Source organism: Zea mays, chromosome 5 (assembly GCF_902167145.1).
Source record: "Zea mays cultivar B73 chromosome 5, Zm-B73-REFERENCE-NAM-5.0, whole genome shotgun sequence".
Lineage (NCBI taxonomy): Eukaryota > Viridiplantae > Streptophyta > Magnoliopsida > Poales > Poaceae > Zea > Zea mays.
This window is the reverse complement of record NC_050100.1, coordinates 86,048,567-86,118,427: the sequence shown is the minus strand read 5'-3', so window position 1 is coordinate 86,118,427 and position 69,861 is coordinate 86,048,567. Positions and strand designations below refer to the sequence as shown.

At 49.8% G+C, this 69,861-nt stretch overlaps 4 protein-coding genes across 5 annotated transcripts; 2 read left to right on the top strand and 2 right to left on the bottom strand.

Annotated features, from left to right (window-relative positions):
- The first annotated feature begins 19,314 nt into the window (after positions 1–19,314).
- Positions 19,315–22,996, top strand: LOC100285337 (Cysteine-type peptidase). 2 transcript variants are annotated; one of them, XR_004858211.1, is made up of 10 exons: positions 19,315–19,506; positions 20,341–20,556; positions 20,860–20,933; positions 21,013–21,067; positions 21,397–21,471; positions 21,609–21,682; positions 21,779–21,827; positions 22,294–22,378; positions 22,495–22,649; positions 22,765–22,996. XR_004858211.1 is itself a non-coding variant. In NM_001158229.1 (10 exons), the coding sequence occupies exons 2-10, from the start codon at positions 20,386–20,388 to the stop codon at positions 22,806–22,808; spliced, it is 684 nt and encodes a 227-aa protein (NP_001151701.1). In that variant the 5' UTR covers positions 19,406–19,506; positions 20,341–20,385; the 3' UTR covers positions 22,809–22,952. The 2 variants fall into 2 exon arrangements, 1 of the variants encoding a protein (NP_001151701.1); NM_001158229.1 differs by having other exon boundaries at positions 19,406–19,506; positions 22,593–22,649; positions 22,765–22,952.
- Positions 22,997–33,813: 10,817 nt separating this feature from the next.
- LOC100382579 (uncharacterized) lies at positions 33,814–36,045 on the top strand. Its single transcript, NM_001398740.1, has one exon. The coding sequence runs from the start codon at positions 34,110–34,112 to the stop codon at positions 35,832–35,834; it is 1,725 nt and encodes a 574-aa protein (NP_001385669.1). The 5' UTR covers positions 33,814–34,109; the 3' UTR covers positions 35,835–36,045.
- A 2,682-nt stretch (positions 36,046–38,727) lies between these two features.
- On the bottom strand, positions 38,728–41,361 carry LOC100382271 (O-fucosyltransferase family protein). The gene is made up of 2 exons (NM_001175022.1): positions 41,092–41,361; positions 38,728–40,665 (listed from the first exon to the last, which is right to left on the bottom strand). The coding sequence occupies exon 2, from the start codon at positions 40,368–40,370 to the stop codon at positions 39,042–39,044; it is 1,329 nt and encodes a 442-aa protein (NP_001168493.1). The 5' UTR covers positions 40,371–40,665; positions 41,092–41,361; the 3' UTR covers positions 38,728–39,041.
- Positions 41,362–58,916: 17,555 nt separating this feature from the next.
- On the bottom strand, positions 58,917–63,388 carry LOC100194083 (uncharacterized). The gene is made up of 7 exons (NM_001359389.1): positions 62,235–63,388; positions 62,000–62,147; positions 60,448–61,433; positions 60,189–60,333; positions 59,852–60,103; positions 59,444–59,753; positions 58,917–59,352 (listed from the first exon to the last, which is right to left on the bottom strand). Exons 1-7 carry the CDS (start codon positions 63,269–63,271, stop codon positions 59,243–59,245), a joined length of 2,988 nt encoding a protein of 995 aa, NP_001346318.1. The 5' UTR covers positions 63,272–63,388; the 3' UTR covers positions 58,917–59,242.
- Between the last annotated feature and the right edge of the window lie 6,473 nt (positions 63,389–69,861).

Below are 69,861 nucleotides of genomic sequence, written 5' to 3'. Positions count from 1 at the left end.
GACCGTTGTAAGCATTGCGAAGCTTCTAGATATGTCGAGGTGACAAATGATGAGGGTGAATTGGTAGTTACGAAGGTCGCAGCTAAGCAACTTCGTCGGTTGTGAAAGGGAAATGTGCCCTTGGGCCATTTGTAAATATTTTGGTGATTTAGTGTCCAACACAAGTGCCTAAGTGTAAAAAGGTGGACAATGTACAAATCAAGGATAAAGGTATGTTTCTCAGACTCAGTACATTGTTTTATGGACTAATGTATCGTGTCTAAGTGCTGGAAACAGGAAAAATCCAATTGAAAATATCTTGGCTCGAGCAGCCAAGAATCTGCTGAGTCTGGGAGCACCGGACTGTCCGGTGGTGCACCGGACAGTGTCCGGTGCGCCAGACTGGCTCGAGCGAAGTGGCCGCTCTCGGGAATTCACCGGCGACGTACGGCTATAATTCACCGGACTGTCCGGTGAGCCAACGGTCGGCAGGGCCAACGGCCGCGCAATCTGCGCGGGACACGTGGCCGAGCCAACGGCTAGAAGGGGGCACCGGACTGTCCGGTGTGCACCGGACATGTCCGGTGTGCACCGGACATGTCCGGTGCGCCAACGGCTCTCAGGCTGCCAACGGTCGACTGCGTCATTTTTGGAAAGAAATCGGGCACCGGACAGTGTCCGGTGTGCACCGGACTGTCCGGTGCACCAGTCGACAGAAGGCAAGATCAGCCTTCCTAGATTGCTCTCAACGGCTCCTAGCTGCCTTGGGGCTATAAAAGGGACCTCTAGGCGCATGGAGGAGAATACCAAGCATTCCTACAGCATTCCTAAGCACCAAGACATCGATTCCGCGCCTTTGATTCTTTGCAATAGCAATTAGAGCTCTAGTTGAGTGGTGAACTCATTGAGTTGTGTTGTGAGCTCTCGTTGCGACTTGTGTGCGTGGTGTTGCTGTGATTTCTTGTCTTGAGTGCGTTGCTAATCCCTCCCTTGCTCTGTGCTTCTTTGTGAATTTCAAGTGTAAGGGCGAGAGACTCCAAGTTGTGGAGATTCCTCGCAAACGGGATTGAGTAAAGCAAAGCAAAACATCGTGGTATTCAAGTGGGTCTTTGGACCGCTTGAGAGGGGTTGATTGCAACCCTCGTCCGTTGGGACGCCACAACGTGGAGTAGGCAAGCGTTGGTCTTGGCCGAACCACGGGATAACCACCGTGCCATCTCTGTGATTATTTTCTTGTGGTTATTGTGTTTTGTTGAGATTCCTCTCTAGCCACTTGGCATTTACTGTGCTAACGCTTAACCAAGTTTTTGTGGCTTAAGTTTTCAAGATTTATAGGATCACCTATTCACCCCCCCTCTAGGTGCTCTCAATTGGTATCAAAGCCATTCTCTTCACAAAGGGACTAACCGCCCGAAGGGATGGATCCTAAGGGGAAGGGTATCGTGATCAACGATAAAGAGAAGGAATCTTTCGTCAACGAGCCAAAGGATGACAAGCATACCGACTCGGGCTCGGGTCATAGACGAAAAGATGGGAAGAAGAAGAAGACAAAGCGCATTAAGGAGATCGTCTACTACGACGACAGTGATGAGTCCACTTCTTCCCACAAGGACAACGACGACAACGACTACGACAAACGAAAGACGGTTAACTCGAACTTTTCTTTCGATTATTCACGTATTCCTCAAAGTGCAAATGCTCATTTATTATCTATTCCACTTGGTAAACCTCCTCATTTTGATGGAGAGGACTACGGATTTTGGAGTCACAAAATGCGTAGTCACTTGTTCTCTCTCCATCCTAGTATATGGGAGATTGTAGAGAGTGGAATGCACTTTGATAGTTCGGATAGTCCCATGTTCATTAATGAGCAAATTCATAAGAATGCACAAGCTACTACTGTTCTTCTAGCTTCATTGTGCAGGGATGAATACCACAAAGTGAGCGGCTTGGATAACGCCAAGCAGATCTGGGACACCCTCAAGATTTCACAAGAGGGGAACGACGTCACCTTGCTCACCAAGATGGAGTTGGTGGAGGGCGAGCTTGGACGATTCGTGATGATAAGGGGCGAGGAGCCGACACAAACATACAACCGGCTCAAGACCCTTATCAACAAAATAAGGAGCTACGGAAGCACGCGATGGACGGACCACGACGTCGTTCGATTGATGCTAAGGTCCTTTACCGTTCTTGATCCTCATTTGGTGAATAACATTCGTGAGAATCCCAGGTACACCAAAATGTCGCCCGAAGAAGTCCTTGGAAAATTCGTAAGCGGGCGAATGATGATCAAGGAAGCGAGGTACGTGGACGATGCTCTAAACGGTCCAATCAATGAGCCTCAACCCGTTGCTCTCAAGGCAACAAGGAGCAAGGAGGCGTTACCCAGCAAGGTAGCACAAATTGAGGCCGCCGGACTTAATGATGAAGAGATGGCTCTCATCATCAAGAGATTCAAGACGGCGCTTAAGGGTCGCAAGGGACAGCCAAGCAAGACCAAAGCCAAAGGGAAGCGCTCATGCTTCAAATGCGGTAAGATTGGTCATTTTATTGCTAACTGTCCCGATAATGAAAGTGACCAGGAACAAGGGAGCAAGAGGGAAAAGAAGAAAAAATACAAGAAGGCCAAGGGCGAGGCACATCTAGGAAAGGAGTGGGACTCGGATTGCTCCTCCTCCGACTCCGACAATGAAGGACTCGCCGCCACCGCCTTCAACAAGTCATCCCTCTTCCCCAACGAGCGTCACACATGCCTTATGGCAAGGGAGAAGAAGGTATGTAGTCAAAACTCTACTTATGCTTCTTCAAGTGAGGACGAGTCTAGTGATGAGGATGAAATAGATTATTCATGTTTGTTTAAGGGCCTAGATAGAACCAAGGTAGATAAAATTAATGAATTGATTGATGCCTTGAATGATAAAAATAGGCTTTTAGAAAAACAAGAGGACTTGTTGTATGAAGAACATGACAAATTTGTAGAAGCACAAAAATCTCATGCCTTATAAGTTAAGAGAAATGAAATGCTTTCTTTTGAATTATCTTCTTGCCATGAGACAATTTCAAGCTTAAGGAGCATTAATGATGATTTGAATGCTAAGTTAGAAATAGCTAGTAAATCAACAACTTGTGTAGAAAATGTTGTTATTTGCAATAGATGTAAAGATTTTGATATTAATGCTTGTAGTGAACACATAGCTTCTATTGCAAAATTAAATGATGAAATGGCTAGTCTTAATGCCCAACTTAAGGCTAGCAAAAGTGATTTTGATAAACTAAAATTTGCTAGGGATGCCTACACGATTGGTAGACACCCCTCAATTAAGGATGGGCTTGGCTTCAAAAGGGAAGCCAAGAACTTAACAAGCCATAAGGCTCCCATCTCCGCCAAGGAGAAAGGGAAGGCCCCTATGGCAAGTAGTACTAAAAAGAATCATGCTTTTATGTACAATGATAGAAGACAGTCTCATAGGAGTTGTAATGCGTTTGATTCACATGCCTATGATTCTTATGCTATGTATGCTTCCAGTTCTTCCTATATGCATGGTAGAGATATGCCTAGGAAAAATATTCATCATGTGCCTAGAAAGAATATTGTTCATGCTCCTAGGAAAGTTATGAATGGACCCTCTACAATTTATCATGCTTTAAATGTTTCCTTTGCTATTTGTAGAAAGGATAGGAAGATAGTTGCTAGGAAGTTAGGGGCAAAATGCAAGGGCGATAAAACTTGCATTTGGGTCCCTAAGGAAATTGTGACTAACCTTGTAGGACCCAACAAGAGTTGGGTACCTAAGACCCAAGCCTAAATTTGTCTTGCAGGTTTATGCATCCGGGGGTTCAAGCTGGATTATCGACAGCAGATGCACAAACCATATGACGGGGGAGAAGAAGATGTTCACCTCCTACGTCAAGAATAAGGATTCCCAAGATTCAATCATATTCGGTGATGGGAACCAAGGCAAGGTGAAAGGTTTAGGCAAGATTGCAATATCAAATGAGCATTCTATCTCTAATGTGTTTTTAGTGGAGAGTCTTGTATATAATTTACTATCTGTTAGTCAATTATGTAATATGGGATATAACTGTTTATTTACAAATGTAGATGTGTCTGTCTTTAGAAGATGTGATGGTTCACTAGCTTTTAAGGGTGTACTGGACGGCAAACTTTACTTAGTTGATTTTGCAAAAGAAGAGGCCGGTCTAGATGCATGCTTAATGGCTAAGACTTGCATGGGCTGGTTGTGGCATCGCCGCTTAGCACATGTGGGGATGAAGAACCTCCACAAGCTTCTAAAGGGAGAACACGTGATAGGTCTAACCAATGTTCATTTCGAAAAAGATAGACCTTGTGCAGCTTGTCAAGCAGGTAAACAAGTGGGAGGAGCACATCACAGCAAGAATGTGATGACCACGTCAAGACCTCTGGAGCTGCTGCATATGGACCTCTTCGGACCCGTCGCCTATCTGAGCATAGGAGGAAGTAAGTATGGTCTAGTTATTGTTGATGACTTTTCCCGCGTCACTTGGGTGTTCTTTTTGTAGGATAAGTCTGAAACCCAAGGGACCCTCAAGCGCTTCCTCAGGAGAGCTCAAAATGAGTTTGAGCTCAAGGTAAAGAAGATAAGAAGCGACAACGGGTCCGAATTCAAGAATCTTCAAGTGGAGGAGTTCCTTGAGGAGGAGGGGATCAAGCACGAGTTCTCCGCTCCCTACACACCTCAGCAAAATGGTGTGGTAGAGAGGAAGAACAGGACGCTCATAGATATGGCGGGGACTATGCTTGGAGAGTTCAAGACCCCCGAGTGCTTTTGGTCAGAAGCCGTGAACACGGCTTGCCACGCCATCAACAGGGTCTACCTTCACCGCCTCCTCAAGAAGACTTCATATGAGCTGCTAACTGGTAACAAACCCAATATATCGTACTTTCGTGTATTTGGGAGTAAATGCTACATTCTAGTGAAGAAGGGTAGGAATTCCAAATTTGCTCCCAAAGTTGTAGAAGGGTTTCTATTAGGTTATGATTCAAATACAAAGGCGTATAGGGTCTTCAACAAATCATCAGGTTTGGTAGAAGTCTCTAGCGACGTTGTATTTGATGAGACTAATGGCTCTCCAAGAGAGCAAGTTGTTGATCTTGATGATGTAGATGAAGAAGACGTTCCAACGGCCGCAATACGCACCATGGCGATTGGAGATGTACGGCCTAAGGAACATTTGGAGCAAGATCAACCGTCTTCCTCAACTATGGTGCATCCCCCAACCCAAGATGACGAACAGGTACCTCAAGTGGAGGCGCATGATCAAGGGGGAGCACAGGATGTTCAAGTTGAAGAGGAAGAAGCACCTCAGGCACCTCCAACCCAAGTTCGAGCGATGATTCAAAGGGATCATCCCGTCGACCAGATATTGGGTGATATTAGCAAGGGAGTAACCACTCATTCAAGATTAGTTAATTTTTGTGAGCATTACTCTTTTGTCTCTTCTATTGAGCCTTTCAGGGTAGAAGAGGCCTTGCTAGATCCGGACTGGGTGTTGGCCATGCAGGAGGAACTCAACAATTTCAAGCGCAATGAAGTTTGGACACTGGTGCCTCGTCCCAAGCAAAATGTTGTGGGAACCAAGTGGGTGTTCCGCAACAAACAGGACGAGCACGGGGTGGTGACAAGGAACAAGGCTCGGCTTGTGGCAAAAGGTTATGCCCAAGTCGTAGGTTTGGACTTTGAGGAGACTTTTGCTCCTGTGGCTAGGCTAGAATCAATTCGTATCTTGCTAGCATATGCCGCTCACCATTCTTTCAGGTTGTACCAAATGGATGTGAAGAGCGCTTTCCTCAACGGGCCGATCAAGGAGGAGGTGTACGTAGAGCAACCCCCTGGCTTCGAGGATGAACGGTACCCCGACCACGTGTGTAAGCTCTCTAAGGCGCTCTATGGACTTAAGCAAGCCCCAAGAGCATGGTATGAATGCCTTAGAGACTTTTTAATTGCTAATGCTTTCAAGGTTGGGAAAGCCGATCCAACTCTTTTTACTAAGACTTGCGATGGTGATCTTTTTGTGTGCCAAATTTATGTCGATGACATAATATTTGGTTCTACTAATCAAAAGTCGTGTGAAGAGTTTAGCAGGGTGATGACGCAGAAATTCGAGATGTCGATGATGGGCGAGTTGAACTACTTCCTTGGGTTCCAAGTGAAGCAACTCAAGGACGGCACTTTCATCTCCCAAACGAAGTACACGCAAGACTTGCTAAAGCGGTTTGGGAAGAAGGACGCCAAGCCCGCAAAGACGTCGATGGGAACTGACGGACACACCGACCTCAACAAAGGAGGTAAGTCCGTTGATCAAAAAGCATACCGGTCCATGATAGGTTCTTTGCTTTATTTATGTGCTAGTAGACCGGATATTATGCTTAGCGTATGCATGTGTGCTAGATTTCAATCTGATCCTAAGGAATGTCACTTAGTGGCTGTGAAGCGAATTCTTCGATATTTAGTCGCTACGCCTTGCTTCGGGATCTGGTATCCAAAGGGGTCTAACTTTGACTTGATTGGGTACTCAGATTCCGACTATGCTGGATGTAAGGTCAATAGGAAGAGTACATCGGGGACGTGCCAATTCTTAGGAAGGTCCCTGGTGTCATGGAATTCTAAGAAACAAACCTCCGTTGCCCTATCCACCGCTGAGGCCGAGTATGTTGCCGCAGGACAGTGTTGTGCGCAACTACTTTGGATGAGGCAAACCCTCCGGGACTTTGGCTACAATCTGAGCAAAGTCCCACTCCTATGTGACAATGAGAGTGCTATCCGAATAGCGGAAAATCCTGTTGAGCACAGCCGCACAAAGCACATTGACATCCGGCATCACTTTTTGAGAGACCACCAGCAAAAGGGAGATATCGAAGTGTTTCATGTTAGCACCGAGAACCAGCTAGTCGATATCTTCACTAAGCCTTTAGATGAAAAGACCTTTTGCAGGCTGCGAAGTGAGCTAAATATCCTAGATTCGCGGAACTTGGATTGAATTGTAGCATACATGTGTTTATGCCTTTGATCATGTTCATTCTGCATTTTGTTGCTTATTGTGGTGCTCAAGTTGTACAAACACTCCTTGGACCTCACAAGTCCTTTTTGCAAGTGATGTACATATTTAGGGGGAGCTATGCTACAACTTGACCCTTTGAGACTAACCATGTACTTGAGTTTGGTTGTTTTAGTCTTCAAGGAGGATTGAAAGGGAAAAGGTGAACTTGGACCATGCAAGACTTCCACTGCACTCCGATGAAAAGAGTAACTTTCCAAGTTCATCTTCATACTCTTATTTGCCTTTGTGTTCTCATTTGATGATTTTGGTGAGGCAATGGGGTTAAAGGGCCAAGATTGATCCCGTTTTGGTGCTTGATGCCAAAGGGGGAGAAAATAAAGGCCAAAGCGATAAATGGATCAGCTACCACTTGAGAGATTTTGAAAATAGTAGAATAGAGTTTTTGGTTTGTCAAAACTCTTTTATTGTCTCTCTTGTCAAAAGTTGGCTTCGTGTGGGGAGAAGTATTGATTATGGGAAAAAGGGGAGTTTTTTGAAATCTTGAATCAATTTCTCTTGGAATGACTCTCTTTATGTCTTAACATGTGTGTTTGACTTAGAGATAGAAATTTGAGTTTGATTTGCAAAAAAAACAAACCAAGTGGTGGCAAAGAGTGATTCATATATGTCAAATTCGAATCAAAACAATTTGAGTTCTTATTTGAATTGATTTTATACTTGTTCTACTTGCTTTATGTTGTGTTGGCATAAATCACCAAAAAGGGGGGATTGAAAGGGAAATGTGCCCTTGGGCCATTTCTAAGTATTTTGGTGATTTAGTGTCCAACACAAGTGCCTAAGTGTAAAAAGGTGGACAATGTACAAATCAAGGATAAAGGTATGTTTCTCAGACTTAGTACATTGTTTTATGGACTAATGTATCGTGTCTAAGTGCTGGAAACAGGAAAAATCCAATTGAAAATGTCTTGGCTCGAGCAGCCAAGAATCTGCTGAGTCTGGGAGCACCGGACTGTCCGGTGGTGCACCGGACAGTGTCCGGTGCGCCAGACTGGCTCGAGCGAAGTGGCCGCTCTCGGGAATTCACCGGTGACATACGGCTATAATTCACCGGACTGTCCGGTGTGCACCGGACTGTCCGGTGTGCACCGGACTGTCCGGTGAGCCAACGGTCGGCAGGGCCAACGGTCGGCCGCGCAATCTGCGCGGGACACGTGGCCGAGCCAACGGCTAGAAGGGGGCACCGGACTGTCCGGTGTGCACCGGACATGTCCGGTGCGCCAACGGCTCTCAGGCTGCCAATGGTCGACTGCGTCATTTTTGAAAAGAAATCGGGCACCGGACAGTGTCCGGTGTGCACCGGACTGTCCGGTGCACCAGTCTACAGAAGGCAAGATCAGCCTTCCTAGATTGCTCTCAACGGCTCCTAGCTGCCTTGGGGCTATAAAAGGGACCCCTAGGCGCATGGAGGAGAATACCAAGCATTCCTACAGCATTCCTAAGCACCAAGACATCGATTCCGCCCCTTTGATTCTTTGCAATAGCAATTAGAGCTCTAGTTGAGTGGTGAACTCATTGAGTTGTGTTGTGAGCTCTCGTTGCGACTTGTGTGCGTGGTGTTGCTGTGATTTCTTGTCTTGAGTGCGTTGCTAATCCCTCCCTTGCTCTGTGCTTCTTTGTGAATTTCAAGTGTAAGGGCGAGAGACTCCAAGTTGTGGAGATTCCTCGCAAACGGGATTGAGTAAAGCAAAGCAAAACATCATGGTATTCAAGTGGGTCTTTGGACCGCTTGAGAGGGGTTGATTGCAACCCTCGTCCGTTGGGACGCCACAACGTGGAGTAGGCAAGCGTTGGTCTTGGCCGAACCACGGGATAACCACCGTGCCATCTCTGTGATTGTTTTCTTGTGGTTATTGTGTTTTGTTGAGATTCCTCTCTAGCCACTTGGCATTTACTATGCTAACGCTTAACCAAGTTTTTGTGGCTTAAGTTTTCAAGATTTACAGGATCACCTATTCACCCCCCCCCTCTAGGTGCTCTCAGGTTGCCCATCATTCCTCGGCTTTCAAGGTTGCCAATAGTGGTGTGTTGGCAAGTTCATATGTTGACGATGACAAAGTAGTGGACTATTACGGTGTTCTTCAAAACATTGTAGAGTTGATTTTCGATGGCCCCAAGGAACTTAAAGTCGTGTTTTTCGGGTGCGACTGGTTTGATGCTCATAGTGGGACTCGTGTCGACAAGTATGGTAATGTCGAGGTGAAGCATAACTCTAGGATTCCAAGCAGTATGAGCGATGTTGTCCTTGCAAATCAGGCAAAACAGGTGTACTACCTGCCATATCCTCACCCAAGCCTTAGGGCTTGGTGGGTTGCAATAAAAGTCAACCCACAAGTCGTCGCTCCAGAGAGTGCTGACTACATGAGTACGAGCAGGGACAACGATGATGTTGTTTTTCAACCAAAAGCGGCGTCGAATCAAGACATAGCTCATCGATTCCATGTGACCAATGGAGAAGGCCTTGAAAATCTCTGTTGCAATTCAAGCGACTTAATTGAAGAACCTAGGTCAAAGCGCAAACGACCTGTCGTCGTTAGAAGATCAGTAAGGATCCAACGAAATCAAGAGCGTATGAATAAACAACGAGCTGAAGAAGCATCATCGGATGCGGATGACTTTTGATTAGTATGTTTCTTTTAGTTAATCAATTAAGCTATGTATTCCAATTTTCACATTATTAATTTTCACATTATTTGTTTCATATACTGTGGTTTGACATTAATTTATCTACAGTTGAACATGTTCAAGCATAGGAGATCGAGGAGGAGTGGGGCAGCGCGGCCAACGAGGACAACTCGGGCAGTGGGCTTTCTCAGGGCACCTCACAGAGCCGATAGAGGCAGCAGAAACTTCTCGACTGTCTAGACGAAGTGCAGGGTGAGGAGGGTGAGCAGGAGGCTCCTTAGCAGGATGCTTATGTGCAGGGTGAGGAGGGTGAGCAGGATGAGGAGGTTGACCCTATGGGGGCAGGCAGCGCGGGCGACGCGTCAGATGGTTCTACGTCCTTCAGGTATTATTATGCATATTAGTTTAATTGATATTAGTTTTAAATCATTTCATCATATTGAATTTACTTGTATACTTAGGTATAAGAAGAGCAATGCGCTTGGTCCGAGACCTGCCGAGAGGAGGCTCATCCGGCCGCATGGAGAATGGTGGGGCTTATTTCTGTTGTGTTAATTTTTTAATGTGAACGTGATTGCACTGGTTTACTTGTTTTATTAATGTTTGTAGGTCATGGGAAGACTTGACTTGGGACGGTACAGGCAGACGTCCCAAGGTGAACGCGGTGTTGGGTAGCCTCTGTCGCTTCTACTACCCTGGCATGGTGGAGCTCAATGGCGAGAGGTTCACGGCTATGCAGTGGGCTGACTGGGGTCTAAAGGACAATGTCCAGCCAGGGGAGCCAGGGGAAAGCAGTAGCGGAGGGGGAAGTTCGGAACAAAAATGAAGGACTTGTCAGGTGGCTGTGTGGGACGAGTTCTGGGTGAGTTTACTTTCGTATATAAGCAATTCACTGAATTATTGCTTCTCCTAATCTTACTTTAACTTAACTTCTCCATTGATATGTAGGGGAGGTTCCAATTGCCGAATGAGATCGAGGAGGATCAGGCTCAGTGGGCACGTGTGAAGAGGCACTTTCGGAAGTGCGTTGATAAGGTCATCAAGGATGCCATGTACAATGCTCGCATCGCGGCCGTCAACTACTACTACAAGAAGATAAAGGTGCAGAAAATGAGCAAAGCATTAGGGGCCAATGAGATCTACCTCACAGAGGAGCAGTACCTGGAGAGCGTTGTGGATTGGCTGGCGAAGGACATGGAAGCCTGGAGGTGGTTGGCTAAGAGATGGGTGTCGCCTGAGTGGATTGCAGAGTCCCAGAAGCACCGTGCCAACCATGGCACTGAAGGACCGGGGCACAGGTACGGCGCCGATGGACACCTTGGTACCGCACGCCGCATGGTAAGTATATAAATCAAACTTGTATGCTACATCTATGAAAATTCTATGGTTTAACTCTTCTTTTTCATGCAGGAAGCTGAAAGTGGAGTTGCTCCAAGTTTTATGGAGGTTTACGTCCGTGGTCACCGTGGCCCTGATCTGGCGAACCCTGATGAGCTATGCAGCGAGGCGGCAAGGGAGAAAATGGTAAACAAGTTTGTATTTACGAATTAAATCGCATGTTTTGTGTCTAACTCCAACTCTAACTTTCTTTGCAGAATACATATGGGGAGGAAATGACTCAACGCCATGGGCCTGATTTCGACTGGATGCATTCAGACTTAGATGCCTCGGCGTTGTACCATAGTGGTGGGGGTAGAAAGCATGGCAGGTGAGGTGGTTGTCTTTGATTCGACAATTTCATTAACAAGAATGTGTCCACTTAATGGCTCAACTATGTGTATCATGCAGGTTTGCCTTTGGCACCGGCGTTGTGGGGTACAATAGGACAATAGGTCAAGGGAAGGCATCGTCTTCGGCAGGGAGTTCTCGCTCCTCCAAGTCTGCTCGAGAGGCTCAGCTGGAGGAGGAGACTTGGGCAGCATAGGAGCAGGCTCGAGCAGCACAGGAGCAGGCTCGAGCAGCGTAGGAGCAGGTCAGACAGCTGACACAGTATATGGCTTCTTATTTTCAGGTAATTCGTCTATCTCATCACGTGTCATTGAATTCAATGTATAATGTTGCGATTCTAACGTTTCATCCATTTGCAGGAAATGACTACTCGACTCGGCCCTGATATGAACTTGCCCGCTTTTCGCCCTCCCTAGGTAACACTATCTGAACACTTCAATTCCATAGCAACTCTTTTTTATTATCAAAAATGGCTCGCAGGCACAAGGATGGGGACAGTGGCCAGGACAAGCTCCAGCGTCGCAGCCACAGTGGACCGGTGTTGGGTGGACGCAGGCACCTCCAGGCACTTGGACACCTCCACCACCCCAAGGATCGCAGCCATTTCAAGCGTGGATGGCACCGCCACTGACGGGGTGGGTGCCACCACCTCAGGGGTGGCCAGCACAACAGTACCCGTGGATGCATGCACAGCCTCCTCATCACCATGGATCACAGGTGACGTTCCATGTTTAGTTTTATGCAAATAGTGATCAAACATAGCAAGTATAGGTATAGGGATAGCAAAACACAACCTTATTTGAATGATTGATGAATTGCAGGGTTCAGCGTCACATGCTTAGGGATCGGAGGGTGCTGTCAACGTCCACGAATTCCTCGTCCATGGTTCTAGAGGGAGTGGTCACCTTCCTGGTGGCGGAGGAGGGAGTGGCCAAAACTCCCACAGCCCGCAGGAGTGAGTAGTGAGTAGTGAGTTTGTTTGAAAATATGGATGTGATTATGGTATTGAAACTATGTATGGACTATGGACTTATGGACTATTTATGTATATGTGAATGTGTTTTGTTATATGTATATGTGAATGTGTTTTGTGATATGTATATGTGAATGTGTTTTGTGAATTGTATATTTTGCTTGTGAATCTGTATATGTGATATTGTGAATTGTGTATTTTGCTATCAATTAAAAGGTGCAGAAAAATCTGTTTTGTGGGGGGTATCATGAATTTTCGTCGGCCTGGTTGGAGGCCGACGAAAATACATGGGCCAGCTATTTTCGTCGGCCACCGAGACCGACGAAAATAAATGCAGATATTTTCGTGGGCTGCCACCGGGGCCGACGAAAATAAATGCAGCTATTTTTGTCGGCCACCGAGGCCGACGTAAATAGTCAGCCGACCACCTATTTTCGTCGGCCTTGGGGAAGCCGACGAAAATAGGTCGTTTTCGTCGGTACCGACGAAAATAGTTGCATGTTTTCGTCGAACTTATTTTCGGCGGCTATTTTCGTCGGTTTACGCTTATTTTCGTGGGTTTTTGGCCCACGAAAATTTAGGTGTTTCCTGTAGTGGTCAGCGGAAGTGTCACGGTGCCGCCGCGACTGCTTTTGGCTACCATCGCTGTTTAAGCTCGAGCGGGTGTCCTAGGAGATTCGCCAAGGTGCATCAGTGACGTGTGTGGTCTCACCGTACTCAGAGTTGGTGCGGGCATAGGTCGATTGCTCGCTGGAGTGGGAGCTTTGCAGTCAAGCTGCCATTTGCCATGAAAAGCCCTCCCTCCACCGATTCGCTCTCTGATAAGACCTCTAAATAGTTGTGACTTGATCCAAGGATTGTGTAGCACATGTACGGGGGAAGATTCATGCACTAGAGCACCGGAGGGGCTTGCTCCGGTGAACGGACCACCATGGGGGCAGAACGTCGCCGCTGCCTGGGGATCACAGGTGACGTTCCATGTTTAGTTTTATGCAAATAGTGATCAAACATAGCAAGTATAGGTATAGGGATAGCAAAACACAACCTTATTTGAATGATTGATGAATTGCAGGGTTCAGCGTCACATGCTTAGGGATCGGAGGGTGCTGTCAACGTCCACGAATTCCTCGTCCATGGTTCTAGAGGGAGTGGTCACCTTCCTGGTGGCGGAGGAGGGAGTGGCCAAAACTCCCACAGCCCGCAGGAGTGAGTAGTGAGTAGTGAGTTTGTTTGAAAATATGGATGTGATTATGGTATTGAAACTATGTATGGACTATGGACTTATGGACTATTTATGTATATGTGAATGTGTTTTGTTATATGTATATGTGAATGTGTTTTGTGATATGTATATGTGAATGTGTTTTGTGAATTGTATATTTTGCTTGTGAATCTGTATATGTGATATTGTGAATTGTGTATTTTGCTATCAATTAAAAGGTGCAGAAAAATCTGTTTTGTGGGGGGTATCATGAATTTTCGTCGGCCTGGTTGGAGGCCGACGAAAATACATGGGCCAGCTATTTTCGTCGGCCACCGAGACCGACGAAAATAAATGCAGATATTTTCGTGGGCTGCCACCGGGGCCGACGAAAATAAATGCAGCTATTTTTGTCGGCCACCGAGGCCGACGTAAATAGTCAGCCGACCACCTATTTTCGTCGGCCTTGGGGAAGCCGACGAAAATAGGTCGTTTTCGTCGGTACCGACGAAAATAGTTGCATGTTTTCGTCGAACTTATTTTCGGCGGCTATTTTCGTCGGTTTACGCTTATTTTCGTGGGTTTTTGGCCCACGAAAATTTAGGTGTTTCCTGTAGTGGTCAGCGGAAGTGTCACGGTGCCGCCGCGACTGCTTTTGGCTACCATCGCTGTTTAAGCTCGAGCGGGTGTCCTAGGAGATTCGCCAAGGTGCATCAGTGACGTGTGTGGTCTCACCGTACTCAGAGTTGGTGCGGGCATAGGTCGATTGCTCGCTGGAGTGGGAGCTTTGCAGTCAAGCTGCCATTTGCCATGAAAAGCCCTCCCTCCACCGATTCGCTCTCTGATAAGACCTCTAAATAGTTGTGACTTGATCCAAGGATTGTGTAGCACATGTACGGGGGAAGATTCATGCACTAGAGCACCGGAGGGGCTTGCTCCGGTGAACGGACCACCATGGGGGCAGAACGTCGCCGCTGCCTGGGGATAGCCGGCCATGAGAGAGGTGAGGGAGAGAAGACCCTGGCCGTCCGATATCAAGATGGGCGCACCATGTTTAATCCCGTATTTTAAAATTCGGAGTGTTGATCTCCTGATGGACAGACTAGATGAGATCCAACTTATCCCTTCGGCTATGACATCTGGACCGCATGTCTCTGATCCGAAGTATCAGATTGCATACCAGTTCATAACCTTACGCGGTCTAATCTCGTCCGCTGTAATTAGATCGAACGGTCAAGATCTCATCGTACCCTTTTGTCGGGGACCATAATTAGGGGTACCCTCAAGACTCCTAATTCTCAGCAGGTAACCCCCATCAGCATAAAGCTGCAAAGGCCTGATGGGTGCGATTAAGTCAGGGATCTGTCCATTCGAGCAACTCGATCGTGCCTCGCCCGAGCCTAGCCTCGGACAAGGGCAGCCGACCCCGGAGGATTTCCGTCTCGCCCGAGGCCCCCCTCCAACGGTGGACACATCTCTGGCTCGCTCGAGGCCCTGCCTTCGCTAAGAAGCAACCCTGACTAAATCGCCGCACCAATCGACCAAGTCACAGGAGCATTTAACGCAAAGGTGACCTGACACCTTTATCCTGACGCGCGCCCCCGGCAGAGTCGAAGTGACCGCCGTCACTTCACCGCTCCGCTGACCGACCTGACAGAAGGACAGCGCCGCCTGCGCCACTCCGACTGAAGTGCCACTTGACAGAGTGAGACTGACAGGCAGTCAGGCCCTGCCAAAGGCACCATAGGAAGCTCCGCCCGACCCAGGGCTCGGACTCGGGCTAAGTCCCGGAAGACGGCGAACTCCGCTCCGCCCGACCCAGGGCTCGGACTCGGGCTAAGTCTCGGAAGACGGTGAACTCCGCTCCGCCCGACCCAGGGCTCGGACTCGGGCTAAGTCCCGGAAGACGGCGAACTCCGCTCCGCCCGACCCAGGGCTCGGACTCGGGCTAAGTCCCGGAAGACGGCGAACTTCGCTCCGCCCGACCCAGGGCTCGGACTCGGGCTAAGTCCCGGAAGACGGCGAACTCCGCTCCGCCCGACCCAGGGCTCGAACTCGGGCTAAGTCCCGGAAGACGACGAACTCCGCTTCGCCCGACCCCAGGGCTCGGACTCGGGCTCAGCCCCAGAAGACGACGAACTCCGCTTCGCCCGACCCCAGGGCTCGGACTCCGCTCTGGCCTTTGCCGAACGACCTCCGCCTCGCCCGACCCAGGGGCTCGGACTCGGCCTCGGCCATGGAAGACAGACTCGACCTCGGCTTCGGAGGAGCCTCCACGTCGCCCAACCTAGGGCGCAGGCCAGCCACGTCAACAGGAAGCACCATCATCACCCTACCCCGAGCTGACTCGGGCCACAGAGAACAAGACCGGTGTCCCATCTGGCTAGCTCCGCCAGATAGGCAATGATGGCGCCCCGCATGCTCCGTGACGACGGCGGCTCTCAGCTCTCTTACGGAAGCAGGAGGACGTCAGCAAGGACTCAACCGCTCCGACAGCTGTCCCTCCGCCAGGCTCCGTCGCTCCTCCGACGGCCACGACATCACACCAGCTGGGTGCCAAAATCTCTCCGGCTGCCACATCGGCATGTACTTAGGGCGCTAGCTCTCCCCCGCTAGACACGTAGCACTCTGCTACACCCCCATTGTACACCTGGATCCTCTCCTTACACCTATAAAAGGAAGGACCAGGGCCCTCTTAGAGAAGGTTGGCCGCGCGGGGACGAGGACGGGACAGGCGCTCTCTTGGGGCCGCTCGCTTCCCTCTCCCGCGTGGACGCTTGTAACCCCCTACTGCAAGCGCACCCGACCTAGGCGCGGGACGAACACGAAGGCCGCGGGATTCCCACCTCTCTCACGCCGGTCTCCGGCCGCCTCGCTCCTTTCCCCCCTTCGCGCTCGCCCACGCGCTCGACCCATCTGGGCTGGGGCACGCGGCGACACTCACTCGTCGGCCCGAGGGACCCCCTGGTCTCGAAACGCCGACACCTTTCGCCATGCAACTTTTACAAATGAACCCCCGATCTTTATCCAAACCAACCTGCCATCCACACATATTCAAAGAACATCACAAACAGGTCCAGATTATTGCAATTAGAACCTTGACCTTTGGGAGAATTGTAGACGCAGCCCAAGAGATCTTATTTTCTTATTAAATTAATTCCAGAAATTTATTGTTGTATAAAAACAATATCAAAAATACTTGAGAACTTAGAAAATTCATATGTTGTTCATTTTTACTCCGATTGGATCCGTTCAAGTTTTGTTAGCTTCGTAATAACATTGCCTTTGCAATAACAACATTAGTTTTATCATAACATATATTCTTATAAATGGATATAGATTAATATATGTTTAGTGGATTAAGCTTGCTAATTAAAGATAATCTATCTATAATTATAACCTGACTAAAATATGATTTCTAATCAAGCTATAATCGAGATTAAAGTTGAGTTAATTATTTATAGAATATTCTATCATATGGTGTATACTAACCAATTTATAATATAGTTTAATATTTAAATCACATGGATCATCCATAAAACATAACTCCTTAACCGTAATTCCAATTTTAGCTATTCTCGAACCTACGATCTCGTCAACACGCGTAGAATGTTATTATGCAGCTTGTGCTTATGTTTGGTGTGATGTTAATTTTTGCCTATACCATGTTTGTTTGTATTGCTACGAATAGCGGTGAGGTCACGAGAATCTGAAGATCATCCTGGTACCTGGGATCTCAAGTCTAAGGCAAGTTGTGCCCTTTGTTCATGTTAATCATTATGATCTGCACAGGTTAATTTTGATGGGATCCAATAGGTTACCCTAGTTTGACTATCTTTATGCCTTGTTTACCACTGAACTTTTGGGTAGTACTTGCTAGTGCTTTATGTGGACTTGGGCATTGAGATACACATTATTCATGATCGTGCTTTTATTATCAGTTTGTTATTTACTGTTCAAGATAAGATCATATTGTTAATTGGAACATGGAGAACCACCCGGGAAAATAGTGCTACCACAAGGGTGGTATGGGACGCCCTTGGCTGACTAATTAGGAAACCTAGTGGAGAGCTACCTTATCTGAAAGGGGCAAGGGCAATAGATGAGTGGTCAGTGTAGGGAGGCCTTGGGTTGATTTTGTTGCGATGGCGGTCAGGCGAGGGATCCTTGCATTGGAGCTTCCTAGACTGTAGCGGGTTTTCTGAAGCTAGTGGAACTTTGTAAAGGCCTCGTAGTGTTACCCTGCCTCGCCTCCTTGGTAGAGGTGTATGGGATTCATGACCCCTTGGCAGATGGGTAACATGACTTGTGGGTAAAGACGTACAATCTCTACAGAGCGTAAAACTGGTATATCAGTTGTGCTCACGGTCATGAGTAGCTCGGACACTCACATGATTAATTTATGGAACTAAACTTAATTTGTGATATGCATTGCATCGCGAGTGTTGTTATCAATTTTGATATATTACTTATTTGGTTTGGTATCTACTTATACTTAGTAACTGCTAATAAAATTTTGACCAACTTTAAAAGCAATGCTCAACTTTAACCATCCTCGTTGGTAAGCATTACACTTCACATGAGCTCCCACCTTTGGTGAGTTCATGCACATTATTCCCCACAACTTGTTGAGCGATGAACGTATGTGAGCTCACCCTTGCCGTCTCACACCCTCCCACAGGTCAAGAACAGGTACCGCAGGATGAGGCGCATGGAGGATGTTGTGATGAGTTCGTGAGAGGTCTAGGTCGTCGTCTCCCAGTCAACTATGGGTTGCTGGATCGTTATCTTCATATGATGTAATTATTTAACTATTTTGTACAGAACTACTATTATATAGTAAAGATGTGACATTCGTTTCTGTACTATGAGTCATCATATGTGTGAGACTTGGTCCCAGCACACTTGGTGATTATGTTTGCGCCCGGGTCTTGGTGCCCCTGGAACCCGGGTGTGACACCCTCTGCCACACCGGCACACCGCGTCGTGCCGCCACCTCCCGCTACACCGCATCGTCGTCGCCCCGCACTTCGCAGCTCCCTGGGCACTCGTGACTTGCGTCTTCGCCTCTTAGGATGCAGCAGCCCAACACCGACACATCGTGTTCCACCACCGGGCACTCACTGCCGACCATTGTTGTCGGCTCGTCGGCAACAGGAGGAAGAGGTGCCTCACGCCCGAACCCTTGCTCCGTGGCCCCGTCATGCAGCCCCTCGCGCTCTTCTAAGATAGTTTTCTGGAGAAATATGTTTTGACTACCAATTTGTATGGTTTACTAGCTATAAGTAACTTTTTCCTTATTGTTGTAATGGATAATGGTGATGTTGGACTACAATGTATGATGTGAGTTTGTTATATTGTCATGTTAGACTATTAGGTTATATGATGTGAGCTTATTGCTAAATAGTTATGTTGGACTATTGTGTTGTATCATATATGATGTGAACTTATTACTTGTCATTTTAGAGTATTATGTTGTATGATGTGAACTCATTGTTATATTGTCATGTTGAAGTATTGTGCGAATACTAATCAATGTATGCATTATCTCATAGTATCTGTTATCAGCATGTATCCAACTAAAAAATACTTACATTTGTCACTTAGTTGTCCGAATAAATATCCGATTCCTATATGCATATCTATCTCGTTTCAAACTATCCGATCCTAAATCCAATTAAAATAAATTAAGTAGGATATAGAATAATCTATTATCCGACGTCTGTCCGTTTTCACACCTATCCCAAGGTCATTTCGGTTAATCTCCACACGCATCGCGGACACGGAGACTTGCCTTCCTTTTGGTGCGGAAAAAGAAAGAGAGGAGAAGCGAAGGAGGTTCTCAGTTGGAGCGGCTCCCTCTCCCCGCGCGCGCCACCGCCTCCGATCCGAGCAGCCGGTGAGTCTCCTCAGAGTCCTCTCCTCCGCGCGGCAGCGCCAGTTCTAGGCTCTTCCGGAGCCGGAACCAGAGCGTTCCCGCTGGCCCGGATCCTTGGGTCCACCGGTCCCGGCGGCGCAAAGCTCTACTCTGTTTCCTGTTGCGTGTTGGATGCGTCTCTTTCCTTCCTTAGTGCTCCCCCTTTCGCTGGTGAACGCTTATTGTGGTTCGTTTAGCTCCGTCTCCGTGGAGAGCCTCTCTCGCGGATAACCGGTAGGCACTGCCAAGGGGACGGCGGCGCCTGGTGCCGTCGGCCAGCGCGGCTGCGCGGTGCGCGCGTCTCGCCGACTCGATGTGCCGTTGCGTGTTCGTTCGTTTCTTGGACTACAGTTTCTTACTTTCTTTGGAGAAAAGTCCGCTGTTTAGAAATTAAGCTTCGGATCTGAAATAAGCTTCTAGATTGTGGAATGACGCGTCTTTTCTGACTAGTAGCTCGCATATAATTCTTTCTTTACGAAAAGGACTCCAGGTGGTTACTTGGGATCTACGTGCTCCAAGAAATGAGCAATAGCCAGTAGGAATCCGTAAGCTGCGAGACCAATCTTCATATTTACTCTGAAACAGTATGGACAGTGGTAAACTTTTTTCTCACGAGCTGCAGTCATAATTCGAGAGTAACAAGCAGCGGATGTCGTAATGGTTAGATTGGATGGATGGATGCTACTAGTGTAGAAACCACTTGATGATGGTTACCTGGTTTCTACCCAATACCCACCAGTTCCATTTAGATGATGGTTAGTTCATCATCCATATTGTTATGCATTACTGAACTGTTTTTTCTTTCTCAATTTGCAGCCTACAGTCAACCCATTCAACCTCAAATGTTCCTTGTGAGGTATCATGACAGAACAGCAGGAAGGTGTTAGCAAGAGCTCTTCCTCAAGTATTAGCAGCAGCACTCAGGAGAGTGAGGAGGAACTGACCATCGGTACCCTTATAACCGAAGCAACAAACACAACAAACAGTGCCAAGAGTCTTGGAAAGCGCCTTTCACACTTAGATTCGATCCCGGTACTGATCTCACTGTTGTGCAATGTTTCTCTGATAATGCTGGCACCTCTGCTTCCTTGAAGTTTACCTTCTAAATGTACCATATTTTCTGATTGGAGAAAATTATTATTGAGCTGTTTGGGTTGAGATAGAGCATGTCCATGTAGACTTCAATAAAGAAAATTGGCAACATAATAGATATGTTTCTGCATATTTATGTGAAAGCTTTCATAATCACTTAATCAGCATCCATATTGAGCAGTTCACTATGCTGCAAGCTTAACTCTAGCCCCTGTAACAATTTGCTGATGTTCTTAATGGCAGCACACTCCACGTGTTAATGGGAAAATTCCAGATTTTAATAATGCGACAATTGATCATGAATCATTATTAGAAAGGTAAAGTTTTTATGGTGCACTTGCTTTTATCCTCTATTTTCCTGTTAGGTTCATTTACCTCAGAACTTTTTGGTGACAGATTAGGCACTTATGGCTTAGCTGAATATCAAATAGAAGGAGATGGGAATTGCCAGGTTAGCTTTTTGTATCATGTACAGAATTACCTTTTCATTTGTATGAAGTAAATTTATCGAGATATATTATTATTACTCTACATCAATAATCTGGTTCTCTGTAGATTAATTGATTTGTGTTATGCTTGTCATCCATTTGTATCGATAGACTTAATAGGTCGTCGGGAGGGGGAGTACTATTGCTTCAATCCATCTTCTACTTAGTTGGTAGTAATTTACTATATCTTCTTCTTGCTAAGAGCAAATCTGATTACGATATTTAGGTTCATTGACGAGGTGGCTTTGTTGTCTTTTACGCTTTCTCCATGTTGTGCTTTCTCTTGTTGCAGTTTCGAGCTCTGGCAGACCAGATATTCCGCAATCCTGACTATCACAAACATGTGAGGAAGGCGGTAGTGAAGCAGGTATATCCACCTTTCCCTCTCTCTTTCTCTAAAAGATCTCTTACCTACAGAATTCATTTATTCCATAGGAAAAGTAGCTTGCTTTCCTGGATATGTGAATGTTCTGAAGTACTCTCTCTCTCTCTCTCTCTGTTTAGCTGAAGGAGTTCAGGAAACACTATGAAGGTTATGTGCCAATGGAATATAAGGTTTACTTGAAGAAAATGAAAAGGTTTTAGTCTGTAACAAATTCAAGATGCCTAATTCTGTCTTGTGACTTCTTTTTCTCATTTCCTGATGCATGCCTTTCTTTTATATAACACCTTAGGTCTGGGGAATGGGGTGATCATGTGACCTTACAGGCAGCTGCAGACAGGGTAAAAAACATTTTATCTACAGGTTTTGGCATTATTTATCTTGTGGCATCTAGTTCTAGCTGTACTTAATAGAATGCCCCCAGATAATTTTAAGCTTACACTGTCCATTCACAAATCTGTAGCAGTTTTGGTTGCATCTAACCAAACTATCTACATTTGGTCCATTACATGTTGAGATTTAAAATTTGGTACTGTTAAATTTGTCACTAAAAGCGGTATCATAGTATTATATTTTTGCTACACTTTATAGACATTACAATAGAATTTGGTGAGTACAAATATATTTGATACCCTAAATGTCACTTAGTTGTGAGTTTTGGCTGGAGGGAGAAATTGTATAATTGTCTTGTATCGTAGTTCTCGAAAATATTTCTTTCAAACTGTTTCAATAGAGTACTAAGTAGTTATATTATCAGTAGGATGACATGGATTTGCTAACAGCAACCATTTTTATCTGTTAAACCAGTTTGCTGCTAAAATATGTCTGTTGACATCGTTTAGAGACACATGCCTAGTTGAGATAGTCCCCAGAGATGCCACTCCAACAAGAGGTTAGAGTTGGATCCTGTCCTGTCTTCTCCAGTTCTCTGTCTATATCATATATCAACTATTTATCCTATCATCACTCTGACCACTTTGGTATTGTGATTTCCCTTCATTATTATAGAGTTTTGTTAAGTTTCTGGAATCCACATGCACAATACAAGGTCAGTAAATTTTAGTGTAAGATTTGGTGCCTCATTATTTGCTTGTACCTTTTTGCAGAGCTTTGGCTAAGTTTCTGGTGTGAAGTACACTACAATTCATTGTATGCAGTTGAAGGTGAGGGGTTTATTCTCTTATTGCTTGCCGATATTTGATAGCATGTATTCCAAAAAATTGCTGGGATTTTTTATGGCATACTAGCTCATCTGACCTCACACTCTTATCCTTTCAGATCTTCCAACACGGAAAACTAAGAAGAAGCATTGGCTGTTCTAGCTCGCCAGGCTTTGGTGATTTCTTGGTATGCTATTGGTCTTCTCTTTGTAGTCCAGCAGCATCTGTAAGCCTGCTTAGTTATGCCTTTGTTTGTTGTAAGTTGTAACTTGACCTGGAATCAAATTCATTTAAGATCATGCAAAATACAGTGAGCTCTTGCTTCGTCCTTGGCTGAAATATTTCCAGCACATAGTAAACATGTTTTCAGGGACCTATTTTTTATTTTTTTTGGGGGGGGGGGGGGGGGGGGGGGGGTATTTTGCTTCGTAGCCCATATGTATTTTGAACGGGGTGTTTTCAGATATCTATTTAAGGATGAAAAACAATGTCTGAACAAAAGTTAGAGCCACAAAAAAACTGTCAGATAAGTAAATGACAAGTACCGTCCATGCAGAGTACATTTTTTTATCGAAAACGCAACGCATCGTTATATTAACAAGAAAGTTTGGGACCCTAGAGTACAGCAATCGGCCTCCTTATGGCGGCCAGACAGACAGATAAGATAAAAATGGGTATCCGAAACCTCGACGGGTTTTACCCGAAAACTAGTCATAGAGGTGGGTGTTGAAGCATTTTATCACCCGTGGATATGTTATTGGACGAGGACATCTACCTATCGGCATGGTGGACCCAGTGAGTGGTCTATATGGATACGGCACACTCTAAGATTATATAAGAATAATTAGCATAGTGTTGTAAGTGCTATATTTTGAAGCTATATTTTGTATTTAGTAGTTAAGGTTCGAGTCCTGATAGTGCTTTTTTTGTTTTTTATTTTTATTTGTTTTCTAGCACACACTAATCATAGTAGCTGGATCTGCCCATCGGGTATATTGGGTACGGGTTTGGCTACGTACCTGTGGGTAATTTCTACCCGCCAATTTGTGTACACAGCCCGGTATTTCCCAACAGCCCAATTCACGAACTGTCCGTGGGCCGTGGGCCCTGTGCGTTGTGACCGTTTGTGTGACCATGTCACGGGCGTGATGGGCAAGCACAAGCAGTCAAGAAGGCTGACACGAGCACACGGCAGCAACCAGCGTTCCACTCAAGCCGCTCGGGCTGCTGGGCGCTCGCGTGACTGATTTTTATTTGGTTTGGTTTTTGCCCCCTAAAAGCCAAAATCCAAATCAAAGAGCTGGATTCAGTAAACATTTTTTTCTAAAAGCTGACTTTTTTTGTAGTGCAAAACTAAAAGCACTTATGTACCTGCTTTTAGTGGTTTTTCGGATAAAATTGTAAAAACATATATTGAAAAACTTTTAACGGCTTTTAGTGGTTTTCATTAAACAGTTTTTAGCTTTTTAACAGCTCATATCCCACGTCAGCTTTTTCTACAATTCACAGTCCATAACAGCTTTTTTCACAGACACAACCCAACCAGACACGACTTTTAGTAACTTAGTTAATTTGTATTGGGTGGTTGATGGGTACTGATTACCCGTCGGGTAACAATACCCATTCGGGTTCGGGTATGGGTAAATATTCTTACCTGCAACCGAGTATTGGTATTATGTTGGGTATATTTTTATTCTGCATGTGCGGATATGCAAAGGCAATACCCGATGGGTACATACCCGTTGCCATCTCTACACACAAGTATACATATATTTATCCATGAGTAACCACATAGACTACAACCAACAACCAACTAAGCACTCCTAGGCTAGGATTAAAGCCAAAATCTTCGAATGTCTACTGCCCCAGCCAGGCTCCACAAATGAGCATCTTCATAAATATGTTGATGTTTGGGGAAGCACCATCAAACACACAAGTATTCATGTGTTTCCACAGCCACCATACCACTAGGATCACAATGAAATTAAAACCCTTTTGTTGGATTTTAGGCACCTTGCTTTCAGTCTCCCTCCACTATTCCTGGACACAACGCCAGCAGTCCCAAGAGATATTAACTGCAAGCCCAACTTGCTTAGAACTTGAAACCAAATATCCCTAGCAAAAACATAGGACACCATAATGTTTTCGATTGTTTCTTCCTGCTAATTACATAGAGGGCATCTTTTTGGGTGGTTAAGGCCCCGACGAGCTAGTCGTCCAAGATCTTTTTAGTGAGGCCAACCATACAAAGGAATTTACATCGCGGAGGAGCCCATTTTTTCAATATCCTTTCACTTGGCTCAAACAAAATTGACCTAGCTCGAAGTTGTTCATAAGCTGATTTTACATAGTATTCCCCTAGAGTATTCCCCTGAGGATGTTGGTAGCCATCTATGCATATCAAGGAGCCCTAGATGAAGCTATACCCCTGAATCAAATCCCAAAACTTAAAGTACTCGGATATAACTTGTACCTGTAGACTTCCAGCGATATTATTCACTCATCCGTTCTCAATAGATTTACATACTATTTTTTTAATGTATAACTTATAGCACACTCTTCTACTTTCTTCTTTATAACATAAGTGTAACATATAACTATCTTTCTAATATGATTTAGAATAATATACAAATATATTACATATACAAATATATTAACTTAATTAGTTTGTGTCCAAATTATGATTACTAGAATAGAATTCAATTCCAACAAAACAAACTAGGTACTTAATGAAATGCCGCCCATGGAGCCAGCGACCAGTCTAGAATATAGAGTGTTCGATGGAACACATAGAAGCTGAGAAAAGGGCTGCTGCTTTGGGCAGTTTGCCTGCTCCGGTGTTTAGTTGCATCCTCCGCATTTTCTGTAGCGTTGACCTGTGTGATCGTGGCGCGTTGGTGCATGGAAATTAAATGCTGCCGTTGAATAGAGCTCACCGGTCACCGCACACGCTCAGCGTTGCAACTACTTTCTCAAGCGGAAAACAGATACCGAACTCTTTAACTGTGTTCAGCGGTTACCCCTAAATTTCTCCCTCTATATCCCACTCACGTGCCACGTCAGCGTTCTCTTCCCCCTATATCTCCACCCTGTACAGCGGTTCCCCCTAAATCCTTCCTCTATACCCCACTATAATCATAAAATACCATTTTCATACCTATTCATCATCTATTATCAATTTTTTCCTAACTAATAAATACTTCTGTACACACAAACCGAGGCAAGTGGAGCCCTTGTTGTACCCCTTGATGTAGCGTGCACACCCACCAGCCGCTACTACTGTAGCAGCGGTAGGGGGCACCGTTGTAGCGGTAAGAGGAGTCCTGTAGCCGTCACAGAGAGGGGAGGGGGGCGCTAGCGTCCACCATTGAAGAGAGTCTTAGGGAGGGCCTGTTCTGTTTTAGATAATTAGTAGATTCATGCAATGCTTTAGATATGTGTTTTATATATGTGTCTAGATTTATCATAACTTATTTGAATATAGACACTAAAACTAAGTGTTAAAACCAATATTATTTTGGAACGGAGTGAGTATAAATTTTGATGACCTAAAACGAATTCTGGTCTATTTCTGCACAAACGAACGCTGCACACAGTTCAGTTTAATGTTTCAGGAGGCCGTCTAGCGAGGAGGTGACTAAAAACGACGGCAGCACGAACCGTGCTATCACAAGATCGGCGATGTCCATTCACGTGCACAGTGTTAGAATCTATACTGCCTAGGATCGATTCCTAAGTCCCTAGAATACCAATCCGTCTGTAACTGAAAGTAAAATCTTGATGACGTGTAGATCTGATCTACTATCTACTGAGAGGAACGGGGAAACACACCTTTATTGTTGTTGCTATCTTCATACCGTCGCCCTGCAGAGAAGCAGCAGGCATCGGGATCCGAGCCGCTGTAGGTTGTCGCGTTTCTAAACACTCCGACGTCTAGGCGATGGGGCCTCTGAGGACTAGGGTTTTGGGGCGAGGTACTAGCGTTAGTTTTTCCTGCGACCCCTTAGTCCTATATATAGCGTCGTGTGTCTGGGGGCTCCAACCGAGGTTAGTGTGGGCCCTCCCGATCAAGGGCCCGATTAAAGGAACGATAGTTGGGTTAAGCCCAATCCAGTCTCTATTGACCGGCTGTAGAGGACACACCCAACAATCTCCCCTTTGTTCTCTACATTCCTTGTACTCAACTTTTCTGGATTCCATCCCTTGACAAGTTTACACATAGAGACCAATGTGTGACAATGACCGATTAAGTATCATCGCACTCATTGACTACAACATGCTCGCCTGCTTCAGAACGGAAAAGACTTTATTTGGTTGCAATCTGCAGCCCCTGTGATTCAAGATCATAGGCACTCCCTTAAACCCATGCCGGCTACGTGATATCTTAACACGTTGGGTGGAAGACCTTTTTGTGAGCGGATCCGCTAGCATCTGCTATGTTCTGTTATGCTCATCTTTTATGGTTTGATCCTGAATCTACTCCTTAACAACATAACACTAAAAGTCAATGAACTTGGCAGCGCCACATGACTTGTTGTTATAGGAATACGGTATCGCTGGCTCATTATCGCAGTAAATTCTCAGTGGTCGCTCTAAGCTATCAACCACTCTTAATCCGGGTACAAATTTCTTTATCTTTATTGCCTGCCCATTTGCCTCATGCATGGTTACAAACTCAGCGTGCATTGTCGACGATGCTCTCGCTGTCTGTTTGCAACTTTTATAAGAAATAACTCCCCCAGATATAGTAAATTTATACCTCGAAGTAGGGAACTAGATCTTCTGTTTATTAGCATGAGGCCATTTTCGTACCTTGGAGGTACATTAGAGCCTTCTTAACTGCTTAACGGTGTTCTATGTCTGGGTTGATCTGATATCTCCCAAACATCCCGGTAGTAAATTCTAAGTCAGGGCGAATATATATTTGAGCATACAAAATGCTTCTGATAGTAGAAGCATATGGTACTGACTTTATCTGATCTTTCTGTCACTGAATCTGGGGATACTGATGATTCCCAAACTTATCACCCTTGACTATTGGCGCAGGCGTGGCCTTACACTGATGCATACTGTACTTCTTTAGTACTTCTCTATGTATGACTTCTGTGAGAGTTCTAATACTTCATTATGCCTATCTCTGTGAAATTCTATTTTAAAACGTAAGAGGCTTCTCCTATGTTTTTTTTATATCGAAGTTCGAGGAACGAAAACTTTCTGTTTCCGCTAGTAGATCTTTATCACTACTAGCTAAAAAATATGCCATCGACATACAGAACAAGGAAGATATACTTTTCTTAGACTTCGCATAAATGCAATTGTCTTCCTCGTTTTCCTCGAAACCAAAACTTTCTGATAGTCTGATCAGATTTGATGTACCACTGTCTGGAGAAATGTTTTAATCCTTAAATGGACCTCCATAAGTGACATCCCTTGTTTTTCTTTAACTGCTCATGACAAAACCCTTTGGTTGTGCCATGAACACGTTTTCTGTTAACTCTCCATTTAGTGATGTTGTCATTACATTCATCTTATGGAGCTCTAGATCAAATGAGCCACTAGTGCCATAATGATCCGAAATTAATCTTTTGTTAGGACAAGTGAGAAGGTTTCATGGTAGTCAATGCCTTCTCACTGTGTGAACGCCTTGGCCACATGTCCTTGTCTCTTTCTATATTCCCTTTGGAGTCACGCTTGGTCTTCTTGCGCTTCTCATAGCTATTTCATATGTAGTGGGATCACCTTCTGCATCGATGTCCTCACACATATAAATCTCATCGCTTTCTATGTCTACACTTGTGTAAACTCCATAATCATCAGGAATCGCAGATCGTCTAGACCTTCGAGACCTTCATAAACTTTGTTTCTAGTTCTGGTTCGTTCTGGGGCTCCTGCATTAGTGCATCACTTGGCGTGACACTACTACTGTCATGTGAACTCTCCTGTGCAACCGACTCAGAAGAGCCAGAATGTGCAGAAGGTGTACTGACTTGCTCTGTAGTAGTTGCACTTGGTGATACAATATTTGCAGCAGGGGTTTCACCTCGAGTCGTTACAACCGTTGGTGGAACCACAGCGGGTATCGAGAAGTATGGTTCTTCAACCATCGGAATCGGGACATACATCCTCTTTCCTGAAGGTCAACCTCTCTGAGTACCTTACTCCCCTTGATCATGTCATCTTCTAGGAAAATGGCATGTCTGGTTTCTATAAACTTGGTTTGTCTGCCTGGACAGTAGAATCTGTAACCCTTCGATCTCTCAGGGTAGCCAATAAAATGGTAGCTAGTGGTTCTCTCATCTAGCTTTTCCTGTCCAGGATTAAATATTCGAGCTTCTGCTGGACAACCCCATATGTTGAAGTAGTTGAGCGTGAACTTTCTGCCAGTCAACAACTCATATGGAGTTTTAGCCACTGATTTACTAGGAACTTTGTTGAGTATTTGCATACGGTTTTTAAAGCCACCATCCATAAACTCAATGGTAAGTTAGAGTAACTAAACATACTCATTACCATGTCCATCAATGTTCTTCTTACGCCTTTAGGAAACCACATTTTGTTGCGGTTCACCAGGTGTTGAATACTGAGCTACAATACTGTTTTCACTTAGGAACCTCGCGAAAGGATCCTGGGACCTGTCCATACTCAGTATGGTGCCCACATTACCCCCACACGATTTGATATGACAATCTTTGTGTTCAAATCGTGTTGTTTTTCTACATCAGCCTTGAACTATTTAAACTTGTCTACATCTTATGATCTGTCCCTTAAAAAAAGGTAAATATAATCGCAGCGAGAGTAGTCATCTGTGAAGGTTATGAACAAGTCAAACCCATCTACTGTCCTAACTGGAAAAGGACCACATATATCTGTATGAATAATTTCTAACACTCTCGTACTGTGCATGCAATCTCTGCATTGCTCTAAGTCTGTGAAGTCTAGGTGATGGAGAATCCGTCCCTTAACGAGATTTCTTTTCTCCCCCTCAAAATATGGCCCAAACGATAGTACCATAATTTCGACGAGGTTTCTCCATCACATTGTTTTCTTACTCCTGCCAATGTTGGCTGGTTTATTTTCTGGCGTATCTAGCACCACTGTGCGAAGATAAATAAAGCATGTCTCGTCAGATGGCGAGACCAAACTCTTTATTATCAAAACTGAATAACACAGTCTCTATCACCGAAGTGATGTTGGATGTGTTGATTGTCTAATCACGAAAATGAAGTTAAGTGTCTGCTTGCTTTCCGTTAACCACTGTAACTGTTTTCAGCCCTCTGGGAGCCTTAGGTTTGTATGGAATTACATTCTGTAGCATCTATTGCAGGAATTCTGAACACTTTCTATTGTATGCCCTGTCTTCTTGCAATAGAGGCAGGTCTCAGGGGATCTGAGAAACAGTCTGATTGTTGCATATAGAAAACATCGTGATCATGTTTGATCTTATTCTTGAACCTTTCTTAGAGGTCTTGTTCTGTTTGAGGAATCTTAGTTTGGGAAGATTGATAGAATCACTTATTTGACTTATCAACCTTTCCTTCTTCTAGACAAACTATGTCACGAGTTGATCTATATAGCACTTGTCCATTTAGACAGGTGTTTTACTGATCATGAAATGTCTCATATTCTGGAATAGCACCCTCAATAGGATCCTGGATGAGACTCTTATTATGATCAAGTACATTACACTTGGATCTTTTTCAATTGACCTTATAGATGCTTTAAGGCGCCATCTTAAGGTCATCCTAAGGTGAGCCTACTGTAGGCTTAATGGGTTTCTCAAAACACAGTGAGGAATCTATTTCATCCACTGTAGTTATCATTTCAATCTTTTCCCGCCATAAGTGACAATAAATACCACATAACGGTTTAATCTGTCTTGTCTGACCAACTAATAGGCCAATATGTGCACTTTTGCAAAGTAAAATAGAAAATATTTAGGACATCTGAAGTAAATACTGAAACATAGAACTTGCATGAATTAAATATTCGACGTTGGTCAAATAATAATCATGTGTGATCTACAAAATTTCTTGTTCTAAAATTCTAAACCATCGTTAGATGATTTAGAAAACTTAATTCTTGTATAAAATGTGGCAACAATATTCGACGTTGGTCAAAATATTCAATCACCACAAAAACTGAATTCTATGCACTTAAAGAGAATTAATCCACGTAGGCTTCATAATAAACAATAGTGCATAGAAAAACAAATAATAATCTGGTTCTAAAATTCTAAAACCATCGTTGGATGATCTAGAATATGTTTATTTCTGTTCAAAATGTGGTAACAATATCTAACGTTGGTTAGAATATTCAATTACCACAAATTTTCTGAATTCTATGCAATTTAGTCAATAAATTAATCAACGTTGGTTTCATAATCAACTGAAAAATTGCATAAAATATTGAATAAAGTACCAAAGTACGCAGCGGAATAAAATAGTCCATAAATATATCTGTAATTTTCTATAACTGAAAAATATTTCTAAGATATTTTCTGAATTTTCTGCACTATTTTTTTTCTTATTTCTTTTCTGTGTTTCTAATTTCTGGAAATAGTAAACAAATTCCCGAAAAAAAAAATTGGAGGCCATTTTGGCTTGATCGGCCTCTTGGCCCATCAAGGCGGCCCACCTTTTGGCCGCTGCCAGCAGGGAGCGCGCGCCCAGGCCGCAACCTGGGCCTGGGCCACGAATCTGGCCTAGCCGCGGGCGCCTCCCGCACCTCCACCTCCATCCAGCGCCGTTAGATATAATCCGACGGTCAGGAGTGCACGGCGCACTATGCAGGTTTTATATATAGCGTGGAGTTCGGGGTGACAGCAAACCCTAGCCATTTTCTTTTCTTATCCCCAGCCGCCACAAAGACAGCCGGCCGCCTGGGAACTTTTTTTCTTTTCTTCTTCCTGGCCGACCGCACCTCCCACTTCTCTCTATTTTTTTTTCCTTGCACCATGGCTTGGCAAACGGATCTAGGCTGGCTTCCTCTCTTTCTGTTCTTCTCCTGCTCTGTTCTTTGCTTCTTTCTTCCCCACCGAACAGCTCAAACCGGTGAGCTAGCCGCTGCCTGAGCGCGCAGCCGGCTCACATATCCGAGGATGACCGGATTAATGTTCAGGGGCATGCGGGTTTTACCGCCGGTGTGCGCGTCCCCTCAGTAGGGCGCGCCGCCGTCGGTCAAACGCCGACAGCTGTCCCTGTTGACAGCAGAGAAAAGGGGTCGACCTCTTGGTCGACTTCTGTGACTGTGCACGCCCAGATCTTATCTCCCTTACCTCTTTGACTCGATCTCGTTCTCTGTGATGTATGAGATGGATCTAATGTAATATTCGGGATCGAGTTATGAGTTGATAGAACGTAGATTTTCTGTGAGGATTTTTTTGTACCTTTTCTAATCTGCTCTGTCATCTAGGCCGTGGATGTAAAAGATCCCGAGCCACTGTGATCTCTGTTGACCCAGATTTAAAACTGATCAGGGTTAGGTTATTAAACCCTAACCCTAAAACATCGATCTGTTTTTACTATCTCGAATCTTCTGGGTTTGGCCGAGACCAAATCTCTGTTAGTGGCCAAAACCCTAGATTTAGGGTTAGGTAAACCCTAACCCGAGAGATAAAAAATATTCTTTCTATTTTAATCTATCTGTTCTCGGGTGATAAACGAAAAAAATAGTTCAATCATGTTGATCCGAGACTTTTCTGTGATCTCATAAAACTGATGCGGATTAGGAGATCTAGGGTTCTTAGGACGGCTTTGATACCATTGTTAGAATCTATACTGCCTAGGATCGATTCCTAAGTCCCTAGAATACCAATCCGTCTGTAACTGAAAGTAAAATCTTGATGACGTGTAGATCTGATCTACTATCTACTGAGAGGAACGGGGAAACACACCTTTATTGTTGTTGCTATCTTCATACCGTCGCCCTGCAGAGAAGCAGCAGGCATCGGGATCCGAGCCGCTGTAGGTTGTCGCGTTTCTAAACACTCCGACGTCTAGGCGATGGGGCCTCTGAGGACTAGGGTTTTGGGGCGAGGTACTAGCGTTAGTTTTTCCTGCGACCCCTTAGTCCTATATATAGCGTCGTGTGTCTGGGGGCTCCAACCGAGGTTAGTGTGGACCCTCCCGATCAAGGGCCCGATTAAAGGAACGATAGTTGGGTTAAGCCCAATCCAGTCTCTATTGACCGGCTGTAGAGGACACACCCAACACACAGCACAGCGCCGACATGCAGTGATTCCCGTGAAATGATCACAATGGTGATCTGTATAGAATAGATCGGTGCATGTACAATCCAATTGCTAGTAAGGCCATTCCTTGATCGTAGTTTCATTTTTATTAAATGAGATGACGTATCACTATATTTGATGACATGACACGATATTTATAATGAAAGATACGGAGAGAGTTTCATGTGATAAGAGAGAATTTTATTTGGATAAAACTTAGGATACATGGTTTTTATAAATAAAAATTGATGTATCACTTTTGGAAACCGTGTAATGAATCTTCTAATGAGAATGGCCTAATAATCAGTAAGTTTATTAGCACGTTTTAGGCTATCTGCACTGAAGAACTGTGAAGGAAACGATACAGATGGAGTAACGTATCCAGTAAAAAAGTCCTACAGCCACTTACTTCACCGTGAGATAGAGTAGAAATTCTCGCTGGTCATGATAGAATATTTTTTAGAGTAAAAATTTAGGTTTGTACGTGTGATTTTAGCTGCCAAATCTAATGCTATTGGAAAACCTTGATCCTGACAAGGATGGCCATGTACTTTACCGTGAAATGGTAGAAGGAATCCTCTGCACCCCCAAATGCCACCTGCCCTTCAATCCCCGGGTCGGGTGCAGAAGCAGATGCACTCAACAATTGCACCAGTCAGCCCATAATGACTCGCTCGCTACTCCGGCTTCCCTGGGCTGACGAGGTGAGGTGAGTGAGGCAGAGGCAGGCCGAGGGGGCGCCCGCGGCGGCTGCTTGCTTTTGTTGCCTTGCTCCCGCTCCAATTTATGGCGATTTTAAATGCCACCAGCGAGGAGTTGGGCGCATCAATGGCGTCGCCTCCCCTCATCACACCTCGTAGCTACTGCTAGCTTCCTCTTCGCTCATCCCCCCCCCCCCCCCCCCCCCCCCCCCCCCCGCGTCGTCCCCTCCGCTTCCTTCAATCCTTCGTCATCCTCCGTCTCTATTCTCCACGTTGGGTTCTCTTGGCGCGCCACTCCCCACAAGAAATGGTACTCTCTTTTTTGGGATTTCCGTTCCACCGGTACCAGCCTTGCCTTGTCTTGGAGTGTTGACATCTCTGCGTGCTCGCTTCGCTGGCCTGCCGCTCGGCGCTTGCTGCTGTTGACCGAGGGTTCCAATTCAAACCTCCTTCTTGGCTGGTCGACGCACTCGTTTTCCCAGCAAAAGCAAAAAGGATCTACTAGGTGGGGCCGACGACGACGAGGCCGGAGGCATGGTGGCGGAGCCGGAGCCGCAACCGCTGGTGCACAAGGTGTTCTCGATGGCGGCGACGTCGCCGTCGTTCTCCTCCTCCAAGAAGGTGCGGCCGGCGGCGAGCGCCAAGGGCGGCGGCGCGGCGGGGGGCGACGGCAGGGTGGGTATCCTGTCCTTCGAGGTGGCGAACGCCATGTCGCGAGCGGCGAGCCTCTACCGCTCGCTCTCCGACGCCGAGGCGGCGCGCCTGCTCGGCCCGCAGTGCCTCGGGAGCCACGCCGTGCGCGCGCTCGTGCCCGGCGACGACGCGCGCCTCCTGGCGCTGGCGCTCGCCGAGAAGCTGGACGCGCTGAACCGCGTGGCGGCGGTGGCCTCGCGCCTCGGCCGCCGGTGCGCGGCCCCGGCGCTCGCGGGCTTCGGCCACGTCTACGCCGACCTCCTGGCCGGCCGCGCCGACGCGGGCGCGCTCGCCGCCGTCGCCTCCCGCTCCGACGCCGCGCCGCTCGTGCGCAGGCTCGACCGCGTCGCCGCCGCCACCGCCGCGCTCTACGCCGAGCTCGACGCGCTCGCCGAGCTCGAGCAGTCGGCGCGGAGGCCGCCCACGGACCAGGCCCGCCGCGCGCTCGAGCAGCGCGCGCGGTGGCGTCGCCACGACGTGCGCCGGCTCAGGGACGCGTCGCTCTGGAACTGGACCTACGACAGGGCCGTGCTCCTGCTCGCGCGCGCCGTGTGCGCCATCTACGGCCGCATCCGCCTCGTGTTCGGCGACCCCGTTCTGGGGCTCGACCTGCTGGCCATGACGGGAGTCGGCGAGTCGGGGCAATGCGAGCAAATCCCGCAGCTCTCCGGTATGGTGGCAGCAGATTCAGGCCCCGTACTCCAAAGCAGTCTCAGCGATGGCAGGTCAGCGCCGATCTGCAGAGTCGATCATCCAGACATGTCGCGGCCAGTGAGTTTTCGGTCGAGCTGTGGAGCCAGCCCCGGGAAGATGTTCATGCACTGCTTGAGCTTGAGTAGCTCAGCGCCATGGACGGACATGCTCGAGGACGAGTTCTCAGAAGATTCCAGCTGCATCAGCAGCACAATCAGATCAGGGATGCTTGCACCATTCAGCAGTGAGCAGGGGGTACCCACCACCACCACCACAACGCCGCCAGCACCGAACAGTGGCAGTATCGGCAGAAAGGCGCGGCGGTTCGGTCCGAAGAGCACGGTGACATCGCTCGCGCCGGCGTCCACGGTCGGCGGCTCCGCCCTCGCGCTGCACTACGCGAACATCGTCATCGTCGTCGAGAAGCTGCTCCGGTACCCGCACCTCGTGGGCGAGGAGGCGCGGGACGAGCTGTACCAGATGCTGCCGCGGAGCCTGAAGCTGGCGCTGAGGAAGAGCCTGAGAGCCCGCGCGAGGAGCACGGCGATCTACGACGCGTTCCTGGCGCACGACTGGCGGGAGACGCTCGAGAAGACGACGCTGGCGTGGCTCGCCCCCATGGCCCACAACACGGTCCGGTGGCAGGCCGAGCGGAGCTTCGAGTTCGAACAGCAGCAGCAGCGGGTCGTGTCGGAGCGGAGCGTGCTGCTGCTGCAGACGCTGTACTTCGCCGACCGGGAGAAGACGGAGGCGGCGGTCTGCGAGCTGCTCGTCGGCCTGAACTACATCTGCCGGTACGAGCGGCAGCAGAACGCGTTGCTTGACTGCTCTAGCAGTGACTTCGATGATTGTGTAGAATGGCAAGTCCAATAGAGCCGAAAGCCAAGGTCAGGTCTCTGCTCTGGTCCGTAGTGTATACAACAAGTGATGTGATTCAGCGAAGGGTACTTGTGATTTGGTTTTGCTTGTTTTCTCTTTTTTTTTGCTACGTTGTTCTTGGCGCATTTTTCACATGATATCATCGTCTATTGTTAGATGAAATGTAGAGGTTTGTGAACTGGAAAGACCCTCTCCGGTTGTGCATAATTAATCTTGTAGAATCATTGTGTGAAGCAACCTGAAAACAGGTTTGGTACTTAGTAAAGTACAGCTGACAGACACTGAAGATAGCAAGACAGTAGTTCTGCTTTGCAAATACAGACACTCAACAGCTTTCAAAGTTGAAACGAGCCATGAACCGACACCTTCTTTGCATGGTGAGTTGCTGCTGACTTGAGCTGTTGAGTCAGTTGAGTGCTACTCTGCACCAGCGCTCTCGATCGTTTTTCAGAGGGTGGCATGCGTGTGTGCTGCTGGTCATCTGACCACGGGGACTGATTGGGATGCGCTTGCTTTGCCAGTACCACTACTGTCCTGTTCCTACTTGGGAGGTTGATTACCATCCAAAAATTCGAACTGATAGCTAGAGCGTTTCTGAATTCCGGGGTACCAGCACAACCGTGCTGACTGGTGTTAGATTGGGAGGAGGCAGATTTGGAGAGCTATCATCCCGGTCCCGGGAACAGCGGGCTGGTGGCGGCGCCAATTGGCAAAGCTCGAGTGGTACCAGCACTGCGCTGCAACTTTGGGGGGGGGGGGGGGGGGGGGGGGGGGGGAGGGGGTTGGCGGCTCAAAGGCTGTGTCAGCTTTTGATCCGGGAGCTGCAAAGCGGAACGCATCACGCATGGGTGTAAAAATCCTACTACCCGACAGACGTATAGACAGTATGGACGGCAGAGCGAAGGGAAATTTGGCAGCAGTTTTCCTATACCAGGTCTCTTGCTCCTCGATGCTCGGTGCTCCAAGCAAACTCAAAAAGATTTTACTATCCAGGGTATATGATTTACAAACAGATGCTTCTGTAATCTCTTGGTACAGGTCCTTAGGCTACAGCGAATAATCATCCTACATAAAATTCTCGGTAACAGCTAGTTTGAAAACTTTGTTTTTTCAAAGAATTTCTATTTTTCTTGAGAAAATAAAAATCTCTCGTAAAAATATGGTTCTCAAACTATTCTAAAAAAACTTCACTGCACTAGATGTTCCCTGAACTAACTATTCCCGGCGGGCGGATAGGTTTCAGTTTGGGTTGGGGATTTCCATCCAGATTGCAGTTCAGGGTCGCATATTAAAGTTTCGGGTTCAGGTGAACGGGCGCTCCGCCAGACCCCGATCCAAGAGAGAAATAAATGTGAGGTTAACCTGATGATTATCATTAGTGTGCCTCCAGTCAAATTATCTTTTAGGTCCGCCCCTTAGACTAGCAGGGGTATAGATGTCCAAATAGATCGGGTTTGCCGGGCGGCTCAAAATCCGGCACGGCACGTAGTGAACCAGGCCCGTACCGACCCGGCTCGGTCACCGGGCCGTGCCTGGACCGAAGGCGTGGCACGACGGGCTAGGCCCGTCACAGCCCGATTTTATTTTTTTTCTATTTTTTTCATATAAATACATATATTATAATTAATATAGAGTATAAAACACAAGAAACATGTGTTTTTGTTGGTTATGTGGGTGTAAATAAATGTTTAGAGCTAATAAATATGGTTTAAACCTTTAAACATGCATACTTTTAGGATATTTTTATCATTTAAACGTCATATATTGTCATTAGCCCGTTAGACTCGTCGGGTCGTGGACCGTGCTGGCACGATTATTAACCTATCGGGTCGTGCTTGGGCCTTGCTTAGGGCCCGTGGGCCAGTACGGCCTACTAGCTAATTCGGGCCGGTCCGGCACGGCCGGCCCATTTAGACATCTATAAGCAGGGGGCGAGGGCAATCCTTCTACTTTGCTAAAACTCGATCGTTATATATCTTTATATTTACTATATTAAAGTAGCAGTTTAAACGTTCGTCGCGCGTCTATTTTGTTTTTTAAAAACCTATATTTTTTTAGAATCAACCCACACTCCTGTAATATCTTCTCTACTATTATAATAGAAGAATTTATGCGAGTGTTTAAACCTTGGTTATTGCTCCACATTCACAACCACCTAATCAATAGAAAACATAAATTTTCACATAATCAATAGAAAACATAAATTTGTTCTTTATTAAAATAAAATTTGTTATATATATAAACCTTAGCAATTATATGCCCGAGCATATGACTAGTTAAAAAAAGACCAGCTCAAGAAAAACCCATGAACCTTTGCACCACCCATATACAACGTAAGGCATCCCCAAATTGGTGATAGCAGACATAATTAAGTTCCATTCAATTCTGTCAAAAACTTTAGCTAAATCTACACGCACTTCAAAAATGATTAAACAGGGCAAGATGCCCATTGCATTTACATTTGAACCAGGAGATAGAAATTCAGTTACATTTATCAAGATTCTAGTTTTAAAGAAAAACAGAAGTGCCAGAGGCTCTAATATAAACTCTAATGGTCATAAAGCAAACAAAATCTTCACTTTGCATTGTGTTCACCCCGCATTGTCTTCATCCCGCAAATACGAAAAGACTGCATGATCTGGTTACTCAATAAAGATAGCTCTCACTGCTACACAGGCTATCCTCATATTATATAAAAATCGGATGGAAGAGAAAAAAAAATCGCCAAATAATCTTCCCACCAACCCCTATTTCTCACACAGTTCCAAACCTGGAGAAATAGCAAGCATCTGGTCCTTTTTGCAAGGAGGTTTACTGCATTGAGGGCGATTGAAATAAAAAAAGTCAGAACACAGCAAACCATCTTAAAAACACACACGCTGCATGTGAACAAAATACACTTGAATGTGTAGGTCTGATTCTGAAACCATAAAAAAACAAAAGGGTCCCAGGTAAAAGCCATCGCGCAGCATTCAGCGTTATACAAACTACAAACTGCCCAACACTGTCAACACTTTTAAGCACATCTAAACTCTTGGCCATAGTCCTTCACAAGTGCGACATGTGGGCTCTAGCTTCGAACACAGAAGCACGTCAAATTAGCTGCACATACTTGCTTCCTTTGCCGATAAAAAGCGAAGTCGGGCAAGGACTCTTCCTCAGGTATACATCATGTTCAGTCAAGTTTGCTATGCGTCAAAGTCAGTGGCATGAGACGTTATTTGTTCCGTAACTTAACCTCTGCAGGCTTGTGTCCGACATATCTGTCATCCATCTCTGTGGTCCACCATCGTCGCCCATGACATTGTACGCATACGACGAAAGCCCGATGTTCTCGCCACACGAGCTCGCCTTTCCCAGGTTGTACAGCCTTTCTGTCCTGGACAGCACTACGAGGTTGGAGAATGTTGAGAAGCTGTTGCCGACAAACACGTCTGCTCTCGAGCACACCTCGAAGTCGATGGCAGACTTTATAAGATATGGCTGACGATCGTAGATGTCAGTAACACCAAGCTTCTTCTTCTCGTAAGCAACCATACCCACTCTCCACCCACTGGTTATTGAATCGTCTTCAAGAAGGCTGTCAGCTACCGCAAGATAAACAACAACCGGCCGACGTAGGTCAGTGATCTGTGAGACCTTATGAATGATCTCTTCTTTACTACTGCAGATTTCATGTGACTTGGACCGCTGCTCCCACTTCTTGCAATGTATCATCCAATCTTTTTCTATTCTCATGTGAACAGCAACATACGGTACAGGCGGATTCGTTGAGCTATCTCTCCTCTGCTTACTATGAGAACCCCCAGCTTCATGTCTTGCTCTTTGGCCTGCCTCTCTAATCTTGGATATCACCTTGACCACTTCGGTTTCTATCTCAGGAACTAAGACAAGGCAATCGAAGATTTTGGCATAGTCTTTGACTGGCCAGTGGTCAGGCCACAGAAATGGATTTTTCCCAACGATTTCAATGACTTCAGAGTCATCCACATTGCTGCCTATGGATTGCTGTAGTTGATCCAAATCTCTGTCTGCCGTCCACCTTCTACCGGTCCCCTTTTGGAGTTTGAAGGGCTCTGTCCGATTTGAAACTTCTGAATACTGAGCTAACCTTACGAAGCCATGGCAACGCGCATTGAACTTGTTAAAGTCAAACACTTTGTCAAAACTGACAGGCTGCAGCAAGTCAACCTCTTTGTAGAAGAGAGAAGCACTCAAGCTTGGCATGAGAAGGGATCTGTTCAGGAATCTTGCAGTCAAGCATGCTCTGGCGAATGCAATCTTCTGATTGTTCAACCCCCATATGATCTGTGGGACCTCAAGAAACTTGTCTCGTCTAATTCTAGGAAGCAAGTCAGGGGCTGTGGACTCGTAAAATTCTTTCTTCTCAGATGAATCTATAGCAAGAAAAGGAGATACAATTGCTCTCAACAAAATAAGGGCAATCACTATCAGAAGGCCTTTACAGATGACAGGTCTTGCGGGCATGCTAAAGAGCTTGAGATGCTTAAGCTCAAGTAGAATGTTCATCGGACCGTTTATTCAAACCCTTCTCGTCCTTTTAGCACCCAACCATGTCAACTATGTCATTACCAACGACCATGGTGCACGATAAACATCTACCCTCGAAAACTTTCAGATGAAGAGCAAGCTATGCTGCAATTTAATGGAAATCAATAACCAAGCACACTTCAATTGATAACTTGACAAATTTACCCCGACCAATGCTGGCAAGTTGGGATGTTTCGGAACGGTAATATCAGCATACTTGATGATATTTCTGCGTGCCCAATTTAGCACATGCTCGATACAAAAGGCTGCAAGCCTGCAAATACAGAGCAAAATAAAAAAAAGAATTCAATCATTTTAGCTGTTACGGATTTCCATTCCTGATATTATAATTTCACTTCTAATGGAAAGAAAAAAGATAGCCACAAAGAGGATCATTTTTTCCCACACTGAATTTACTAATGGATATTAGCATGCAGAGAAGCTCATAAATGAACTTGTGCAAGCTAGCAGTACTCTGAGCAGGTCACACAGAATCCCATGGATCACAGGACCCATTTGAGAACTCGTGTCGCGCTGAACTGGGCCATTAAAGTAACTGGAGTGGCAAGCACGATCAATTGAGAATGTGCTGTGTGTGGGTTATTGCAGAATGATTCATACTCGAGTACGGAACAAACCATAGTACAGTACCAAAGCGAAATGAACGGCCCCCTGTAAATTAGTCTAGGGAATTGCTCACCAACGGTGGAAATTAGCACGGATGGATCCCCAAGGACTGAGGCGAGGAGAAAGGGCAGGATTCCCTGGACATCGCGTGGCTCCTGTCGCCGGCGGCGACCTCTCCGCCCCACGGCGAGCTCGTCCGGCGGCGGGAGAGGCGGGGCGTGACCACCGGCCGGCGGGGCGGAGGGGGCGCGAGATCTAGGGGTTGGAGACGGGTCCGGTGCCCCGAGGCGCGGCGGAGGCGGCGGGGAAGAGGTCGGCCGGCAACCGCGGAGGTGGAGATCGCAAGCGTGTGAGAGGGTCTCGGCTACAGGTTGCGTGAGGAGACGTCCGCGCGGATGGGAATGGGACGGAATTCGTGAGTCGTGACCCGAGTTGGAAGCAAAACTGGCGTCTCGGCTACAGGTTGCAAGAGACTCGGGTCCCTGACCCGCTCCCCCTCTGCTCGCCGGTGAAGTCCGACGCCCCAGGCGTCCAACGGTTCCCTCTCAAGGACCCTGCCCAAAGTCTCATGTTAAACTAAACCATATTTAAATTGTATCTTGTTATTTTGTCGTATCAAACATCGATTGTATCATTTAATTTAATCTAAACAAATAATCTGGCCCTCCTCTTTTGATCCACTTTTGGATCCGCCACTGGATCAACCTATAGATGACCAACTAGTCAGTTGCCCGTACGTTGCAACGGCTTACAACAATACCCATGTAAACTATCCACAAAAAAATCAAGATTTTTTATTAATTGTCTCCACTCTCCGTATAATATTTTTTGATTTGGCTAACTGATATTATTATTTACCTCATCCAATATGTCTTGATACAACACGACCAATAAAGTGAGCGATTAGAAGAGAGTTCACAATGACTGACTAAACGAACAAATATCATAAAATGACATAATTCCACCATACATAGACTAAATAAGAGAAAGTTTGTGAGCTCAAGTTTCTAAAATAAGTCACATGAACTCAAACTTATGAAAAAGATAGATCAAATTATGGAGTGATTGCTAAAGTCAGGCATCAATAAAAACTGGATGCGCTCCATATAAATTATGCTACTTCGTAGCAATTACTAACGTTTAAAACCAACAAATAACCTTTTATTTTACTGTTAGTGTGACAAATCATTGTTGTCTCATCCAATTCATCATCCTCAAATACCATGAAGTCAATTGCGCTAATGTGGTCTCAGAAACGACCTAATGCTTGCAAGAGACAAGAACGTCATGCCGTGCTTGGGCTGTAGCCTCGGCCCGTAGTGCTGGTCCGGCCCGACACGATAATATTTTCTTATTACAAAAAAATGTATATACATATATATATATTTTATATTCAAAATTTAAACATTTGAGCATGATGTTCTACTGGTTATACAGCTTTACCTAGTGTCTTCCGCCCTTCTTCCATCAGTCATCGGTTCGAACCTCACCTCATGCACCGTTTTTTAATATTTTACGCTGATTTAATCAAATGGGTTGACGGGAGTTGTGGCCCGCGTGCGTCTGGTCCGACCGCTGTTTGGGCATCTATAGACGTGCAGCAGATTAATTTGAAATAGTTGTGAGGGGTTATTTGTAAAAAATGACACGGGACGACCGTTGAAACTGGGGCTTTAAGTATAGTATAGATAAGCACGAGGTCCGCGAGCCCGGCACGAAGCCCGCTGTTTGGGCCCAATCCGAGCTCGGCACGACCCGGTTCTATGCGGACCCAGGCCGGCCCGGCATGAATAAGCGGGTCGGGCTCGGACAAGAAACTAGGCACGGTGGGCTAGCCCGGCACGGCTCATTTACCTCTAAGCTCGTTAAGCCCGCTTTTTTGCAATAAACCGTACTTACCGGCCGCTTAGCCCGTTTTCCGCCGTTTTTCCATGCTAAACGGGCTGGTCCGTTTAGAACCGCTGCGGGGCGGGCTCGGACAGAAAAATGAGCCCGCAAGCTTAGACGGTCCGGACCAGTTTTCTAACCATGTCTGGTGGGTCAGGTCCAAAACGGGGCGAGCTTCACTAGACCCAGACCGGGCCGGGCGGCCCGTCTGGCCATCTCTAGATCAACCCCACATTATATCTAACACAATCACAGCAAAACAGAACCTTAGCCACGAAGGGCCCTAAAATTTTCTCTGTTTTTTTTGTTTATATTAGCTGCAGACTTTGGACTAGACTAGTTTCCCTTCGTATTTTAAGGGCATGTTTAGTTCAGTCGTAGAATTATGAAAATTTGATTCTAGCGGTGAGATATGACAAAACTGTTGTGAGCTGACAATTATGAGAAATCTAAACTATGTTTAGTTAATACTCTCTTCGTCACAAATTAGAATTCGTCTGACTTTTTTTCCACATTTGACCGATTTATCCTATTTATTTATTTATTGCGAAAAATAAAAATTTAAAGCCATTTAAAGTATATTATATATGTCGGCGTTTCGAAACCCGGGGGGTCCCTGGACCGACGAGTAAATTGTCGTCGCGTGTCCCAGCCCAGATGGGTCGGCGCGAGACGGAGCGCGAAGAGGGGAGGCAGCAGGAGGGAGACGGGCGTGAGAGGTGGAAATCCCGCGGCCTTCGTGTTTGTCCCGCGCCCAGGTCGGGTGCGCTTGCAGTAGGGGGTTACAAGCGTCCACGCGGGAGGGAGCGAGCGGCCTCACGCGAGCGTCGTCCCGTCCTTCCCCGCGCGGCCAACCCTCTGTAAGAGGGCCCTGGTCCTTCCTTTTATAGGCGCAAGGAGAGGATCCAGGTGTACAATGGGGGGTGTAGCAGCGTGCTAACGTGTCTAGCGGAGGAGAGCTAGTGCCCTAAGTACATGCCATGTGACAGCCGAAGAGGTTTTGGCACCCGGTTCGTGTGGTGTCGTGGCCGTCGGAGGAGCGCTGGAGCCTGGCGGAAGGACAACTGTCGGGGCTGTCGAGTCCTTGCTGACGTCCTCTTGCTTCCGTAAGGGGGCTGAGAGTCGCCGCCGTCATCGGGCGTGCGGGGCGCCATCATTACTTGTCTGGCGGAGCGAGCCAGACGGGACGCCGGTCTTGTTCCCCGTAGCCTGAGTCAGCTTGGGGTAGGGTAATGATGGGGCCTCCTGTTGACGTGGTCGGTCCATGCCCTGGGTTGGGCGACGTGGAGGCTCCTCCGAGGTCGAGGTCGAGTCTGTCTTCTGAGGCCGAGGTCGAGTCCGAGCCCCCGGGTCGGGCGAGGCGGAGACCGTCGGCTAAGGCCAGGGCTGAGTCCGAGCCCTAGGGTCGGGCGAATCGGAGTTCGTCGTCTTCCGGGGCTGAGCCCGAGTCCGAGCCCTAGGGTCGGGCGAAGCGGAGTTCGTCGTCTTCCGGGGCTGAGCCCGAGTCCGAGCCCTGGGGTTGGGCGAAGCGGGGTTCGTCGTCTTCCAGGGCTGAGCCCGAGTCCGAGCCCTGGGGTCGGGTGAAGCGGGGTTTGTCGTCTTCCGGGGCTGAGCCCGAGTCCAAGCCCTGGGGTCGGGCGAAGCGGAGTCCGTCGTCTTCTGGGGCTGAGCCCGAGTCCGAGCCCTGGGGTTGGGCGAAGCGGAGTTCGTCGTCTTCCGGGGCTGAGCCCGAGTCCGAGCCCTGGGGTCGGGCGAAGCGGAGTGCGTCGTCTTTCGGGGCTGTGCCCGAGTCTGAGCCCTGGGGTCAGGCGAAGTGGGGTTCGTCGTCTTCCGGGGCTGAGCCCGAGTCCGAGCCCTGGGGTCGGGCGAAGCGGAGTCTGTCGTCTTCTGGGGCTGAGCCCGAGTCCAAGCCCTGGGGTCGGGCGAAGCGGAGTTCGTCGTCTTCCGGGGCTGAGCCCGAGTCCGAGCCCTGGGGTCGGGCGAAGCAGAGTTCGTCGTCTTCCGGGGCTGAGCCCGAGTCCGAGCCCTGGGGTCGGGCGAAGCGGAGTTCGTCGTCTTCCGGGGCTGAGCCCGAGTCCGAGCCCTGGGGTCGGGCGAAGCGGAGTTCGTCGTCTTCCGGGGCTGAGCCCGAGTCCGAGCCCTGGGGTCGGGCGAAGCGGAGTTTCCTATGGCGCCTGAGGCCGGGCCTGGCTGCTGTCAGCCTCACTCTGTCGAGTGGCACATCAGTCGGAGCGGCGCAGGCGGCGCTGTCCTCTTGTCAGACCGGTCAGTGGAGCGGCGAAGTGACTACGGTCACTTCGGCTCTGTCGACTGGAGGGCGTGCGTCAGGATAAAGGTGTCAGACCACCTTTGCATTAAATGCCCCTGCGATTTGGTCGGTTGGCGTGGCGATTTGGCCAAGGTTGCTTCTTGGTGAAGACTGGGCCTCGGGCGAGCCGAAAGTATGTCTGTTGCGGGAGGGGGGCCTCGGGCGAGACGTAGATCCTCCGGGGTCGGCTGCCCTTGCCCGAGGCTGGGCTCGGATGAGGCGTGATCGAGTCCCTCGAATGGACCGATCCTTGACTTAGTCGCACCCATCAGGCCTTTGCAGCTTTGTGCTGATGGGGGTTACCAGCTGAGAATTAGGAGTCTTGAGGGTACCCCTAATTATGGTCCCCGACAGTAGCCCCCGAGCCTCGAAGGGAGTGTTAATACTCGCTTGGAGGCTTTTGTCGCACTTTTTTGCAAGGGGACCAGCCTTTCTCGGTTGCATTTTGTTCCGGTGGGTGCGCGCGAGCGCACCCGCCGGTTGTAGCCCCCGAGGCCTCGGAGGAGTGGTTTGACTCCTCCGAGGTCTTAATGCCTCGCGCAATGCTTCGGCTGGTCTGGTCGTTCCTTCATGCGAGCTGGCCGTAGCCCGGGTGCACGGTCAGGTCCCAAGTTCTCGGGCTGGTATGTTGACGCTGTCAATGGTCTGGCCAGAGCCGGGTTCGCGAGAGCAGCCCCCGAGCCTCTGCACAGGGTGAGAGGACGGTCAAGGACAGACTCGACTTTTTTACATACGCCCCTGCGTCGCCTTTCCGCAAGGAGGAGGGGGGAAAGCGCCATGTTGCCCTCGGAGGGCGCCAAACATGGTGTCTCCGGTGAGCTGCTGGTGGGTAATTCGAGTGGACGCCCGTGCCCCATTTGTTAGGGGTCGGCTAGAGGCCCGGAGGCGCGCTCCAAAAGTACCTGCGGGTGATCTGCCGGACCCGGTCCCCTTTCGACGGGGTCCGAGGGCTCGATGCCTCCCTCTGATGGGATTCCGTTACAAGATCGTTCCCGCTGGTCTCGGAAATGTCCTAGGGTACCTCGGGAGCGTAGCCCGAGCCTTGGTTATGTATCGAACGTACCCAGGGTCATCCCTCGCTCTGTGTCTGAGGCGGCTGTGAACCCTTCGAGGGCCAGCCTACGAACCCCTGATCAGTAGTGGGCGCGGAGCCCGAGTGGCCTGAGGCGGCCGTTGAACCCTTCCGAGGGGCCGGCCTTCGAACCTCTGACCAGTAGTGGGTGTGGAGCCCACGCGCTCTGAGGCGGCTGTTAAACCCCTCCGAGGGGCCAGCCTTTGAACCTCTGATCAGTAGGGAGGCTCGAGGCTTGTTTCCTTCACGGAGAAGGATCCTTTTCGGGGTATCCCCCTTTCCCGGTCCCTGTTGTAAGAGAGAGAAAGAGGAAAAGGAAAAGGATACGAAATCGAACGACGTGGCGTACCTTTTTTGAAGCGGTCATTATGGCGAAGGCGAAGCGTCGCTCGCTTCTCCTGCCAGAGGCGCCGCCTGTCCCGCCGCGGAGTTAATGCGATGGGGCGAGTGGTTCGCGAGGTGGCCGTTGCGCGTGCGCGAGCCGTTCGAGGAACGGAACACGGGCGCGCCGTCTTCACGCGGTGAGAGAGGGTTCTCTCACTGCCCCTGGATGGGACATAAGCTTGGCTGATGACGTGACCACTGCTCCTGCCCGCCTACCACCGCCATTACTGCCGGCCCATTTTTGGCCGTATTAACCGTCGCGCCAGGCTGGCACTGCTGGGTCGTACGCTGGGTTGCCTCGAGTCGCGGTACTGGTTCCGCAGTCGAGGAGGCGTGGTAGTGGTGCGAGTGGCGTTGCAGTTGCTCGCACGCAGCAACCGGCGCGCCGGTCGCATGACGCGTGGGCCTGGGCCTCCATGCTGGGTGCGTTGGAAGTCGGAGGGGCGCGCCCACTTGGCGCGGTTGCATGCCGCCTGCACGGCTGTCCGCCCTTTCACCCGCTGGTCTAGGCGAAAGTGGAGGAATGCTTGTAACCGCTGGGCGGTTGCATGCACCGCGCGCGGCGGTTTGGCTTCTTCCGCCCTGGGCCAGTTTGCATGACGCGTGGGACCCAGCCCCCGCGCTGTAGGGGGAGGACCTTGGAGCGTGTTGGAGAGGACTCAGCCCACGACGGCTGGGGACGCAAGTAGGGAGAGTCACCTTTAAAAGGAGGGTGACCCCCTTGAAAGGCGACCATGTCTTCGCGCTCCCTTATGCATCGTGTCTTTCCACCTTCCGAGCCCCCGGATGGGGGACACCCGCAATCCTTCCGCCTTGTCGTTGGAGGAACGCAACTTCGTGGAAGTTGGTACCTTTCAGCCATCGTTCGGCTTCAAGGATTTTCATCATGCAGCCCGGCTGCACCCCTTCGCCGGCGGTCACCCAAGACGGTGACCTCCAGTTCGATGGCGGGGAAAAGCAAGCCGGGCTACGGCCTCTACCCCTCCCTCAGCTTCAAGGATTTTCATCATCAGTGCTGGGGAGGGGAGTGTGCCGAGTTGGGGTCGGTTCCTGCGCGGGCGGCGACCCGCTCCTTCCCTCAGTGATCGGGGGGAAGGGCGTTCGCCGTTCGTGGCGCTGGCAGCTGCCGCGTGCCTGGCTCTCTGACCCGAGTGGCTTCGGAGCCGCTCCCGGCGCCGCCTTCCGCCACGGCAGCTGGAAGAGGTTCTTCCACCGACGAGATAGCTGGTGCCGCCCACGGACTGGCATCCAACTCTACGGCCTTCTGCCCGTCCTTGCCTCTCGAGTGAGGGCATGGGCGAGGGCCTCATGGCAGCAGCATCCGCCCTGAGGTCATCGCTGCTGCTGTTCGGCCCCCGGTGCAGAAGTCGTCGTCGTCGCCGCTACTGGAGCGGGCGACGACGAGCCGTTCGTCGGTCTTATGTTGCTCCACAGGCCCCCCAATCGCGTGGGGTTGTTCGTACTTGCGGAGGTGGAACCGGGGTTCCGTTTGTAATGGCACCTTGAATGTCGGTCTTTTGTTCATTGTGGCTGTCGGGGCCTGAACATGTATGTATTTTCGGCGCGGAGCCGTGTTTTTTCCTCATTTCGAGCACTAAGACTCGTCCGTCGGCTAACAGAACCGCTTCACCAAGCGTGAGTCGCCCAGTGCAAAGGTGACGAGTGAGGTATCCGTATCCCGGAGGCGTAGGAGTCCCTCGGCTCGGTTGGCCTTGCTGTCCGAGGCTTCTCTTGCTTAGTTAAAGGAACCCCTCGGCCGCTCTTCGATGAGCCGAAGCCAGGGGTAGCGGTGTCAGCACAGACAGAGGCAGAGTTGGCTCAAAAAGAAGACTTGGTCGGCCAGAGCCTGGCCGGGTCGTCCACTGGCGGGACCGACGCCGGAATTGAGTTGCCGAGGCCTCGGGCCGGGCTGATGTCTTCGGGGGACAGCTGGCCGAGGCCTCGGGGTGACCGGTCGAGCCGTCTGCTCGAGCCAGATTCCTGGAGAAGACCCTGGCGGCGATGGTCTGGGCATGGTGATGATGTCGTCCTTCAGAGTAGAGATTCTCCGACTGCGTCGCCGTCCGAGGCTAGGTTGGACCTCGCCGAAGGTGTAGTTGACGTCGAGGGTGCTGCTGCTCCCTTCAACTATCAAGATCCGAGCCTGCAGGATCGGATTATCTTGTAGTGTGTGTTTTCTGCGGCCGCCGAGGCCCAAACACACCATCGTCGTGTTGTAAAGCTGCGTCTCTTTTCCCCTTGTTTCGAGTATCTGGACTTTTTTGCCGGTAACAGAATTGTCTGTGCGAGCGAGAGTTGCTTTTCACGGAAGGCGATGAGTGAGGTATCCGTATCCCGGAGGCGTAGGAATCCCTCGGCTCGGTCGGCCTCGCCGCTTACGCGCACTCTTACCCATCCATAGGGTTCTGTCACCGACGCAGTCGAGAAGGCCCGAAGAATCGTTTCGGCAGAGGAGCTTTCAAGCGTGAAGACTTGTTCGGTCCGCGGAATCACTTATCTGAACGCGAGTTACTTATCGCAGAAGGTGATGAGTGAGGTATCCGTATCCCGGAGGCGTAGGAGTCCCTCGGCTCGGTCAGCCTTGGCTGCTTACGTGTACTCCGCCGTTTTCAGGATCCACTTTCGAAGTAGTCGAAAAGCACGAAAGATATTCTGGCAGAAAATATCTTTTTTCGAGGGAAATTTCGACGCAGAGGGGGTTCCCCCCTTTTAGCCCCCGAGGGAGGGTCGGGCTTTGCCGAGGCAAGGCTGACCCTTCCTTGATGACTAAACTTTGCGTGGGAACGAGGCATACGAACAACTTGAAAGCATCTTAAGGGTAGAAGCGACGTAGCTGTTGGATGTTCCAAGCGTTGCTGTAGACCTCGCCTTGACTGTTGGCCAGCTTGTATGTTCTGGGCTTCAGAACTTTGGCGATGATGAACGGCCCCTCCCAGGGAGGCATGAGCTTGTGCCGCCCTCGGACGTCTTGTCGCAGCCGAAGCACCAGGTCGCCCACCTGGAGGTCTCGGGACCGAACCCCTCGGGCATGGTAGCGTCGCAGGGACTGCTGGTACCGCGCCGAGTGTAGTAAGGCCATGTCCCGAGCCTCTTCCAGCTGGTCTAGTGAGTCTTCTCGATTAGCTTGATTTCTTTGGTCGGCGTAGGCCCTCGTCTTTGGGGAACCGTATTCTAAGTCTGTGGGCAGGATGGCCTCGGCCCCATAGACTAGAAAGAACGGCGTGAAGCCCGTGGCTCTGCTCGGCGTTGTCCTCAGACTCCAGACCACCGAGGGGAGTTCCTTCATCCATCGCTTGCCGAACTTGTTGAGGTCGTTGTAGATCCGAGGATTGAGTCCTTGTAGAATCATGCCGTTGGCACGCTCTACTTGCCCATTCGTCATGGGGTGAGCCACGGCGGCCCAGTCCACCCGGATGTGGTGATCCTCGCAGAAGTCCAGGAACTTTCTGCCGGTGAACTGGGTGCCGTTGTCGGTGATGATGGAGTTCGGGACCCCAAAGCGATGGATGATGTTGGTGAAGAATGCCACCGCCTGTTCAGACCTGATGCTGTTTAGGGGTCGGACCTCGATCCACTTGGAGAATTTGTCGATGGCAACCAACAGGTGCGTGTAGCCCCCGGGTGCCTTCTGCAAGGGGCCGACGAGGTCCAGACCCCACACAGCAAAAGGCCAGGTGATGGGTATCGTCTGCAGGGCCTGAGCGGGCAGGTGGGTCTGCCTTGCGTAGAACTGACACCCTTCGCAGATGCGGACAATTCTAGTGGCGTCGGCCACCACCGTCGGCGAGTAGAAACCTTGTCGGAAGGCGTTTCCAACAAGGGCTCGAGGTGCTGCGTGATAGCCGCAAGCCCCCGAGTGTATCTCTTGCAGGAGCTCCTGGCCTTCGGCGATGGAAATGCATCGCTGGAGGATGCCTGAAGGGCTGCGGTGGTAGAGTTCCTTCCCGTCCCCCAGCAAGACAAACGACTTGGCGTGCCGCGCCAACCGCCAAGCTTCGGCTCGGTCGAGGGGTAGCTCTCCTCGGTGGAGATATTGCAGGTACGGGGTCTGCCAGTTTCGATTAGGCGTGACCCCGCTTCGCTCCTCCTCGACGCGCAGTGCCTCACCCTCGGGGGCCGAGGGTACCTCGGGCTGAGCTGAGGGTGCCTCGGGTTGAGCCGAGGGTGCCTCGGGCCGAGCCGAGGGTACCTCGGACTGTGCCGAGGGTGCTTCGGACTGAGCCAAGGGTACCTCGGACTGAGCCGAGGGTGTCTCGGGCTGTGCCGAGGCCTTCTCGGGCTCGGACGTGTCGTCGGTCTTGACGGAGGGTTGATGCAGGTCCCGGGAGAAGACGTCCGGGGGAACCGTTGTTCGCCCCGAGGCTATTTTAGCCAGCTCGTCCGCAGTCTCGTTGTAGCGTCAGGCGATGTGGTTGAGCTCGAGCCCGTAGAACTTGTCTTCTAGGCGCCGAACCTCATCGCAGTAGGCTTCCATCTTCGGGTCGCGACAGTGGGAGTTCTTCATGACTTGGTCGATGATGAGCTGCGAGTCACCGCGAGCGTCGAGGCGTCGGACCCCTAGCTCGATGGCGATGCGCAAACCGTTGACCAGAGCCTCATACTCAGCCACATTGTTGGACGCCGGGAAATGGAGGCGTAGCACGTAGCGTAGGTGCTTTCCGAGGGGCGAGATGAAGAGCAGGCCTGCGCCTGCTCCTGTCTTCATCAGCGACCTGTCGAAGAACATGGTTCAGAGTTCCGGTTGGATCAGAGCTGTTGGGAGCTGGGTGTCGACCCATTCAGCCACGAAGTCCGCCAAGACCTGGGACTTGATGGCCTTCCGAGGGGCGAACGAGATCGTTTCGCCCATAATTTCCACCGCCCACTTTGCAATTCTACCCGAGGCCTCTCGGCACTGGATGATCTCCCCCAGGGGGAAGGATGACACCACAGTTACCGGATGAGACTCGAAGTAGTGTCGCAATTTCCGCCGCGTTAGGATCACCGCGTATAGCAGCTTCTGAATTTGTGGGTAGCGGATCTTGGTCTCGGACAGTACCTCGCTGATGAAGTAGACTGGCCTCTGGACGGGCAATGCATGCCTCTCTTCTCGTCTCTCAACCACAATCGCGGCGCTAACCACCTCAGTGGTCGCGGCGAAGTAGATCAAGAGGGCTTCTCCGGCAGCGGGGGGCACCAAGATGGGCGCGTTTGTAAGGAGCGCCTTTAGGTTCCCGAGGGCTTCCTTGGCCTCAGGGGTCCAAGTGAAGCACTCGGCCTTCCTTAAGAGGCGGTACAGAGGCAGACCTCTTTCGCCGAGGCACGAGATGAAGCGGCTCAGAGCCGCGAGGCATCCCGTGACTCTCTGTACGCCTTTCAAGTCCTTGATGGGCCCCATGCTGGTGATGGCCACGATTTTCTCCGGGTTGGCCTCGATGCCCTGCTCGGAGACGATGAACCCCAAGAGCATGCCTCGGGGAACCCCGAAGACACACTTCTCGGGATTGAGCTTCACGCCTTTCGCCTTGAGACATCAGAATGTCACTTCAAGGTCGGAAAGGAGGTCAGAGGCTTTCCTCGTCTTGACTACGATGTCATCGACGTAGGCCTCGACCGTTCGGCCAATGTGTTCGCCGAACACATGGTTCATGCACCGTTGGTACGTTGCACCCGCATTCCTCAAGTCGAACGGCATGTTGACATAGCAGTACATGCCGAAGGGTGTGATGAAAGAAGTCACGAGCTGGTCGGACTCTTTCATCCTGATTTGGTGATACCCTGAGTAGGCATCGAGGAAAGACAGGGTTTCGCACCCAGCAGTGGAGTCCACGATTTGGTCGATGCGAGGCAGAGGGTAGGGAACCTTCGGACATGCTTTGTTTAGACCAGTGTAGTCTACACACATCCGCCATTTCCCTCCTTTCTTTCTCACACGCACAGGGTTGGCAAGCCATTCGGGATGGAATACCTCTTTGATGAACCCTGCCACCATTAGCTTGTGGATCTCCTCGCCTATGGCTCTACGCTTCTCCTCGTCGAACCGGCGCAGAGGCTGCTTGATGGGTCGGGCTCCGGCTCGAATGTCCAGCGAGTGCTCGATGACATCCCTCGGTATGACGGGCATGTCCGAGGGACTCCACGCGAAGACGTCGGCGTTCACGTGGAGAAAGTCGACGAGCACTGCTTCCTATTTGGGATCGAGCTCGGAGCCGATCCGGATTTGCTTGGAGGCGTCGCTGCTGGGGTCGAGGGGGACGGATTTAACCGTCTCCGCTGGCTCGAAGTTGCCGGCGTGGCGCTTCACGTCTGGCACCTCCTTAGAGAGGCTCTCCAGGTCGGCGATGAGGGCCTCGGATTCGGCGAGGGCCTCGGCGTACTCCACACACTCCACGTCGGATTCGAACGCGTGTCAGTACGTGCGGCCGACGGTGATGACCCCGTTGGGGCCCGACATCTTGAGCTTGAGGTAGGTGTAGTTGGGGATGGCCATGAACTTCGCGTAGCATGGCCTCCCCAGTACTGCGTGGTAGGTTCCTCGGAACCCGACCACCTCGAACGTGAGGGTCTCCCTTCAGAAGTTGGAGGACGTCCCAAAGCAGACGGGAAGATCGAGTTGTCCGAGGGGCTGGACGCGCTTCCCGGGGATGATCCCGTGGAAAGGCGCAGCGCCTGCCCGGACCGAGGACAAATCAACACGCAGGAGCCCGAGGGTCTCGGCGTAGATGATGTTGAGGCTGCTGCCTCCGTCCATGAGGACCTTGGTGAGCCTGACGTCGCCGATGACGGGGTCGACAACGAGCGGGTATTTCCCCGGGCTCGGCACGCGGTCGGGGTGGTCGGCTTGGTCGAAGGTGATGGGCTTGTCGAACCAGTCTAGGTAGACTGGCGCCGCCACCTTTACCAAACAGACCTCCTGACGCTCTTGCTTGCGGTGCCGAGCCGAGGCGTTCGCCGCTTGCCCACCATAGATCATGAAGCAGTCGCGGACCTCAGGGAACTCTCCTGCCTAGTGATCTTCCTTCTTGTCGTCGTCGCGAGCCCTGCCACCCTCCGCGGGTGGCCCGACCTTGTGAAAGTGGCGCCGAAGCATGGCGCACTCCTCAAGGGTGTGCTTGACGGGCCCCTGATGATAGGGGCACGGCTCCTTGAGCATCTTGTCGAAGAGGTTGGCACCTCCGGGGGGTTTCCGAGGGTTCTTGTACTCGACGGCGGCGACAAGGTCCGCGTCGGCGGCGTCGCGTTTCGCTTGCGACTTCTTCTTGCCTTTCTTCTTGGCGCCGCACTGAGTTGACGCCTCGGGGGCATCTTCCGGTGGGCGGCCCTGGGGCTGCTTGTCCTTCCGGAAGATAGCCTCGACCGCCTCCTGGCCAGAGGCGAACTTGGTGGCGATGTCCATCAGCTCGCTCGCCCAGGTGGGGGTCTTGCGACCCAGCTTGCTCACCAGGTCGCGGCAGGTGGTGTCGGCGAGGAACGCGCCGATGACATCTGAATCGGTGATGTTGGGCAGCTCGGTGCGCTGCTTCGAGAATCACCGGATGTAGTCCCGGAGAGACTCTCCCGGCTGCTGTCGGTAGCTCCGGAGATCCCAGGAGTTTCCAGGGCGCACGTACGTGCCCTGGAAATTGCCGGCGAAGGCTTGGACCAGGTCGTCCCAGTTGGAGATCTGCCCCGGAGGCAGGTGCTCCAACCAGGCGCGAGCGGTGTCAGAGAGGAACAGGGGGAGGTTGCGGATGATGAGGTTGTCATCGTCCATTCCACCCAGTTGGCAGGCCAGCCGGTAGTCCACGAGCCACAGTTCTGGTCTCGTCTCCACCGAGTACTTTGTGATAGTAGTCGGGGTTCGGAACCGGGTCGAGAACGACGCCCGTCGTATGGCGCGGCTGAAAGCCTGCGGACCGGGTGGTTTGGGCGAGGGACTCCGATCCTCCCCGCTGTCGTAGCGTCCCCCACGCCTGGGGTGGTAGCCTCGGTGCACCCTCTCGTCGAGGTGGGCCCGACGGTTGTGGTGATGGTGCTCGTTGCCGAGGCGACCCGGGGCCGCAGGCGCTGTGTTGCGCGTGCGCCCGGTGTGGACCGAGGCTACCCGCATGAATCGGGAAGTCGCGGCGCGATGTTCCGAGGGGTACCCCTGCCTTCGGGAGGCGGAGGTTTCGGTCCGTCGGACCGCGACGTCCTCCAGGAGATTCTTGAGCTCTCCCTGGATACGTCGCCCCTCGGTGGTTGATGGCTCCGGCATCGCGCGGAGAAGCATTGCCGCTGCAGCCAGGTTCTGGCCGACTCCACTGGAAGTGGGTGGCGGCCTCACCCTGACATCGTCGGCGATGCGGTGCTGGATACCCTGGGGTAGATGACGCACTTCTCCGGCCGGAGGTTGGCCCGCCCATTCCTGCCCGACGTCCCGGCGGATCGGCTCAAGTGTTCCTGCTCCCTCGTCGAGCCTGGCCTGCACCCCGCGGATTTGCTCGAGCTGTGGGTCATGACCCCCCGCCGGAACGGGGACCACAGCTAGCTCCCGTAGGATGTCAACGCGAGGCACAGGCCTAGGGAGGTCACCGTTCTCCGGCATACCAAGATGGTTGCCTTCGTTGGGACCCCCTAGATCGACGTGGAAACATTCATGACTTGGGCCACAGTCCTCGACGCTGAGGCTTCGGCTACCGTCAGAACAGTCGGAAAGGCAGTAGTCGCATGCGGTCATGAAGTCCCGCATGGCACTAGGGTTACCAAGTCCGGAGAAATCCCAATAGAAGTCGGGCTCGTCACCTTCCTCGGACCCTGAGGGCCCTTAGGTCGAGACGTCCGTCAGCCGGTCCCAGGGTGACCACACACGATACCCTAGAGGGTTTGGACTCGCCTCTACGAGAGCGTCCGCCAAAGCGAAGTCGCTTGGCGGGTCGAGGCTGAATCCAAAAGGCATGAGATGGAAATCGGTTGGTACCTCTTAGTCGACGGGCGGTGACGAAGTCACGTCAGGGACTGACTGCACCGTCGTCTCAGGTACGAGGGTGACGCCCAGCAAGTCCTTCGCGAGCGTGCTGGCGTCGTCCGCTTGCTTGGGATTGGCGTGTCGCGGGGAGACGGCGCTCGTCTTCGTCTCAGACGTGAGGTCGAGGCCCGACGTGCCCCCCGTTGGGGCGCCGGCGCCGTCGACTCGCTCGACAGCCGACGAGGTGCCGCCTCCTGCTTGGCCTTGGTTGCCCCGCCTCCTCCTCCGTCGGCGGGGGAGGGGACGGGGTGAACTCGAATGTTGTTCTTCCACCACGCGGGGAAGACGTCGTCGATTCCGCTGCCGGCGGGCGGACTGTCGGCTTCCATTGTCGCTATCGCACGACGGGGGAAGGAGTATCATGTCGTAGCTGCCGTCGAGGGACATGAACTCAAGACTCCTGAAACGGAGCATCGTCCCGGGCTAGAAAGGTTGCTGGAGACTGCCCATCTGGAGCTTGACGGGAAGCTGTTCGTCAACACGCAGCAGGCCCCTACCTGGCGCGCCAACTGTCGGTGTTTCGAAACCCGGGGGTCCCTGGACCGACGAGTAAATTGTCGCCGCGTGCCCCAGCCCAGATGGGTCGATGCGAGACGGAGCGCGAAGGGGGAGGCAGCCAGAGGGAGACGGGCGTGAGAGGTGGAAATCCCGCGGCCTTCGTGTTTGTCCCGCGCCCAGGTCGGGTGCGCTTGCAGTAGGGGGTTACAAGCGTCCACGCGGGAGGGAGCGAGCGGCCTCACGCGAGCGCCGTCCCGTCCTTCCCCGCGCGGCCAACCCTCTATAAGAGGGCCCTGGTCCTTCCTTTTATAGGCGCAAGGAGAGGATCCAGGTGTACAATGGGGGGTGTAGCAGCATGCTAACGTGTCTAGCGGAGGAGAGCTAGCGCCCTAAGTACATGCCATGTGGCAGCCGAAGAGGTTTTGGCACCCGGTTCGTGTGGTGTCGTGGCCGTCGGAGGAGCGCTGGAGCCTAGCGGAAGGACAGTTGTCGGGGCTGTCGAGTCCTTGCTGACGTCCTCTTGCTTCTGTAAGGGGGCTGAGAGCCGCCGTCGTCATCGGGCGTGCGGGGCGCCATCATTACTTGTCTGGCGGAGCGAGCCAGACGGGACGCCGGTCTTGTTCCCCGTAGCCTGAGTCGGCTTGGGGTAGGGTAATGATGGCGCCTCCTGTTGACGTGGTCGGTCCGTGCCCTGGGTTGGGCGACATGGAGGCTCCTCCGAGGTCGAGGTCGAGTCTGTCTTCTGAGGCCAAGGTCGAGTCCGAGCCCCCGGGTCGGGCGAGGCGGAGACCGTCGGCTAAGGCCAGGGCTGAGTCCGAGCCCTGGGGTCGGGCGAAGCGGAGTTCGTCGTCTTCCGGGGCTGAGCCCGAGTCCGAGCCCTGGGGTCGGGCGAAGCGGGGTTCGTCGTCTTCCGGGGCTGAGCCCAAGTCCGAGCCCTGGGGTTGGGCGAAGCGGAGTCCGTCGTCTTCCGGGGCTGAGCCCGAGTCTGAGCCCTGGGGTCGGGTGAAGCGGAGTTCGTCGTCTTCCGGGGCTGAGCCCGAGTCCGAGCCCTGGGGTCGGGCGAAGCGGAGTTCGTCGTCTTCCGGGGCTGTGCCCGAGTCCGAGCCCTAGGGTCGGGCGAAGCGGGGTTCGTCGTCTTTTGGGGCTGAGCCCGAGTCCGAGCCCTGGGGTCGGGCGAAGCGGAGTCCGTCGTCTTCTGGGGCTGAGCCCGAGTCCGAGCCCTAGGGTCGGGCGAAGCGGGGTTCGTCGTCTTCCGGGGCTGAGCCCGAGTCCGAGCCCTGGGGTCGGGCGAAGCGGAGTCCGTCGTCTTCTGGGGCTGAGCCCGAGTCCGAGCCCTGGGGTCGGGCGAAGCGGAGTTCGTCGTCTTCCGGGGCTGAGCCCGAGTCCGAGCCCTGGGGTCGGGCAAAGCGGAGTTCGTCGTCTTCCGGGGCTGAGCCCGAGTCCGAGCCCTGGGTTCGGGCGAAGCGGAGTTTCCTATGGCGCCTGAGGCCGGGCCTGGCTGCTGTCAGCCTCACTCTGTCGAGTGGCACAGCAGTCGGAGCGGCGCAGGCGGCGCTGTCCTCTTGTCAGACCGGTCAGTGGAGCGGCGAAGTGACTACGGTCACTTCGGCTCTGTCGACTGGAGGGCGTGCGTCAGGATAAAGGTGTCAGACCACCTTTGCATTAAATGCCCCTGCGATTTGGTCGGTTGGCGTGGCGATTTGGCCAAGGTTGCTTCTTGGTGAAAACTGGGCCTCGGGCGAGCCGAAAGTATGTCCGTTGCTGGAGGGGGGCCTCGGACGAGACGTAGATCCTCCGGGGTCGGCTGCCCTTGCCTGAGGCTGGGCTCGGACGAGGCGTGATCGAGTCCCTCGAATGGACCGATCCTTGACTTAGTCGCACCCATCAGGCTTTTGCAGCTTTGTGCTGATGGGGGTTACCAGCTGAGAATTAGGAGTCTTGAGGGTACCCCTAATTATGGTCCCCGACAATATGCTAAGCAATATTGTAGAAAAAATAACAATAATTATGAATTTTTTTAACAAGACGAGCCGATGAAACTTAAGGTAAAAATGTCAAATGAATTATAAATTGAAATGGATGGAGTACAACTTTCAACTGTAGTGTAACGATATGATAGCTTGATAACATAAATAACAACAATATGAAGAATCTAGGGTATAAAGTGATCCTAAATTGAATATTCTGTTAGTGTACGAATCTAGGGTATAAAGTGATCCTAAATTGAATATTATGTTAGTGTACCCGTTTGATTGAGATTCTTTTTTTTGCAACGAATCTGATTCAAAAATCTAAACCAATGTGACCCTAAGGCCTTGTTTGGCACAACTGCTGCTTGTTGAAAAAGCAGCTTATCTGATAAGCTGGTAAAAAGCAGCTTCTGCTTGTTGGCTGCTTTTAGTTCATTTTGAGAAGCTGCTGAACTGATAAGCTGCTGCAGAAGCTGTCTGTTTGGCAGAACTTTTGCTTAAATTTGTGAAGAAGCTGAAAATAAGCTGTGCCAAATAGGGCCTAAGTTGGACCAGATGAATCGTTGAATTAGTCATTGGACGAAAAGCATAGCTTAGCGTAGCTTTTTCGCAAACCCATTGCAAATCTCCTTATGCAACAAAAGCTTCAGTATATCTAAAGTGACTTAAGAAAGATTGATGATGGGAGATCCAATAGGCCTTATTTTCACTGGAGACAAAAAAATGTTATCACGGGAACGAACTACGACTGAGGACTTACATTTGGGTGATTATATATTCAACTCAATCCACGTGTATAGGATAATGTAAAACTAAGGACTTATTTGGATGATCATTATCCAACTCAATATAGTATGTTGTGTGTTAACGTACAACACATGGATGTGTATTGATATGGATACCTGGCAATCTAAACAAGCCCTAAAGAAGAAGAAGAAAGGAAGCCATGTGCAGGCTTCAATTCAACAGCGAAAGCCAAAGTCCATGACGAGGGAAAGGATCTGTGGGGCTTCACATATCAACGGAAGTACGAAACAATCTGTGTACAGCAGTGGCGATCACTCTTCTCCCAAAACAATCACTTCCAATTACATGCTGGTGTCTAGTTCTTCATCGCTGAGGACGATCTGGTCTTGCATCTCATCTGCAGCAGGCAAAGAGGAGCTCCTTCGCAGTCCACGTCACCTCCGCGAGATCTTGGAGTGACTCGATGGTTTCTTTCTTCAGCGGGAAGACCTTCTCCATGCATTCTGTCAGATTAGGACAGTCGCTCTTAAAACAAAATTCATCTTCTTCTTTTTACAGTCACTTGGCTGTCACCAGTCTTGCAGACGTACGTACCTGGGTGTCTCACGACGTTCAGAAGCGACAGCGAAGCGAGCACCCTCTCCTCCAGGACTCTGTCGTAGCTCAAGCTGTCCAAAAGCTTAGACGCGAGGACGGAGCATGCCAGGGGCTGGAAGTCGTTGCATCCGCGCAGCGGCGAGAGGGAGCTGCTCATCCATGCCACGCTGACGAGGCACGACCGGCTGAGGCTCGGGGTTCCATCGGATATGCAGCTCGACAGCGCCGTGAGGAACCTTCTGCCCCCGCTCTTCAGTAGCATCAAGGCGAGGTTCTTCTGCCGTTCTTCCACTAGCTTCTCTTCCTCCTAAGTCATCATCAGTGCAAGCAAACATGTCGGTTAGGGAAAAAAACCCGAACATTTAATCGTAGTCTTTTTCGGGCATTTGAACTGAACGTACATACCGCTCGAACACTCTTATCTTTGAATACTTCTGATCTCCTGAAGGACTCAGAGAGGGAATCGTCTAGGCCCGCTCTCTTTAGCAGCCACGCTTCTGCTACGGGCTCTCCTGAAGACGAGAACCGCCCTGCCAAGATTAGGAGAGCTCGGGCGCACTGTTCCTGGACCTTCCTGCTCTGCGAGCTGTGCTCCAGAGCGGCTACGATGGCCTCGATCGCCTCCTCCCTGTACACGCTGTACTGCGAAGGATCACCCTGCAAGAAAAGCTTCTTCATTTGAACAATACAATACCAAAACAGACGCCTGAGCGAAGGAGGAAAAAAAAGGCGGAGACGTTACCAGGAGATCGAGCTGGAGTAGCATGGTAGCTGCTAACGGGTGCTGGACGAGAGGAGCCTGCTGGAGGTAGACCAGCAGAACGTGCATCGTGTTCAAGCACCCGCTGTTCTTCAGCTCCTTGACGAACTCCACGATTTTGCTTGTTCTGTTTGAAGGAAAAGGAGAATGAGTTCGATCCAAAAGGGGTATTTTAGCGATGTTTTTTTTTTGTTTTGTTTTACTTATGTCACTGACAACAAAGGGGGGAGAAGTATGTCACCTGTTAAGGCAGACGAGTTCACTCATCAGGTTAAGGGACGCGGCACTGGCTTTCCTCTGATTTCCAGCAAGAAGCTGAACGAGAGGCTCCTTCTTGAGACTATCAGCCAAGTAGTGCCTGCAGCTGCCATCGGCCTGAACGCACGTGGTCAGGAGAGCGATGCAGTGCCTGCTCTCGCGAGCGTCGCCAGCGCCAAGCCTGCCGATCAGGAGGTCCAGCCCACCGAGAGCGATCATCTGCTTCGCGTTCTCGACGTTTCTGTCAACGTCGAACCCCATGAGCAGCTGGTCCAGGAAATAGAACGCGGCGATCTTGGGGGCGCATCTTACGGAGAACAGAGACTGCACCTCGTCGCCGCACTCCAGTACGTGCAGCACGAGCGGCACCCAGTCCAGGGACAGCATCTGCTTGGCCTTAGGCTTCATCATGTAGAGCACCACGGCCGCCTTGAGGAACAGCTCGCTGCTCCTCAGGAGCCTCAGGAAAACCTCCAGCTGCGGGTCCGCGTTGAGCACGAGCTGTCTGATCACCTCGTTCCCCAGAACCAGCTTCCCCATGATCGACATGGCCGACTCCAGCACGGCGTCGTCTTTGGAGGTCAGCGTGACCTCGAGAAGGCCTTGGATGAAAGAGGCGCACGACAGCAGGTTCACGAGGCTCGGGTCCCAGGCCGAGCATGCTCTGGCGACCTCGTGCACGGCGTCCTCGCACTGACTCAGGCTGTCCGAACTGGATACCACGGAAACCGCTCGTTCCAGCAGAGGCACGACAGCAGGAGCTAGCTCGCTGCTGTCCAGCTCTTTCTCGACAGACACCACGGGTTCCTTCTTCGCTGCTTTGGGATGGCTGATCACGTTCCTGCTTATATCGCCTTGGCACGAGAACAGTCGAAAGGAGTATGATTTCCGCTGCGCAGGTGCTGTTTCTGCTAGAGCGGCGCCTTCTTTCCGAGAGCGGGAGTGCTTTTCCTGGAGCCCCATTTTACTCTGTCTACTCAAAACGGGCTCAAGTTAACTAACTTCAAATATATATATATATGCGGGACTAAACAAACAGGAACATGTAGCTTAAAACACTACATATAGCAGTGTTATTCTAAAGCAAAGAGAAGGACTTTGCATTGCCAGTTTAGGGTAATATGTTACTCCTAAATCAAGATCGGATTTTTGATGGCTAACTGTGTAATACTATGAGGCGTCAAGGACAGATGTTTCTCAGTTCAGGAGGCAAGCTTTTTAAACCGAACAGCTCAGTGGATGCTACATGTCTACAACCAACCATAGACAACTGAGGATCCTAGGAATATGACAAAAAAAAAGGCCCCACGGCATAGAAAACAAATATTATACTGTACGTGGATCAAACGGCTGTCTCCTTGGCACCACTTAAATTGTCAGCTGCAAACAGTGACCACAACTCGTCACTTGTCTAAAAGATAGATGCCAATGCTAGTTTGCCTTGCCAAACAAAAAAACACATATTATTACTACGAGGCAAACCATCTAGGAGTAGAGTAGTCATCTGGAGAAAGTTGAAGGAACTGTCGACTCACATGAGCAAGCTTCTGTGTCTTGAAGCCCGCAGCATCGTGATCCAATTCGACATCCAAATCCAGAGCTAGTCCAGTCCCATCGTCCAGCTTTGTATCCTTGACGTCTTCCTGCCCGAGAGCGAGAGCTGTCCCGAAAACCGCATTATACCTGGAAGCAGAATTCAGATAAACTCTGAGAAACTCCTGTGCTCTTGCAATGCAGTCTGTGGGATGGGAAGGTTCACGGTTCACCCACAGGTCTCTGTTGATGGAGGTTCTGTGCACCGAAGCCGAGCTCTTCTCGCGCCCGTCGAAACTCCTGGGCGTCGAAGGCAACGGCACCGAGGGGACGGGAGGCGGCGCGGCGGCGCCTGACTGGAGCCACTCCTTGTAGTACACAGCGAACTGAGCCGTGCCGCTGTCCATGTGGTCGCTGTAGAGCCTCTGCAGGGCCTTCATCCTCGTGCGCCGGTCGTCGGCGTCCCGGCCAGCGACGAGGTCGTCGGCCTCCCTGGCGAACCAGACCTTGAGGTGGAGCAGGTGGGGCAGGAACACGTGGTCCCAGAGGTCCGGCAGCAGCTCCCTGCGCGCGAGGCCCGGCGCGTCGGCGAACACCTGCATGAGGTGGCGCGCCGCGACGCGGTCGTTGCGCTCCATCTTGTACACCACGGCGAGGTAGAGCTGCGCGCAGGCTGCGAGGTGCGAGTTGGGCACCCCGCAGGTGCGGCCGCCGCCGTCCCCCGCGGCGGCGCCGGGGCGCGGCGGCGGCGGTGGCGAGTGGAGCGACGCGACGACGCTGAGGAGGCGGATGGAGTTGCGGAGCGACCGGATCTTGGCGTCGCGCGGCGCCTGTGGCTGCGCGGCGGAGCCGTCCGCGGCCAGGCGCTCTATGCTCTCGATGCCCAGCTCGAGGTTGGCCAGCACGGGGCGGCCTGCCGCCGCGTCGTCGTCCTCGCCCGCGCCCGCGGCGGGCGCGAGGCACGCGGCGCACTTGTCGCGGAGCGCCCGCCTGAATTCCGCGTCCCTGAGCAGCCTCCCGGCGTACGCGGACAGCACGGCGACCACCGCGTCGGCGGCGGCGGCCTCCCCCTCCGCCTCCCTGGTCGTTGTCGTGGTCGTGGCCAGCGGCGGCGACGACGTGTGCCTGGACGACCTCGACGACGCCCCGCGGCGCGGGGGTGACCGCCCGGAGGCGCGTCGCGGCGACAGATGCGGCGCCTCGTCCTCGTCGACGCGCTCCCGCGAGAGAAGGTCGCGCAAGGAGGACGGTGGTGGCGGCGGCGGCAACATCATGGCGCTTGGGCGCTTGCTGTCTGCTCTGGAGGGTGGAGACTGGAGCGTCCGCGTAATCGCGCCCTGCGCTCCTCCCAGTCCCAGCCTCTCTCAGCTCATGCCTTGGGGTGGGTACTTGGGCGCGGACCGCGGAGGCACTGGCGCAGTTAAAGCCCGGGCCCGTGGCTGCCACCTCGGTCCCACGAGCCACGTACGCGCGCACGCGCAGAGAGAAAGAGAGAGCTGAGAGAGAAAGACACCGCGTTCCGTTTTGTGCACGTCGTCGGGTAAACAGCGAAGCGTGTGACGTGAACAGTGATTTCAATTCAGGAGACGGTCACTGTTGTGTTCGCATTTTTGTTTTTGTTGCCACTGTTTCATCACAGGACTACGTATACGCTCATCAGCACGCTTTCTCATATTTTTTAGACAACAACGACAGTTTTTAGAAATAGAGTTGCTATATGGCAGCTAGCTTAATTTTTGCATGAGAAATATGTTCGATTTATATTGGTAGTTTTCAACTAATTTAGGACCTCTTTGAACTAGTTTTATAGAAACTGGTTTATGGAGACAAAAAAAATGGATGTGCATATTTGGTATTTGCAACCTAGTTTCTTGAAAACGGGTTTCTAACTTTGTTTATGATACACAAAGAGAAGTCTATCTTTAATCTATTTTAAAAGTGACTGGTTTAATTATTTTCTTCATTTTTCTTTGTTGTCGAATTTAAATATAGCTTGGACTTGTATTTTTTAATTCAAAGAAATTTAATGATAATTAATCATTTAAGGAAGATTAGGCGTCAAGAGGATCGCACCCAATTTGTCAGGCAAAAGTTGGTTTCAACTAGCATCCTAGTTTTCTTTTTTAGATAATGGAAACAGTTCTGGTTTTCCCTTCATAAGAGATTAGGGCCGAACTTACAAAAGCATCACACTACCACCCACAAAATAGACACATGCAATCCAACTAAGGGCTTGTTCGGTTAGCTCTCAATCCATATGGATTGAGTGGGATTTGGTGGGTTTAAATCCCAAGCAAGTCAAATTTCTTCATAATATTTTCCAATCCCGTCCAATCCATAGGTAACAGGATTAACCGAACAAGGCCTAAAGTGCGTAAAAAATCTGCATGGCGATTATCTCCAAGCGCCTACAACTTGCTTTTATTAGATCCTTATCTTCATCCTTCTTTTGCAGAGGAATCCAAAACCTTAGCCAGTGGGTACCTCTAAAAAGAACCTGCAAATCACTGAGACAAGGTTTTTTTTTTTGTCAAAGACTAGATCATTCCTACTTATTCAGATAGCCTAACATAAAACTGAAACACCTGTAATAATCATTTTTTAGTCCTCATGTTAACTCCTAACATCCATGAACCAAACACATGGCTCATCGGCCTGGGAGGGGGTAAACCAAAACAACAAGATAGTAGTCTCCACATATAATGAGCATAATGGCAGTTGATAAATAAGTATTGTATGGTTTCATTTGAATCACGGAAAGCACATTTCTTATTACCCTGCAAGTTGTGTTTGGTTAGGTTGTCCTTAGTTAGAACTACCCTTTTGAATAAATACCATAATTTTTTTAATCTTTAGTGGTAACTTCAAACTCCATATTAGTTCACGACGAAATAAATTCTCATTGTTAATCACAACCCTATACATAGATTGGACCGTGAACACAACCGTGGGATATTTAGATTCCATCTAAACAAATCATTTCCTTCGGATAATTGGACATGAAAAATACGTGACACTAAATTATTCCATAAGATCAAGTTCTGTCCAACTAATGCCCTACGGAAGGAAACATTTAATGGGACAACAGTAAACACTCTTGCCATAATGTCGCTTTTCCTTCGAACAATCTGATACAAGGATTGTCGGTGTTTCGTACCTCGCTCCGACAAGTAAATTTATTGTGTGTGTTCCAGGCTTCAGAAGGTGTGCACGGATGGCATAAAGTTTATATTGGTTCGGGCAGAACGTCCCTACTTCTAGTCATCGGTGGCTTGCGCTACCGACACCATTGATGATCAAACTCGTAGTAGGGGTTATAAGCGATCGAGAGAGGAAGGAGAGACTCCCAAGTCTCTTTATCAGGGTGGAAGTGGAGCTTAGAAGCTGTTGGGTGGAGTCCTAGCTAAGTCTTGGTTTAGCGGGGCTTCGGTCTCCCGGTGCTCGTCAGCACTCCTCCTCCTCGTGTTCGTCCTTGTAGGTTCATGTCCATCTGAAGGTGTCCGGTTGCCTAAGAGCTCTCTCCCTTTGATCCCGTCCGATCTCTCGTGTCCCTTGCCATGAGACCAGCCTCCCCCTGTTATAGGATAAGAGAAGGGTCGGCCAGCGGTGGCTTCATTCGGAAGGAGCCACAAGGCAAAGGTAAAACCAGTGTTTTACCTCGGGTGGAGCCACGTGCAATCGTGGGGCCTAGGTCTGCCTGGTTGTCTCGTATTTATCGTGGTGGATGGCGTGGGGGCGGCGATGGTCCCAGGCATCATCATTATGGTTACTCCAACCCATGGCCTTCGTACCCTGGGGCTCGACATAGCCCGTCGTGTAGTGCCCTGCGGGAGGTCTGTGTACTCAAGCCTAGTTTGATATATCATAAGTGTGTCGTAGGCCAAGTGGTGTGTGGGCCATTAATGCGTCACAGTCCGAGCGTAGGTCATGAGTGCTATGTGGCCCGAGGTGCTCTTATGTCATGAGTGGGAAACTGATCGGCGCTGTGTTGTGGTTCGGTGGCAGGCATGGTTAAGTGTGGTTGGCTACTTATGACGAGTGAAAGGGAAATAGGGTTTAACCTCTTCCTATAAATAATTTTGGTGGTTGAATGCCCAACACAAATATTGGACTAATTAGTTTGCTCTAGATTATAAATTCCACAGGTGCATAAAGGTTCAACACAAACCAATAAAAGATCAATGTTAGGGTTCAAAAAGAAAGGAGCAAAGAAACCCAAGTGTGCCCTGGTCTGGCGCACCAAACTGTCCGGTGCACCAGGACCGTACAACTCTGAATTCTTCACCTTCGGGTTTCTCAGGCGTCGCTCCGCTATAATTCACCGGACTGTCCGGTGTGGCACCGGACTGTCCAATGCACCAAGCGGAGCAACGACTACCAGCGCAACAGTCGACTGCAATGGACACCTGCAAACGCTACAGTGCGTGGACAGTTTGCACAGAAGTCAGAGCAGCCGCCAGAGGCGCACCGGACAGTGAATAGTACATATCTGGTGCGGCACCGGACTGTCCGGTGCCACTAGAAGACAAAGCTCCAATGGTCGTCTGCATCCAAACCCTAACGGTTGGGTGACGTGGCTGGCGCACCGGACTGTCCGGTGCGCCCATTGACAGCAGCCACCCCCAACGGTTGTTTTGGTGGTTGAGGGCTTAAAATACCCCCAACCACCCCACTCCAACCATCCAAGCATTCATCACTCTCCTTTCAATACAAGAGCAAAGTGCAACACTCCAAGACACAAATCAAAGCATCCGATCTGATCAAAGTCCCTAATTCAATTCTAATGCATTAGGACTTGTGAGAGGATCACTTGTGTTTCTTTGTTGCTCTTGTTTGCTTGGCTTGGCTTTCTTTTCTTTCTCACTTATTACTCTCAAGTGCTTTGTAAGCAAGGCAAGAGACACCAATTGTGTGGTGATCCTTGCAAGGTATAAGTGACCCGTGAGATTAAGGAAGAAGCCTCACTCGGTCTAAGTGTCCGTTTGAGAGAGAGAAATGGTTGAAAGAGACCCGGTCTTTGTGACCACCTCAACGGGGACTAGGTTCTTTAGAACCAAACCTCGGTAAAATAAATCACCATGTCATCCGCTTTATTTTCTTGGTTGATTTGTTTTTTCCCTCTCTCCTGGACTCGAGTTTTATCCTAACGCTAACCCCGGCTTGTAGTGTGCTTAAAGTTGTAAATTTTAGTTTCCGCCTATATTCCCCCTCTAGGCGACTTTCAATTGGTATCAGAGCCCGATACTTCATTTAGAGTCTAACCACTCGAAGTGATGTCGGAAGGATTCGCCAAGAGGGAGATGGAAATGGCCACAAGCCATGGGAAGGCTCCATCAAGGGAGTCCAGCGCCAAAGGAAGGGAGGAATCACCTCCCCGCGTTAAGTCGCATCGGAGTGGCGACAAGAAGAAGAAGATGAAGAAAGTGGTCTACTACGAGACCGATTCTTCGTTGCCCTCCACCTCTGGATCCGACGCCGCGTCCGTCACTTCTAAGTGCCATGAGCGCAAGAAGTTTAGTAAGATTCCCCAACGCTATCTCCACATTTCTAAACATGCTCCTTTACTTTCCGTTCCGTTAGGCGAACCACCAGTTTTTGATGGTGAAGATTATTCTATGTGGAGTTAAAATGAAAGGTCATCTAACCTCACTCCACGAAAGCATATGGGATGTTGTTGAGTTTGGAGCGCAGGTACCACAAGTGGGGGATAAGGACTATGACTCGGTCACTCGGACGAAGTTGCCCAAATAAGGCACTTTAACTCCCAAGCAACTACTATACTCCTCGCCTCTTTAAGTCGAGAGGAGTATAACAAGGTGCATGGGTTAGAGACCGCCAAAGAAATTTGGGATGTCCTCAAGAACGCACACGAAGGGGACGAGGTGACCAAGATCACCAAAAGGGAGACGATCGAGGGAGAGCTCGGTCGATTCGTCCTCAACCATGGGAAGAGCCGCAAGCCATGTACAACTGGCTAAAGACCATGGTGAACGAAGTGCGCAACCTCGGGAGCACCAAATGGGATGACCATGAAATGGTCAAGGTTATTCTAAGATCACTCATTTTTCGGAATCCTACGCAAGTTCAATTAATACGTGGTGATCCTAGATATAAGCTAATGTCTCCCGAGGAGGTTATAGGAAAGTTTGTGAGCTTTGAATTGATGATCAAAGGATCCAAACAAATCGTCAACTTGGAGCAAGGTGGCACCTCCACACCCGAGGTGCAACCCGTCGCATTCAAAGCGACAGAGGAGAAGAAAGAAGAGTCTACATCAAGTAGGCTCCCCATCAACGCCTCCAAGCTCGACAACGAGGAGATGGCGCTCATCATCAAGAGCTTCCGTCAAATCCTCAAGCAAAGGAGGGGGAAGGACTACAAACCCCGCTCCAAAAGGGTGTGCTACAAGTGTGGTAAGCCCGGTCACTTTATAGCTAAATGTCCTATGTCAAGTGATAGTGATAGGGGCAACGACAAGAGGGGAAAGAGGAAGGAAAAGAAGTACTACAAGAAGAAGGGCGGCGATGCCCACGTGTGTCGGGAATGGGACTCCGACATGAGCTCCATCGACTCCTCCTCCGACGAGGATGCCGCCAACATCTTCGTCAACAAAGGTCTCCTCTTCCCCAACGTCGGCCACAAGTGCCTCATGGCAAAGGACGACAAAAGGAAGAAGGTAAAATCTAGAGCCTCCACCAAATATACAACATCTAGTGATGAGGGTAGCTCTAGTGAAGATGATGATAATTTGCTTACCATTTTTGCCAACCTTAACATGCAACAGAAAGAAAAATTAAATGAATTAATAGGAGCTATTCATGAGAAGGATGAACTCTTGGATAGCCAAGAGGAATTCCTTATTAAGGAAAACAAAAGACATGTTAAAGTTAAAAATGCTTATGCTCAGGAAGTTGAAAAGTGTGGAAATCTAACTTAGGAGCTTAGTATTTGCCATGACACTATTTCCAATCTTAGAACTGATAATGTTAGTTTAATTGCTAAGATTGAAAATCAAATGTTTGCCATGATTCAATTGCCAATATTAGAAATGAAAATGCTAGTTTTATTGCTAAGATTGATAAATTGAATGAATCAATTTCTAGCCTTAAAATTGAAAATGATAGTTTAATTTCAAAGGCTAAAGATCTGAATGTTTGCAATGATTCTATTTCCTATCTTAGAAATGAAAATGTCATGCTAAAATCTAAGATAGATGAATTAAATGTTTGCAAATCCTCTACATCTATTGTTGATCATGTCACTGTTTGTACTAGATGTAGAGATATTAATGTTGATGCTATTTATGATCACCTTGCTTTAATTAAACAACAAAATGATCATATAGCCCAATTAACTAATAAAATCAATGAGCATGAAATTGAGAATGAAAAATTTAAATTTGCTAGAAGCATGCTCTATAATGGGAGACGCCCTGACATCAAGGATGACATTGGTTTCCAACAGGGAAGCAATGTCAAACTTAATGCCCCTAAAATATTGTCTAATTTTGTTAAGGGCAAGGCTCCCATGGTTCAGGATAACGAGGGCTATATTTTATATCCTGCTGGTTATACCGAACACAAAATTAGGAGAATTCATGCTAAGAAATCTCATTCTGGTTCTCACCATGCTTTTATGTATAAGAATGAGGCATCTAGCTCTAGGCATTCTACACATGTTAAAATGCCTAAAATGAAAACTCCTACTGCATCAAATGAACCTAACATTTCATTTAATACTTTTGATGCATCTTATGTTTTAACTAACAAATCAGGCAAAGTAGTTGCCAAATATGTTGGGGGCAAACACAAGGGCTCTAAGACTTGTGTTTGAGTACCCAAGGTGCTTGTTTCTAATGTGAAAG

Excerpts from the sequence above, each read along its gene's own strand:
- LOC100285337 (NM_001158229.1), top strand. The coding sequence starts at position 20,386 with ATGACAGAACAGCAGGAAGGTGTTAGCAAGAGCTCTTCCTCAAGTATT. Across the intron at positions 20,934-21,012 it reads CATGAATCATTATTAGAAAG|ATTAGGCACTTATGGCTTAG; the intron begins GTAAAGTTTTTA and ends TTTTGGTGACAG. Across the intron at positions 21,828-22,293 it reads TACAGGCAGCTGCAGACAGG|TTTGCTGCTAAAATATGTCT; the intron begins GTAAAAAACATT and ends CTGTTAAACCAG.
- LOC100382579 (NM_001398740.1), top strand. The coding sequence starts at position 34,110 with ATGGTGGCGGAGCCGGAGCCGCAACCGCTGGTGCACAAGGTGTTCTCG.
- LOC100382271 (NM_001175022.1), bottom strand. The coding sequence starts at position 40,370 with ATGAACATTCTACTTGAGCTTAAGCATCTCAAGCTCTTTAGCATGCCC.
- LOC100194083 (NM_001359389.1), bottom strand. The coding sequence starts at position 63,271 with ATGATGTTGCCGCCGCCGCCACCACCGTCCTCCTTGCGCGACCTTCTC. Across the intron at positions 61,434-61,999 it reads AGACACAGAAGCTTGCTCAT|AGTAAAATGGGGCTCCAGGA; the intron begins GTGAGTCGACAG and ends TTGAGTAGACAG. Across the intron at positions 60,104-60,188 it reads TACTCCAGCTCGATCTCCTG|GGTGATCCTTCGCAGTACAG; the intron begins GTAACGTCTCCG and ends CTTTTCTTGCAG.